Raw genomic sequence first — 72,089 nt, forward strand, 5'->3', positions numbered from 1 at the left:
TCCTTTGGGTGGGAGGTGGCGGTGGTGCCCGACACTGTGAAAAACAACAGTTCTTGTTAGAATTAATGAGGGGACATGTAATGAGAAATACATTTTTGATCATGTTATCATGGTTTCCCCTCATCATAACTTTACTCAGATGTATTTTGAGCGATTCCGGCTCCATTAAAATTGGAAACCGGTCTAGATTTCCAAAAATTGCAAAAGTGAGGAGTAAACAAGAATGAACATGCCATTAACTGGCATCAAAGAACTCAAAATCAGTTTTCATAATAATGATAATAGTGGTGGACACTGGCTTATATATATCTGAAAGGAACTACACTGAACTAACACACCTATTGTTTACAGTTTCTATTTGTTGGCTAGGTCTGTTGTGCTACACTAAGTGTGAACTGTGCCTGAGTCATATTTAGCATAATCATTTAGGCCCCTAATGGGGCTTGAGATGGAGATGTACGGCGAACTGGGGTCCTGAAGATCTCTCTCTCTCGTGATGGTGTCGGTACATTTTCTTATGGAGTGGCTGTTTAGTTTCTCAAATGTAACACTCACTGCACTGGATGAAGCAGACCAACCAGTGGCTCCACCCAGTGTAGTAGATGGAGCACATGTCAGGAGAAGTAAAAAAAATATATTATGGCTCAACCCTAAAATGTTCAGAGAGTCAGTCATATTGGGGTTTAACCAGTTATTTAAGCAATTAGGCTATTAAACAGGGCCACAAAATACCATGACCACAACTCCACCAGTGTGGAACAGGGATGCAAAGAAGGCAGGGCGAAAGCACTCTCTGGAGAATTTGTCATCCTGGGTGGATGACAACAAGTGACCCTGTCAGTTGTCATTTCTATTGGTTATTACCCAACTCAGTGCTCTAACATCTGCATTTACAATAGAATACACATTAGAAAGGCTATTTAACTCAATCAGAAGAAATTAAAATCAGGTACAGGCCCTTTGATGAAACAAGTGTGAATGAGTCATTACAACTCATGTTTTGATAAAGGGATAACAGCATAACACGTTTAAAAGCTCCAGAAAAGTCAGTTTTGGCAAGTCAATGTGTCCTATAAAAGCTGATAAAGTGCAGTTTCCCTTGGCACTTTGGAGGAAATGCCACTAAATCAAACATGCATGAATCAATTAAAATATAATGAGGGAAAACCATTACTGTTAAAGTTCATAAAAGTGGAGTTTGCGTGTATGTCAGATGTCAGACTCACTGGTCTCAGTCGAGAGGCGGACAGACTTGGTGGACTGCTGCTGTCAGGATCTAAACAAAGGCAGAAGAGTTGATGGTCACACAGGAGTGGAGGAACTCACTGTATTTACATGCAAGGTGCGCTATCTAGTAATTTAGCAGGCATCAGAGTATGTACTGGCTTCTCCAGATGTGTTATTTGGATCTTTGAGCTTCAAACTATGACACCTCAATAGTAGTTCACGGGTTTACATGCATTTTGATCAAATGATTTATATTGGAGTAGGGCAGTTATCTAGTATCCCTGGCGTACATGTAAACATGGTATGCGTACCTGAACAATACAGCACTTACTGATGTGTAGGTCAGGCTGCTCTGGTGGATCTGGTGTGTGCTGTATGTTTTCCACTCCACTAGGAGGAGTATAGGCAGCGACTACACTTGGCTCTGCGCTCAGTGGGAGCGAGACAGGGGGGGAACTGGAGGACACCGTGGAAGTGGGTAAAGGCTGAGGGGCCAAAAGGACATGTTATTTGTGAGACCTTCTAAATAACATAAATAATAGTGTTTTGTTTCATTCTCGCACAATACAGGAAACTGTGCGTATTATTTCTGCAAAACTGACACGTAAATGAGAGTACACAGCAGGTACAAAAGTATGCACAGTGTGCCTCTGATGCTGCTCCTATAATACTGGAGTAGCTCACAATAATAGATTAAATATAACTAAGAATGATTAAGTTAGTAACCTAAATTTAAAAAAAATACAAGTCTAATTAAAAAGGCTTTATGGAGAGATTTATGGAGTATCATTAAACCATCAGATATTTAACAGGTGTATATAAAGAGCTGATTCTGAAAGATGTTGAGGTAAAGGGGGTCCCTCATACACCAGGTGGACCCTTCGCTGTAGGCTCTCAGGACTTAAAAAGGACAGTAGAACTGGTAAATATAATTATATGAACCAGACAGCTGTTAAACGTTCCCCTTTAGTGGAATATGTGTGACAGTCAAACCCACAGCTTCTCATTTAACTTAATTGCATTTTCTGAGTCTTAAATTTTGCCCTATTTTGCATATTCCTTAGGTCTCCTGTGTTAAATTTGTGCTGTGGTCTTTCAGAGATGCAAACCAAAAGTGCATCTGATTTTTGCGTCTCTTTATTGTGCGTTATCCATTTTTTAAATGCTTAATAAATCTGACCCATACTATTAAAAAAAAAAAAAAAGTATTACAATCACAACTAAACCTGTGTTGCAAGTGCCTTAACCTGCAGATAGAGGACACATAAAAGTTTTTTTTTTTTTTTTTTTTTTATCATTCTCAGTATATGGACAGGCCATGGCTCCTGTGAAAGCTCAGAACCTCCAGAATTCACTCACCTGCAGAGGCTGCACTAGCACTGATTAATGATTGGGTGCAAAGGCTGGAGTTTAGGTAGTGACTATTCAGATTTCAACATAGAAACTGACAACCCAAATGAGAAACTCATGTAAGACTCATTCTGCTTTCTGATTGGATCATTGTCTCAAAAAACTTGACCATCATATCTAATGTTTTTGTAATTAAATAAATCAACATGGGGTGCCTTGGGGTCCCACCGGAGGAGCTGGAGGACGTGTCCGGGTGAGGGAAGTCTGGGAGTCCCTGCTTAGACTGCTGCCCCCGCGACCCGGCCCCGGATGAGCGGAAGAAAAATGGATGGATGGATGGATGGATGGATAAATCAACATCACAATTGTTATGAGTAAAACTATATTCAATATTCAATATTGACATGTTTGCTTTGTATCTGGGGACAGTTATGTCATATATATATATATATATATATATATATATATATATATATATATATATATATATATATATATATATATATATATATAATATGGACATTTAAAATATAAGTCTTTCATACTATTCCTTTAGGTCCATTTCCTTTGCTTTTCTGCCCCTCATTGCATATGTCAGAAAGTGCTATTCTGATAATTTCAGAGTTCAATGTTCAGTTACGGTTTTAGCCTTGCATACTGCTTTTCGATAGTGACTCCACTTCCTATAATTTATCACCACTCTTCTGTGCATTAAAAGCATTTATCTTAACGATTGAACCACATTTCACAAATAATAACAGAGTTTTAATATGCATCTGAACTACAAGTTCAATGCTCTGATCTTTTAAACACTTTAGAGTCTCAGAGCGAGTCCCTTAACTGTAGACAGGAAACAGCTGATGCGAGGTATACTTTCAGCTTTTAGCTTGTGGTGCACAGTTTCTCTGCTGGTATATCCTGCTCCAGTCTTTGTGCTCAGAGATTAAAATTTTCATATGATTCTCCTTGTGTCTGCGTTCTGCACTTTTTGTCACATATTTAAAAATAGTTTAAGACTTAAAAAGTGAATGTGTGGCGGCCTTTACAGTTGCTCCAGTAGGTGGTTTAGTGAATCAATGCATTGTCCATCCTTATCAAAACAAATGGCTGCTTATGAGGAAAAAAGAAAGGACAAAAATATCACTACGGACTGAAAAGCATAACAGATTTCCGCAGAATCAATGAGGAAAGCACTAAATTATGGTAATCTGAGGCGAGGGAGAGGGAGTGGTGACTAGATAGGGAGGGAGTGGTGACCAGATTGATATCAATCTGTGCATATATAATTTTGGATGTACTTATTTATTTACTTATTTATTTTGTTAAATTCAAGAGACTGATAATTCTAAACTTTGAAAAGCCCCAGTGTTTTCCCCAATTCCAGTACACCAGACCCACCTCCTGCTCCTCGCCCTCCTCCTCTGTTTCATCCTCCAGGAGCTCCACCACCAGAGACGGGAACAGTCCCACGTGTCCCTCTAACGCCCCCTTCCAGAAACCATCATCCACCTCAACACAGCACAACATCAAGAACTGCACATACACTTAAACAGAGGCAATGGGTTGCATACATGTGAAATCACAACATTATAGAATCCCTATGGTTTAAAACGGTCAAGAACAAGACAGGTCAGAATTCTATGGCAAAATTTGCTGTTTAACTGTCAGATTGCAGAATTGTTGACCTGGTTTATCTTTGTAATTACTGGACCTATCTGTCTATATTTATATTACTCAACTCCAAAGACGTGATTGTTTAAGCCTTAAGTCTGAAAGGCAAGTTTGTGAAGCCAATTCCTAATAAATATTGATAAGGTTCAGTGAATCTCTCATAGAGTATAGACCCCTGTCCTCCATCGGAATGATATTATCAAAGTCTAGAAAGTGAACACAACCTATAAGCATGGAGTACCTCTCCGTGTTTACAGCGGATAAGGTGGATGAGTGCCCCCTCCTGAAATGACAGCTCCTCTGCACTTTGTGCTTGGTAGGAGTAAAGAGCTCTGGCCAATCCTAAGAAATACAAATGAAAAGAAATAAATTACAAAATGATACAAAGCCAGAAGCAAACTAGGCACATGCATACAGTCCTACAAACCACTAGAGGGACCCAAAGACAAGTGTTCTCTGGAGACAAATAATGTGCAAAAACTACTACTACTACTGCAGTTGTTTTCAATCATTTTGATACAGTTCTTTACTTAAACTGACTTTTACAAGACAGTTCACACAAACAGAATTTATTTTTTTTCTGAACAAAATGTTATCTCAGCAAAATGCAGTTTTTCATTCAAAACTTAACCATCAAAACTCTTAGACTGTGGTAATGTGTTCTCTGTGCTCTGTCACTAATTTGACGATGCAGCTCTGAAGCCTTAGTCCTGCTCTCAGTGACCACAGAATCACTGCTTTTAAAAACTGTGCTTTTTGTCTTAAACCTGTCAGTATTTTATTATGTTTGTAAAATAAATATTTTAACAATGAATATACACACTGCTAAATGAACACAATACATCTCTAACATGTTAGTGCCATATAAACCACCTCACACTCTGAGCACTTCAGGGACCGCCCTCCTGCTGGTGCCCAGAGTCAGGACTAAACATGAGGAATTAGTGTTTTAGTTTTATGCAGCTAAAACCTGGAACAATCTTCCTGAATATGTGAGACAGGCCTCTACTTTGACAATGTTTAAATCCAGACTCAAAAATAGTTTAGCTGTGCATATGACTGAAAGTCTGCACTCTTCTTCTTTAATTTTATGATGATTATTTATGTTTTGATTTGTTGTATTGTGATTTTAATGTCTCTTATTCTGTAAAGCACCTTGAATTACTTTGTGTATGAATTGTGCTATATAAATAAACTTGCCTTGGCTTGAGGACTAGACTTAGCAGTATTTGAGCAAAAATACTGAAGAAAAAAAACCCCTCTGTATTATTTCAGTTAAGTAAAATTTGACAAGACACTGGATATATACGGCATGTAGGATGTTTATATAGAGGCCTACTCACACAGTCTATTTGTCCTGTCTGCAGGGACACATCTCCCTTTTTGCTGTTCTGCTTGAGTTTCTATATTGTGTGTGACAGGGTTTAGGCCAAACTCTTCTATGATGAGTGAACAGGCTGTAGTTTTGACCAAAAACATGGTCATGTATGTTTGTGAATGAGAGCTGTTCAGTGATCTGATCACTTGTGGCCCTGTTCAGCTACAGGTTTGAAATCGCAGGATCAAATTGTTTTTAAAAATGTACTAAAACAATAAAAAAAAATGTAATATTTTGTTAGCAGTCCATCTGTAGTGTTTTTATATTAGATTTTTGAGATGTAAGTAATTCAAGGGCCTATGCCTGATGTTTCTCTGTATTTCTCGCTCCAGTACAAAAATAGTGGCTTGCAAAAGTATTCATCCACCTGGAACTTTTTCACATATTGTCACGTCACAACCACACATTTAAATACATTTTCTTAGCATTTTATGTGAATGAGCAACACATAATGGCAAACAAGTGTGAAGTGGAAGGGAGTATTTTATAAGATTTCCATTTTTTTTTTTTTTTTTGTAAAAAACTGAAAAGTATTAAGTCCCTTTTTCTTGAATGCAACTAATTGCTTTTAGAAGTTACCTGATGTTTTTTGGAAAGATTGAATGCTGACCTAATGACTAAAAAGAGTCCACCTGTGTGCAATCTTAGTATAGTCTCAGTTTAAGTGCAGCTGTGCTGTGAAAGGCACAGAAGTTTGTTAAGAGAGTATTGGGGAGCAAACCACAAAATCAAGTCAGATGAGCACACCAAACAGGTTAGAGAAAAAGTTGTGGTGAAGTTTAAACCAGGGCTTGGATCTAAAAACATTTCCCAGGCATTGAATATCTCAAGGAGCACTGTTCAATCCATCACAAGGAAATGGAAAGAGTATGGCACAGCTGCAAACCTACCAAGACATGGTCGTCCACCAAAACTTACAGAACGAACAAGAAGAGCACTCATCAGAGATGCAGCCAGGAGGCCCATGGTGACTCTGGAAGAGCTGCAGAGATCCACAGCTCAGGTGAGGGAATCTGTTCACAGGACAACTATTAGTCGTGCACTAAACAAATCTGGTCTTTATGGAAGAGTGGCGAGAAGAAAGCCATTGTTGAAAACCATCCATAAGAAGTTTCGTTTACAGTGTCCAAGGAGGACACAGCAAACCAAAATCAAACTTTTTGGCCTAAAAGCAAAATGTTACATGTGAAGGAAAACTAACACTGCAGATCACTCTGAACCCCACCATCCCCAATGTCAAACACAGTGGTGGCAGCATCATGCTGTGGGGGTACTTTTCTTCAGCTGGAACAGGGAAGCAGGGAGTTGATTGGAAGATGGATGGAGCTAAATACAGGGCAATTTTGGAAGAAAACCTGTTGGAGTCTGCAAAAGACTTGAGACTGGAGCGGAGGTTCACCTGCCAGCAGGACAACAATCCTAAACATAAAGCCAAAGTGACAAAGGAATGATTTAAAGCAAAACATATTCATGTGTTAGAATGGCCCAGTCAAAGTCCGGACCTAAATACAACTGGAGACTTGCAACAGATGCAAGATCTGAAAACTGCAGTTCACAAAGGGTCTCCATCAAATCTGACAGAGCAAAAATGGGCAAAAATTTCAGCCTGTAGGTGTGCAAAGCTGGTGGAGACATACCCCTAAAGACTTGCAGCTGTAATTGCAGCAAAATCGGTTCCACAAAGTATTGACATAGGGGGGGCTGAATACTTTTGCACACTGCACTTTTCAGTTTTGTATTTTTTTCTTCTTTTTCTTTCTACTTCACATTTATGTACCATTTTGTATTACTTATTCACATAAAATGCAAATTCTAAAATATTTAAATTTGTGGTTGTGACTTGACAAAATTTGAAAAAGTTCCAGAGGGATGAATACTTTTGCAAGCCACTGTATAAGCAGCTCTTGAGGTCAAAATTGATCCTTCCAGGAGTGACCTGTTTAGAATTGTTGCGCACACAGCCAGGTACTTATATTAGCATTCTTTCCCATTCATTTTAACAGGACAGCAAATTAAAAACATTAATTTTGCCATTTGTAGACAGTGCAAACATATGGTTGTTGTGTATGTTTTTTTATGTATGTTTTTGAGTAACAACGTTAATCTCTAACTTCAATTTTGAAAGTTTACTTATGTTTGCAGGTTTTGTGGTACTTGATGAAACTAAAATAAAAATGTCAAACCGATGCATTATCATCCAGTGTAATGTTAGACTTAAATATTTATTACGTCGTTGTTAAAATGTATGCAAACTTCGGTGTTAATCGCTCATGTTCATAATCTACGCAAAACAGTGCTACACATGATGATGTCTTCTACCGAGGCTCTGGAGTTACTCACTTGTGGTCGAGTCAAGCAAAACAGCCCTGTTTTTTTATATCTCACATATATTTTATATCTTGTATATATTTGGAGGCTAACGATAACTCTCACATTAAAAATGCATTGACGCTAACATATGGAAGAGTACCAGCTAATGCAAAGCAGCATTCTGTTTACAAATGCTGGAAGGGTCTATATATCCACTATGCACTGTCTACATGTAATTATAAAGCGTTTTACTAAAAAAATTTGAAAAGAACTTATAGACCCATCGCTGTGAATACTGAGGATGCTCAGAAAGTGAGGAATAATTTTGGACCACTGCAAACCAAAACAGTTCAGTTTTTCACACTTTCAAGACAGACAAGTCTGGCACAGTGCCTTTGTGGAATAATACTTTTGCAGATATCCGTCAGAAGAGAACAACACTGTATAAAATGTATATTTAAGGGACTACTGATAGACTGCTTGAATATCTCACTTGTTTCTTAAACTATGATACAAGAAATTTCATAGTCATGATAGTCTAAAAATGGTCTGCACTAGTACTGAAATGTGACAAAAAAAGCTTTTGGTTATTTTGTTTCCCAAAAATTGAATACATTTCAAAGACAAACTGGATACATTGATGCCACTAATGCATTTTAATAACCTGGGGATAGACATTTATAGTCACATATGTAACTGTTTTTAATGTTTCAAACTGACCTATCCATTTATTTGTTTTGTTAGTTTTGTTTCATTGGGCTCTCCCTGTATAAATAAAAATAAATAAAGTGGCTCCCACAATTGTAGACTTTTCCCTGTAAAAGGTGCAGTTGAGGATACCTCAATACCCTTTCAAATGTATCCTCACGTGTTTTGATAATCAGTTGCAAACATGCATAGGCAAGATAAAACAAACAAACAAACAAAACATAATATGTTTAAAAGAAAGCAAAAGCAAGCAAAAGAAAGAGCTAGTGAGTACACAGTTGTACCTGGACTGGACTGGGACTCCCTGAGGCTGGTGGAGGAAGTGGAACTGAAAGAGGCAACCTGGGGTATGGTGTCCTCTGCTGGTAAACACAGGAACTGCACATAATGCTCTGGCACATAGCCCACCTGCCCACACGAGTTGCACACCTGACAGACAGGATTACAGCAGACATATACAGATATTGAACTGTTAAATTGACACTTTAAAGCAAATCATACCCATGGCTCTGCGGCCATGGGTCTATAATACGACATGCCTGTTCTGTCAAAGGTCAGATTTTGAAGGGTTTCTTCTTTATGTTCACAATATGAACTTTTTAGACTTTTTAAATCCTCAATGCTCCTAGAAGTTACCTTTGAAAAAACTAGCCACTGTGTATTCTGGATCCCAGGTATGAGTAGCACTTAAGAACTATGAAAACAAGTATACTCAGTGGCCTCATGACTGAATCAAGTGTGTGAGACCAACTAATCAGCATGGTGGCATCAGACTTTTTCTTCTGCACCTTTAACCAGTCCTCCATGTCTCCATCGTCTAGCACCTGGAGCTCCTCCCCCTCCATCACGGACAGCTCATCTGACTGACAGGCCTGCACAACAGAACCAAACCAGAGCACTTTTATTATGAGGATGCCCAATATGGAACCTTTCAGCTGACACTGATATGTCTGATATGATTGCTGCTGTGACCGAATATATATATATATATATTTTGCAATAGTTTAAAACCTATGGGAAGGCCAACACATTTAAGTAATGCTGAAAAAAAAAAAAAAATATATATATATATATATATATATATATATACACACACATATATACATTTGCATTATTTTCATGACCATAATAAGCAACATAAAAATAAACAACAAACAAACATTCTAAAAATGGTTCTCTGTTGTTTAGTTTTATTAGCAGGGTAGCAGATATGACATACAAGAAGGTAATTCCATATAGCTTGTTACCTGGTAGCTGTAGAGGACCCTGCAGGATGAGGGACAAACGCACAGAGCAGCAGAGGGGTCTACAAAAATTGCCCCCTCCTCCTCAAACTCCTCCAGGTCTGCCAACTCAAAGTCTTCCTCCTACAAACACACACACACACATATATATATATATATATATATATATACACACACACACACACACACACACAGCTACAGGTCACGGTGCTGTTTGGTGACATAATATGTACCACACTCAATATGGACCAAACTACATGTTGACAAGCTACAAAGCTTCTGTGGGAATGTCCTATGGACAGATGAAACAAAAACTGAACTTTTTGCCAAGGCACATCAGCTCTATGTTAGCAGACTGAAAAATGAAGCATATCAAGAAAAGAACACTGTCCCTACTGTGAAACATGGAGGAGGCTCTGTTATGTTCTGGGCTGCTTTGCTGCATCTGGCACTGGGTGTCTTGAATCTGTGCAGGGATTCTAGAGAGAAATGTGCTGGCCAGTTTCAGAAAGCTTGGTCTCAGTCGCAGGTCATGGGTCTTGCAACAGGACAATGACCCTAAACACATAACCAAAAACACGCAAGAATGGCTAAGAGGAAAACATTGGACTATTCTAAAGTGGCCTTCTATGAGCCCTGACCTAAATCCTATTGAGCATCTTTGGAAGGAGCTGGAACATGCCGTCTGGAAAAGGCACCCTTCAAACTTGAGACATCTGGAGCAGTTTGCTCATGAGGAGTGGGCCAAAATACCTGCTGAGAGGTGCAGAAGTGTCATTGACAGTTACAGGAATTGTTTGATTGCAGTGATTGCCTCAAAAGGTTGAGCAACAAAATATTAAGCTAAGGGTACCATCATTTTTGTTCAGGCCTTGTTTATTTTTTTAAATAATTCTATTGAAGCATGGTTGAAAAGCAATGTCTTGCTTTCATTAGTTAAATTTCATAGAATTTTTATTTATCATTACTTCTGTCAGATTCAGGTTATTTCTGTGATCATTGTGAGTTTTTCTTTCATTAACCAAAGGGTACCAACAATTTTGTCCACCTGTGTATATATATCAGATGTCCAAACAATGTCTGCATCAGGGGTTGGGGAACCAGAGTACCTTGATGAGAAATGGGCTACTGGAACAAGGTGGAGATGGGCGAGATGCAAGAACAAGGCTCTTTTGGAATGCTACTACTCCAGTGACCCGAGTCAGAGGGGTAACATGAACAGGATGTGGGAAAAATGGGTACTTCGAATCCCACAATCCAAGCTTACAGCTAAGCAACTAGTAGCTCAATGTTCCAACATCCACAAACAGCAGCTGCTATCACAACTTGATGAGGTACAACAAAAAATATGCTACGGCAAGGGGAAGCCAGGACGCCAGGTCAGAGGAGAGTTAACATCAACTCCTCAAATGGAGATTGGGTACGAAGCCCCAATAAGTATTACGCTGAGTGAGGCAGCGACTGACCTAAAAGATAAGATAGGAATCTTGGAAGGTGTTAAATGAGATCCTCAGCCGCACACCAAAACCTTCAGTCCTTCCGGACACGGTGGTGCAGAATGAACTAAATGGAAATACTAACTTATCTAATATCTTTAATAATTACTTTGCCTCTGTTGGTAAACAACTTTTTAAAAATATATGTCAACTAGGGGGTGCCCACTATGAGCATTATCTTCAGGGCTCCTATTCAAACTCACTCTTTTTCAAACCTACCTGTAAAGTAGAAGTGATCCACATCATAAACAAGCTAAAGTCTTCTTATACTACTGGTGCTGATAACATCTGTAGCATAATCATTAAAGCCATAGTAAATGAAATTGCTGAGCCTCTTGCCTACACTATCAATCTTTCATTAGCACAAGGCATTGTGCCAAAATTAACCAAGATGGCAAAAATAATACCCATATACAAGTCTGGGGATAAAAATGACACTCAAAATTATAGACCTACATCCATCCTGCCAACTTTCTCTAAAGTATTAGAAGGAGTAGTATACTCCAGACTTGTAGAATATTTGGATAAGTATAACATATTAGTACCCTCACAATATGGCTTTAGGAAAAACAGCACCACATGTATGGCTATTTTAGATCTTGTTGAGAAAATTAACGATGCTTTTGAAAAAGGAGAGTATGGTATTGGGGTGTTTCTAGATCTTTCAAAGGCATTTGATACTATAGATCATGAAACTCTTCTTGGTAAATTGATGCACTATGGTGTCAGAGGAGTAGCACTCCAGTGGTTTAGAAGTTTTATCTATGGAAGAGAGCAATATGTGCATGTTGAGGAACAAAATTCAGACACAAAAATCATTGAGACAGGAGTCCCACAAGGATCCATTATGGGGCCACTCTTATTTATTATTTATATAAATGATTTTGTCTTTTGTTCCAACAACATTCACAAAGTACTATTTGCTGATGACACGAATCTGTTTATATCACATAAAAACCTGGATCAGTTAGGGAAACTTCTAAATGAACATCTCGTAAAGGTAAATACTTGGTTCAAATGCAACAATCTGTCTTTAAATATTAACAAAACCTCCTTTATTGTCTTCCTGCCAAACAGACATAAATCCTGTGATGAGGACATATGCATAAAAATAGACGGCCAAGTTATCCAACAAGTTGATTCCACTAAATTCTTAGGAGTGTATATTGATAAATCTTTAAATTTCAAAAAAACACATTAATGAGCTGGTTAAAAAATTATCCAAAATTGTTGGCCTACTGTTTAAAATAAGACATGTACTTCCATCAGAAGCACTGCTGACACTGTATAGATCCTTGTTTGAGACGCACCTGAATTATTGCAATGTGATATGGTACAACACCTATCCCACTTACACTGCTAAACTCCAGATATTAAAAAAAAGCCATAAGGGCGATCACCTGGTCCTTGTCAAACTCCCCAACAAATCCACTCTTCCACAGATATGGTCTTCTAAAGCTATGTGAAAGTAACATATATCATAATACTTGTACAATGTACAGTGTGGTTCACAAACTAAACAGTCGATTGTGTGACCTTATCCCACTGCAATCATCCTCTCAACAGCACAACACAAGGAAAAAATGTATTTTAAAAGGAAATTAAAATGTACCAGCTTTAGTGTCTGCTATAGAGGTCCACAAATATGGAATGAATTAAGCATTGACATTAAACAGTATCCCTCATTACATATATTTAAAAGAAATCTGAAATGCAAACTACTGGGAAGCTATAGTGCCTGACTTACTTAGTGCGGCTCAAGTTCTGCGTGCATTGGATCTTCTCTCTGCTCATTTGTGTGTATATATATGGTTGGTTATATATATATATATATATATATATATATATATATATATATATATATATATATATATATATATATATATATATATATATATATATATATAGGGCAAAGTAAAAAGAAAAGGAATACTTGCCAAGCCATCATGGGTGTTTCGCACAGGGTGATGGACCCCATTACATAAGCTTTACAGCTTCTTGGGGGTTCCATGTTTTTCACAGGGTCAACTGGGAATAGGTGAACGATATACACTTCCATATGTAGCATATAAACGCAGAATTGTAGATGAGTATGTTGCTACGTGTGTGTATGTATGTGCCTTACTAAACTTTGACCATTGTGAAAAATAAATTGAATTGAATTGAATAATGGCCTGAATGAACACAAGGCAACCCGTAAGGCCAACCTGCACACTGCCTGAATTGATTACAAGAAAGCTTATGACTCAATGCCACACACGGATCACTGGATACCTGGAGCTGTACAGCATCAACAAGACTCTAATAGCAAACTCGATGAGGTTGGCAAGCCATTTGCACAAGTGACCATCAAATGTGGCATATACCAAGGAGATGCACTGTCCCCACTGCTATTCTACATAAGTCTAAAGCCCCTCAGCCAAATCATCATCAACAACACTGGCTATGGATACCGACTCAGGAATGGGGCCACCATTAGTCACCTCCTCTACATGGATGACATCAAGCTGTATGCTAAGAATGAGCAAGACATCGACTCACTGATCCACACCACCAGGATCTACAGCACAGACAATGGAATGTCATTTGAGCTTCAGAAGTGTAGCCGATTGGTGACAAAGAGAAGGAAGCTAGTCCACACAGAAGGGGTCTTCCTCCCAGAAGGAACAAGACCTCCTTAAATATTTCAATCTTTGTTATATTGCAGCCATTATCTAAAATCATTTAAGTTAATTTTTTGACAGCTAAAATAACAAAGGAGTGTGTTTCTTTGTGTGCATAGGGTCATTGTCTTGTTCGAAGGTGAACCTTCGGCCCAGTCTGAGGTCCTGAGCACTCTGGAGAAGGTTTTCATCCAGGATATCCCTGTACTCGGCCGCATTCATCTTTCCTTCAATTGCAACCAGTTGTCCTGTGCCTGCAGTTGAAAAACACCCCCACAGTATGATGCTTCCACCACCATGCTTCACTGTTGGGACTGTATTGGACAGGTGATGAGAAGTGCCTGGTTTTCTCCACACAAAACGCTTAGAATTAAGACCAAAAAGTTCTATCTTGGTCTCATCAGACCAGAGAATCTTATTGCTCACCATCTTGGAGTCTTTCGGGTGTTTTTTTTTTTTTAGCAAACTAGCACATGGAGTTTTAGCAAACTCCATGTGGGCTTTCATGTGTCTTGCACTGAAAAAAGGCTTCCGTCGGGCCACTCTGACATAAAGCCCCGACTGGTGAAGGGCTGCAGGGATGGTTGACTTTCTAGAACTTTCTCCCATCTCCCGACTGCATCTCTGGAGCTTAGCCACAGTGATCTTTGGGTTCTTCTTTACTTCTCTCACCAAGGCTCTTCTCCCCCGATTGCTCAGTTTAGCTGGACAGCCAGCTCTAGGAAGGGTTCTGGTTGTCCCAAACATCTTCCATTTAAGGAATATGGAGGCCACTGTGCTCTTAGGAACCTTAAATGCAGCAGAATTTTTTTTGTAACCTTGGCCAGATCTGTGCCTTGCCACAATTCCTTCTCTGGGCTCTTCAGGCAGTTCCTTTGACCTCATGATTCTCATTTGCTCTGGCATGCACTGTGAGTCTAATCAGTATAATCAAACACAGCTGGACTCAAATGAAGGTGGAGAACCATCTCAAGGATGATCAGAAGAAATGGACAGTACCCAAGTTAAATATATGAGCGTCACAGCAAAGGGTTTGAACTTGATGTTGCAGTTCAGCATTAATATGTGCAGTAAAGGTTTCCAGATCTTGAATTTTGATTTTAATCCAGTGGGTGTCGAATGTATTGAAAGCAACTGGACTAAAATTCAAGCCCACACACACCAACCAATACCTGCTTTTCGATTCAAACCATTCACTGCAGTACAAACTCTGAGTTATTCACAAACTACAACACACGGCCCAAGTGGTGGGTGTCTGGTAATGTGAAGATCTGACAGAAGCACACCCGTCGATTTCCTCTTCTAATGCCGTGAACCAGAGAACCAGAAAGAGTGTTTAGTGCATCCGGTGATGCAGACCGGTACCTTGCCTTGACTGAGATGAAAGTCAAGAGAACCAAGACTGAATTACAATCCACAGCCAAACAGACTGAGGACAACAATTGTGTTTTTCACAACCTGTCAGTTTCCTTTCCCAAGGATGCAAACTTTGAGGATTCATCTTTAAAGATGGACACCTTCAGTTCTAGTCTGGTCAACAATCTGAAGGATATTCAGAGAGAAAATGTGGGATTGAGGAAAAGGCCATATTCTCTGTTGGTTTCCAAGGAAGAGGCAAACTGTTAGTTAGTTAGTTGCTTAGTTGTGAGGACAACCAAGAAAAGGAAGACCATCCACAGTTAGAGTGAAGAAAAACCTGGGAGAAAAGTGAACAGCAGGCTTGTCAGAACTAAAAATAAGCTGTTTGGGACTGTATTTCTCTGGAGGAAGGCTGTGGTCAAATGGACTTTAGGCCAACAGTGCCATTTTTTTTTAATTTCTTTTTTAAAATTTAACCTTTATTTAACCAGGAAGGTCCCATTGAGATTAAAAACCTCTTTTTCAAGGGAGTCCTGGCCAAGAGGCAGCACATTACAAAAACAAGTACATACAAACAAACAATGTTAAAATTGCATAGGTCATGAAAAACAGTTGCGCATAATCGAGGCAGTCTGTAAGGCTTTGAGTTTAGTTTTAAAAACATTTAAGGACAACAGTTCAGTCAGTTTCCAGTCTTTCTGCAGCAAGTTCCAAGTAAAAGGTGCAGAGTGAACAAAGGCTTTCTTCCCCAGCTCTGTGCGGGCAAAAGGAACAGACAGCAACAACTGATCATTTGATCGCAAGGAGTAAGAGCCACTATTTTTCCTTGTGATCAAAGTACAAATATAAGGAGGCAGCAATCCAAGTATGGCTTTGTAAATAAAAGTGTACCAATGCCCCTGCCTTCTAGTGGTCAGAGAGGGCCATTCTACTCTTAAGTATAAGTCACAGTGATGGGTCATAGATCTACAGTTGGTAATAAACCTCAGGGAAGCATGATACATAGTGTCCAACATTAGAAGACATGAAGAAGAAGCATTCATATACAGAATGTCACCATAATCCAGCACAGATAAAAAGGTTGCAGTGACAAGACGCCTTTTTACTGCAAAAGAAAAACACTGTTTATTACGGAAGTAAAAACCAAGTTTAAGTCTCAGTTTCTTTACAAGTTTTTCTATGTGTGGTTTAAAGGTGAGGGAGTCATCAATCCAGACACCAAGGTATTTATATTCATGAACCACCTCTATGACATTTCCTTCAAGGGTGGACACCACCGGAATAGGCTCAGGGACCTTCTTAGAGTTTGAAAACAACATTAGCTTAGTCTTGTCAGCATTAAGAACTAGTTTTAGCTGAATAAGTGAGTGTTGAAGAGCAACAAAAGCTTTCTGTAGGGATTCAATGGCCTGAGCAAGCGATGATCCATAACAGTAAATAACTGTGTCATCAGCATAAAAATGCAAATTTGCGTCAGAGACATTTTGACCCAAATCATTGATGTACAAAATACACAGAAGGGGACCCAAAACTGAGCCCTGTGGCACCCCCTTGTGGACAGTAACAAACTTAGAACAAACACCTTCATGTTTAATGCATTGGGTTCTGTCATTCAGGTAATTTGAGAACCACGCTACTGCATGCTCTGACAATCCAAGGCTGAATAGTCTATTTTTTAAGACAGCATGATCAACAGTGTCAAAAGCTTTTGAGAGGTCAATAAAGAGTGACGCACAGTACTGTTTCTTATCCAGTGCCACAATAATGTCATTTATCACTTTCATAGTAGCAGTGTTAGTACTGTGTTTTTTTCTGAAGTCTGACTGAAATTTGGAAACTATATCATTAGAGTACAAAAACTCTTTCAACTGGTCACAAACTAGAGATTCCAGAATTTTGGATAAAACACACAGATTTGATATTGGCCTATAATTAGTCAGCACCGATGGATCACCTCCTTTTAATAAAGGCAGAACAAAAGCTGATTTCCAAACTGATGGAATTTCTTTGGTTTTGATTGAAAGATTAAAAAGAATTGAGAGTGGTTCTGCAATAAAATCTGCTGCCAGCTTCAAAAAATAAGGTTCCATCAAGTCTGGTCCAGGAGGTTTTCTATGATCCAAAGCCTTTAGAGCTTTATGCACTTCATGAACAGTAAAAGGTACAAAGTTAAAACAGTTTCCAGAAAACGTAGGGAATTCTGGGCAAGAGTTTGTTAAAGAAGTTCCTGCAGAGTCAAACAAGAAACCTGCTGATAAAAAATGCTCATTAAAGCAATTCAAGATTTCAATTTTATCATAAATTGAGACTGAATCTTTTACAACAAATTTAGGAAGTGCTTGACCAGGAGATAGAGGAGATGGGGTATTGAGTCACTCTGTGTCTCAAGAAACTGATCCCAACTCTTCTCTGATCAACTGTCTCCATGGGTGTCGGTAGTTTTATTACTAACACTAGTAGTTCAAACACATTCATACAGGTAATGGAGGAAGAAGTGTCTATCTCAAAATCCACAATTGGCACTGCTGTTGGCAGAAATTAACCAACCTTCCGGTTAGTGGGGAAGAGTCTACAAATTGTCAGCTCAGTACTGGACACCTATACAATGGGATGCTCTGTCTTAACCAGAGGCAGAATGGTAGTTAATGTTTAGACTCTATTTTTGACTCTGTTATAAAGTCATGTCTTCATTTATTCAAATAGGACACATTATAACATGATTTAAAGCTAAAAACTATTTTTGTTGTATTCAACTTTCAACTTTATTATTGTCTCAAGAGGAAATTGATCTGCACCAATATCAGACTTACACGAAACACACAATACAACACAATCATAGTCTTGATCACATCTTAAGCTCAGGCTTGAAGCTGAAGAAGTACATTCCCTTTAAAAATAGGCAAACAATGCTCAAGAATATGTGAAATGAAAACCGCATTTCATAAGCACTGATCCAAGCTGTAAGAAAGCATTCAGTGTGGTTATGGCTTCACAGATAAAGGATGTCGTAGCTCTTTCAAAAATCATTAACAGATCGGCCTATTTCTGAGACAATTTTAGCTCACACAATTGATGCATATTATTTATTTATATTACTGAACAGTGAACATAATAATAATGATAATGTAGACTATCTAGATACATATATAGGAAAAGATGGTGCAATGTACCTTCCATTACATTTAAAATGTATATTCACTAATAATATTCATTTAACACTGCTAATGAGTCTCTTATCCCCTCGAACATTAGTTGTGATGACTTTCTTCACTTCTTTGATTACAAAATCACAACCATTAGAGACAAAATTAACAAAGCTACTCCAAAAATCAGCTCTGAGCAAATCCAGTCTGTAATGCCAATATCCCATATGGACCCTCTAATAATATTAGATAAATTTACTCCTGTTGATGAGGTGGAGATTACCTCAGTCATCATGTCGTCAAAACCATCAACCTGTTTGCTTGACCCTATTCCAATCAGACTCCTCAAAGAAGCCCTCCCCCTAATAATAGATTCCATCCATAACATATTAAATATGTCGTTAGAAAATGGCTACGTTCCTCAGTCCTTTAAGTATGCTGTGATTAAACCCCTTTTGAAAAAACCTAACCTAAATCCTGATGAATTAGTCAACTATAGACCTATCTCTAATCTTCCCTTCCTCTCAAAAATTCTAGAACGAGTTGTGGTGAAACAGCTCTGCCGCCACCTGCAGGACAATAATATATTTGAAAAATTTCAATCTGGATTCAGAGCTCACCACAGCACAGAGACTGCACTGCTTAAAGTAACAAATGATTTACTACTAGCTGCTGATAACGGGCTGGCTTCAGTCCTGGTCCTACTGGACCTCAGTGCAGCGTTTGACACCATTGATCACAACATTCTACTGCAGAGGTTAGAATGTGACACTGGAATCAGAGGGACCGCCCTCAAATGGTTTAAATCCTATCTATCAGATAGGTACCAGTTTGTTAGTATAAACCAGAGCACCTCTCCCTGTTCTAAAGTAGCCTGTGGTGTTCCACAAGGATCTGTGCTTGGTCCAATCCTATTTACTCTGTATATGTTGCCATTGGGTAACATTATCAGAAAACATGGCATTAATTTTCACTGCTACGCTGATGACACTCAGCTGTACTTATCAATGAAACCAAATCAGACTGATCAAATAGATAAACTCAGTGCCTGTGTGAAGGACATCAAAACCTGGATGACCTTGAATTACCTGCTCTTAAATCCTGAAAAAACAGAGGTCATTGTCGTTGGTCCCAAAGGTCAAAGAGATTCTCTGTCAGACCAGATATTCTCACTCGACAATGTGAATATAGCTTCTAGCCCTACTGTAAAAAATCTTGGAGTCCTATTTGATCAAAATCTCTCATTCACAGCCCATATAAACCTAGCTTGTAAAACCGCATACTTTCACCTGCGAAATATAACTAAAATTAGAAATATTTTACCTAAAAACGATGCTGAAAAACTCATCCATGCATTTGTTACTTCCAGACTTGATTACTGTAATTCCCTGCTTGCCGCCTGCCCCAAAAGTACTATAAGGAGCCTCCAGTTGGTCCAAAATGCAGCGGCCAGAGTCCTAACAGGAACTAAAAGAAGAGACCACATCAGTCCTGTACTAAAATATCTGCACTGGCTTCCTGTCGAGCTTAGAATCAAATTCAAAGTCCTCCTCCTGACATACAAAGCCCTAAACGGTATGGCCCCATCCTATCTGCAAGATGCTATTGTCCCGTACCAGCCAAACAGAGCACTCCGCTCTCAGAATGCAGGACTATTAGTGGTTCCTAGAGTGTCCAAAAGTACAGTGGGAGGGAGAGCATTCAGTTACCAAGCTCCTGTGCTATGGAATCAACTCCCTGCTGATGTTAAACAGGCCCCCACAGTCTCTGTATTTAAAGACCAGGCTTAAAACCTTCCTCTTCGGTATAGCGTATGACCAGGTTACTTAGTGAGGGAGTTAGGGTTATTAAAACCCGGGATAAGATAAGCTGCAGTAGGAGTAACTAGCTGGGGGAAGTATGGCAACCTGAGCACTATCCTCTACTTTGCCCTATTTTCTCATCAGCAATGCTATTCACATGTTGTCCCCTGTCCCACTCCCCCTGTGGAGTGTATCTCTTTCAGATGCCCCGATGACAGTTGGACCTCCTCCTTGCCTGGCTCTCCTCCTCCTCGCCCGGCTCTCCTCCTCCTCGTCTGGTCTCCTGGCCGATTTCTTATGTTGTCTGATTTTTCCTGTTGTGTCTGATTTTTCCTGTTGTGTCTGATTTTTCTTGTTGTGTCTGATTCTTCCTGTTGTTTTGTTTTTTGTGTCTTGGCGGCACGGTGACTGAGTGCCATCACTCATGTCTCACAGCAAGAAGGTTGGTTCGATCCCCGGGTCACCAGGCCTTTCTGTGTGGAGTTTTTCATGTTTCTCCCCGTGTCTGGATGGGTTTCCTCCGGGTACTCCGGTTTCCCCCATCAACCAAAACATGAACGCCCTTCGAGACAACTGTTGTTGTGATTTTGGGCGTTACAAAAATAAATGAATTGAATTGAATTGAATATTATTGCTCAGGCAACTTAAATTGTATTCATGTTTGAGTGCCACCACAGAAAATGAATTGGCCCTTGCCCTATTAAAAAAATGGCCCTTGCCCTATAAAAAACTGAACTAAAATAATAATAAAAAATCCTAGGTATGCCCCAAAGTGGATTACACAGCTACACTACAAAATACGTGATCCTTTTGTAGCTTTGTATTCTCAAGTATCTCACTGTATTACTGTTACATTTTTCAATAATAAAAACATGTAAATCTGCTATTTGTTATGGTGAAGTGGTACTATAATGAGGTGGGATTTATCAATTCTGCAGTGTTGAACAGGTATTAATGAGCCTCTTTCTATTATTAAAGAGGTGGTATTATGCAAAAATTTGGTTTGGTGAATATAGCATTTTCAAAACAATAAAAGGTAACATGGTGACCTAAATTTGTTCTGTGTTATCAGTTAATACCACATAGAAATAAAACACCCCCTTTAAGCCATTTTAGATAAATATTGTCTACATATGCTATAGTTAAATGCTAATACGACAAAAACCATAAAACATTTAAGTAAGAAAAACAAAACTCTTAAATAGTTTTGAAATCCACATATTGGCGTACTTGGGCATTCCTGCTCTCACTCAGCTTCCTCTCTCTCTCCAGCTCCAGGTGGCTGGAGTGCAGAGCCTGCTGCACACGGTCCTGTGTCTCGGGCACGGTGTGGGACAGGAGCTGTAGACGTGCCTCTGCCTTTGACCTGCTCAACTGACACAAACACACACACACCAAAACAATGTCTGTAACAGTCAGACTCAAAACATTATTGTCCTAGGCCTTTCTTTGTCCAGTAGGCTGCGTTCACGTGGATGTCGTAATTTCAGATGGAGGGCAGTATGTAACTTTACTTGTTTTTTGTTTTTTTTTGTGTATGTTTTTTGAGACATTTTTTATTATGCCTTAAACGCAGCAATACCATTAGCATTGTGACTTAAAAAAAACAACAACAAACAACTCAGAAATGTTACCTTATCCTTTGTCTTTAGCATAGTCAGTGACCCACCCGCAGCTTATTGTCCACTGTTATGCGTATTTATTTATTTGATTTTTGCAAAAACCTCATAGAGAATTAAACAGAAACCAGTGGCATTAACAGGAAACTAGCTGTTCACTATTCACATAGCCAATTCTGACCTTCAGCTCATTTTTAAACTATAGACATAGTAGAATTTGTTTATTTCACATGAACTAACCTATTGAGTATTTGTGTCTCACTGTACTCCAAATCAGTGCCGTGTCCATTCTCGGGGGCAGCAGTCTGAGCAGGGACTCCCAGAGACTTCCGTCACTGTTCCTTCCTCCTCTGGGGGAGAACCCAAAACGTTCCCATGCCAACCGAGAGAGTGTTTGTTAAATCGAGAGTTTTGAACTTTTCCATTTGAGGCAGGGACTCTCCACCCACCCGGAGAGGGCAAGCCACCTGTTTCCAATCGAGAACCATGACCTTGGAGTTGGAGAGCAACAGTGATACACAAAATGTGTTTTTACTACATTTCAATTTGTGCTCTGTGCCAGCCTTGTGGGATTGATTCTGGTCATTTTCTGTGTCCCTCTCCACTTTACCTCTATTTCATGCTTATCTCTCCAAGATAGACTATAAGCCCGATGGTGAATGGATGGTTGTACCTGAGCCTTCCTGAGGGTATCTTGCACCTCTGCGATCTTCTGTTCCACACTGGCAGATGTTTCTCCAGACAGAAGTTTCAGACGGCTCTGCAGCAGCTCCAGGGCCTGAGCACACAGCACACGTCACTCTCACACAGCAGCATTCTCTGGAAAGCTTCACCGAGTTTTCTCATTTGCCAGAGCTTTTTTGTTGTTGTTTTGTTTAGCTTGCTAAAAAAAAGCTTATTACATGGTTAAACTAATGAAATGTTTTACTGAAAATACCGTACAATCACTGAAAGCTAAGAATATCTAGGTTAAAGTGAATATGAGAGATTAGAAAATATCTAGATTAAAGTGCCTATGGCAAGTTGGACTACTCATTTTACTGAAACACTGTTAGATATTTAAGATTCTCCTGATTTTTTTAAATGCAGTTTGGGTGTTTATTAGGTTTAAATTTCAACTTTGGAAGTTGTGACATCAACCTAGAAAATCCCATCACTGTTACCCAACAACCATGTTGTACACTGGGCCAAAACTCCCCCAATGTACAAAGAAAATGACTATTTGAATAAAATTATAGGAAAATGCATTTATTTCATTTATTTTAGGACTTTTAAAGTCTGATCTGAAAAAAAAAAAAAAAAAAAAAAAAAAAAAAAATATATATATATATATATATATATATATATATATATATATATATATATATATATATATATAATTCTCCCTAGCATGATAATGTTGTTTTTGTTTTTTTTACTTTTCTTTGCAAATTTCTTATTGATTGGTATAAAACAAGAAGTCACATTTACCCACCAAATAGTAAAGCAGTAAAAATGGGAGAATTATTAAAACCTGTCATACACACTTTAAATGTACTTAAATTCAGAATATTTATCTTACATCTTATATCAGATCAAATTAAGAAAATGTATTTTATTATTGGAAGCTTGAAATGTCTTCTTACTAGAAAGAAATTAAATATTCTAAGACAGAACAATTTTTAATGTGCGTATCAAGCAAAATGCTACTCTAGGTAAACTAAATGATAGGGAAATACCATTATTAAAATCTCACAAAAGTAATTTTTTGCATAATATCACCATGTTCACACTTGCAATCACCACTTCAAAATTGGGACTAAATTGGAACAAACTCAAACGTGTACTAGACCAGAACTAAACCAGAACTATAACAGGACCAAACCAAATCTACATCAGGGGTGAAACTGAGCACAAACCAGGAAAAGTGTGAACTTACCCTATTTGATCAACAAAAACAAAACATTGGACATTACCCTTTCCCCATGTGCGATGATCTTGTAATCTTTGGCTGCTTTTGCAGCCCACTTCTTTACTTCCAACTGCAGACAGCTCTGATCGGGAGAGCAACTCAGGTCCTGGAGAACACACACCTGAAAGTGCCACACATGTGTCAGCTACTCTTGAGACCAGTGCCAAATATAAAATAGGGCCACATGATTTGGTAAAAAAAAATTTGATTATGTACATAATTGCCGTCTTGGCGATTTGATTTGACTGCCATATACTGTGCCGCACTAATTTAAAAGCTATCGAAAGACGGCTAAATGCAGAAGATATAAAGTATAAAACTGTTCCAGGGTGGAGACTAGTGTATTACAGAGTACCTCGTCTTTGGGAGCAGGCTGGAAGCTGAATTTGGGGGGGTTGCTGAAGGCAGAGGTTTCCTGGAAAAACTGCTGGACGCTCCGCTCTCTGGTCACCTGCAGAACATGAGCTCACAGAAGGTTATGATTCTAACTTATAGAAAGACAGGTGGTATTTGTCAATGAATATATTAAACTTTGTTCTTTTTTCCTAAATTACACAATTTTAATTCCAGGAACACAAACAAATTATATTAACTATATGTACTTTTTCACAAAAATAATTTAATATCACATTTCAAAAAAGTGTACATAGCTCTCCATTTCTGTCAGCAGTGTTACGACTATGTTAGATTTGTTACATCCATGTCAGCAGTGTTACATCTATGTCAGCAATGTAACATTTATGTCAGCAGTGTTACATCTATGTCACCTGTGTTACATCTAAACTTAACCACACAATTTATTAATTATAAATTACAGAAAAATGTATTCATGTGTTGATCTCATGGACCCAGTCTTATGTCTCATTTCATTTTTCTTTCTGTCTTGCCCCACCCCCAATCAGCAGTGCCACGTCTATGTCCTTTGTATTACATCTATGTCAGCAGTGTTAGTTCAATCAGTATCATGGCCTCTGCTCTTTTGGTCTAGCCTCTACTCTAAACTTCTACATACAGTGAGGCCGTACCTTGCGGAGCATGTCCCAGATGTGGCTGTACTGTGAGTGAGTGGACGCACACATGTCCAGCTCTGTTCCACACAGACGACTGAAGTGTCCCCTCAGCTCCTCATACACACTGCCATCCATCTGCTGCACAGAGCAAACAATAGCACAACGTCACAACTTACTGAATACTTCTACTTACAAAAGGATACATTTGAGATTAGGTAAAGTGCTCAGATTGGTGCTCAATATAATTTCAGGTAATTATTGTTTACATAATTTATGTACTGAACTGCAATAATTGGATGGTTTTGGCAGAATTTTAACAAGTATTGTAGAATATAAGTAATTCAGTGTCAGTTCTGTTACCTCCATGTCAGTTCTGTTATATCTATGTCAGCTGTGTTACCTTTGTGTCAGTTCTGTTAACTCCATGTCAGTTCTGTTACATCTATGTCAGTTCTGCTGAATCTATCTCAGCTGTGTTACCTCCAAGTCAGTTCTGTTACATTTATGTCAGCTACATTACCTCAGTTTACACCAAGCCTTCAATTGCTTCAATGTCAGTTCTGTTACCTCCATGTCAGTTCTGTTACATCTATGTCAGCTGTGTTACTTCAATGTGAGTTCTGTAACATCTATACCAGTTTTGCTAAATCTATCTCAGCTGTGTTACCTCCATGTCAATTCTGTTACATCTACGTCAGCTGTGTTACCTCCATGCCAGTTTTGTTAACTCCATGTCAGTTCTGTTACATCTATGTCAGTTCTGCTAAATCTATCTCACCTGTGCTACCTCCATGTCAGTTCTGTTACATCTCTGTCAGCTGCGTTACCTCATTGTCAGTTTTCTTACCTCAGTGTAACAGAACTGACACTGTTATGTTACCTCTGTGTTAATTGTGTTACCTGCATGATTGTGGGTAGGTCGTGGCTGTAGTAGTGCTGCTGGTGAGCATGTAGCGCTGCTAGAGTCAGCAGATACTGATTCCTCACTTCAGTCAAACGGTCGTCACACTCCTTCAATCGGGCACTCATCTGAACAGAGGTAATTTCTATTAACTTAGGTAAACAAAAACTAATGGTACAATAAAATTCTAATTAATGCTACCTTGGTGATCTTGTGTGATTTGAAATTAAAGAGGCCATGTTCGCTCTTTCTGGCTCTGGTATAAAAAATAATAAATCATTTATGGAAGCTGAATAATAAACATATATTGAAATTTGAGCCCTCTTTTGAGTGATTACGTGGCGTGTGCGTTGGCAGCCTTCTCTCTGGCTGTATGAGCGATGAGGCTGAGTTGGTGGTAGCTCTTCTTGATGCGCTGGAGCTCCCTCAGAGAGTCCAGGAGCTCTGCCTGGATCCTCTGCAGCTGTTCCACCCCCTGCACACATAGGCACAGCAGCCGTGTGCAGAAAATGTGGAAAGAGTAGCCATTTTATATTGTAAAAATTCTTTAGTATACAGTAATTACATAACCATTATTCAGGCCATTATTTTCTTGTATATTCAATCCTTAAATATTAGGTAAGGGTTCATTTATGTAAACTGTTTAAACAAAAATGTTGTCAGACAGAGTATTTGTTTCCCTGCTTTACATGTTTCATCTACTTCCTCAGAATGTGTTGGTGTAGTGACATGTCTGGTAGACTGCTTACATGGTTTTATCAGACAATACGGACTGCATCTAACACATATGATAAGGTGTACGCTCCCTCATCCTGATTTATGGTCCTTGGACCTCTCTTTGCGATCTCAATGGCCTCTTAGATCCATCCACAAATACCACCGCTGGATCAGAGAGGCCACGGAGATTCTAAAAAGAGGTCCAAGGACCATAAATCGAGAAACGTGACGCTTCTGAAGTAGGCCACAGGAAATAGCAGAAACATGTGAAGAAGGTAAACAAACACTCCTGTCTGACAAAAAAATGTTTTGCTTAAACCTACAGGTGTTAATTGGTCAAGAACTTTGTATATATGAAACACAAAATGTTGACAGTGAGAAAATCTGATGATGCAGTGAAGAAGGGTACCATACTTAATTCTTCTTAGTGAAGGCAATTTGGGGACTGACCAGATCGGAAGTCTGGTGGAAGTCTATGGAGATTTTTTTTTTAACTACCGTAAATTCCGGACTACAAAGCGCATCTCATTAAAAGCCGCACACTCTAATTTTAGAGAGAAAATCAGTTTTGTACTTGTATAAGCCGCACCGGATTTTAAGCCGCAGGTATCCCACGTAGTAATATGAAAAATTAGCTAAAAACGTTCATTATATCTTCTTATTACTGTAAGAAATGAGTCACTGACAGCGAGTGACAAGCAGGAACAACATCCACTATTTTCACTTTTATGTATATACAACCAAAAACCAATTTATTATATGAGATATTTACACAGAAAAATATTACATGTGAGGATTTTTTTTTTTTTACTTTTTTTTATTTAATCCGCGTAACATAAACAAATATTAAATACGTATTGCTAATGCTTTTTTTCTAACAGTGCCTGTAATGCGGCAACCTTGAAATATACGTTTGTATCGGTTACACACAAATTACGTTGCTTATGTTTTTTTACTCAACAGTGCATGAACAGCATTCCAGTATCTCCTAATAACTGGTAAAAACATATACCAATATTGCATTCTGCCACAAAAGTCACTGATCGCCTTCTTCATCTTCCTCCTGCGCACTAAAACCATCAAAGTCCTCTAATTCAGTGTCCGAATTAAACAGCCTCAGGATATCACCACTTACTACAGTCTCCTCGTTTTCGATGTCACTTGAGTGCACGTCGTCTTCTTCATCACGCAGCAGTCCAGCCTTTCGGAACCCTTTGGTGATGGTTGATGTTTTGACACGGCTCCACGCATTTAGGATCCACTGGCAGACTTGATTTAAAGACGCTCTTCGCATGCGGCCTGTTTTCGTAAAAGATTTTTCACCACTTGTCATCCAAGCCTCCCACTCTTCGCGCAGTGCCACTTTAAATGCCCGGTTCACGCTGATGTCCAGTGGCTGGAGATACTTAGTGGTACCCCCAGGAATCACAGCTGGAATTGAGTTTGTGCTCTTGATGGCAGCTTTCACTGAATCAGTTACATGGGCCCTCATGCTGTCCATAACGAGCAATGCTTTTTTTCTGTGAAAAAAGCCGCCTGGTCGCTTTGAGTAGCACTCTCTGAGCCAATCCTTCATTACGCTCTCCACCATCCAACCTTTTTTATTGACTTTCACCACGATTTCGTTTGGGAATTTCTCCTTTGGCATTGTCAGCCGCTTAAAAATCACCATCGGAGGAAGCTTTAGTCCGGATGCTGTGCAGCTCAGAACACAGGTAAAATGCGTTCTCTCATGTCCGCTTGTTTTCAGTGTGATAGACGAGTCACCTTTTTTATTTACGGTTCGAGTGAGAGGCAGGTCAAATGTCAGAGGTACTTCATCCATATTTATGATATCATCTGGCCTGATGTAATTCTCCGTTATCTTTGTTTGAGTGAATGTGTGGAAGTTAGCAAGTTTCTCCTCGTAGTCAGGAGGGAGCTGCTGACACAAAGTTGTGCGTGCCCTAATGGACAGGCCTTTCCGTTTCATAAATCTAAAACACCACGATGGCCCACCTCCAAAATCTTCTATTTTCATTTCGGTGGCGATAGCTTTAGCCTTCAGTCTGATTTGTACAGTGGAAACACCGCGGCCGCCTGCTCTCTGTGTGTTAACCCAGTCTTCCAGATAGTTTTCAAGCTCGGGCCATCTGCTATGGTTACCTCTGAAAGCTTTTCTCGTCTTTTTGCATTGGTTCAGTTCTTCATGCTGGCGTCTCCACCTTCTCACCATTGATTCATTTATGCCAAGATTACGTGCGGCAGCTCGATTTCCTTCTTCAACCGCCAGAGTGATCGCTTTTAACTTAAAAACCGCATCATACGCTTTTCTTTTAGTATTTTCCATGTTGATTAGGGTTAGTACAAATGACTGATTTACAGTAGTTGTTACAGTGCGCTTGACTGATCATACAATTTCATTGGACCTCTGTGAACTACTCATCAATTTTATTGGTCAATTGTTGCTAGGCAAAATGTTTTTGGCGCCACGAAAAAAAAAAAAAAATTATATAAGCCGCACCGCATTATAAACCGCAGTCTTTAAAGTGTAGAAAAAAAGTAGCGGCTTATAATCCGGAATTTACGGTATTACAATGAGAAATACAGTTCCTTCCAAAAACAAAAGTAAATATAAGTGCCGCCCACTTTCAGACGTGCTTATACTCCAGTGCAGTCCTGTTCTCACCTTCTTGGCGTGGTTGTCTTTGGCGTTGCGTAGACTTTTAGAGGTGTGCAGAGTAAGTGAGCGATAGTCCTCTGAGGCCAAGAGCCGTGCTGAGGCCGCCTGAGCTGTGGCATCTACTATGGATCTCCAAACGCCAAACACACTGCTGGAACACAAGACCACCAAGGCTCCATGTCAGAAACCCTTAGCCCAGAGAAGGATACAATAGTCTTATTCGGCACAATTTATAAAATATTTTTATACATAAGGACTTACCCAGAAGTGACATAGTCTGAGTTTGCTCTTTGCCAATCCTTCTTCTGGTGTTGCACGGCTAACCTTTGCAGAGCCTAGAAGCACTCTCATTGTCACTCAAACAAAACAACCACTATGTAGGGAATAACATACATTACGATTTATTTTAATTATTGATTTATTTCCTTTGTCTTGCCTTTCATCTGTATCTCCTTCCATGGTGAAAAAATGCCCTCAGACTAATTCATTAAAAAGGCAATGAAAACAGTATTTAGAGATTCCAACTCTCGCAATGCATTGTGGTCTATATTTATTGACCTAGTGACCATGCCTGTCCACTAGTTTCCAGGTGCATTGTCTGAAATTTTAAAATTTTCCATTATTGACCTTACTCCACCCTGACCACTTTTGCCTCTAAATGTGACTTAATCGCACATTCTTTGTGGTGACACTTCCTGTTAAGTGGGAATCCCATTCATTTCAATAGAGAAATGAGAAAAAATTTACCGCTAAAATATGATATAAAGTAGGTTGATCTATGTAAAATGTTCAATGTTCATGTGCACAAACAGATCAACAGTGCACGATTCTCTGGGAGGCTTTAGAAAAGCTTTATAGGCTGTATAAAACTTATTTAAGGTTGTGCTTGTGTCTGGTATATACAGTAGTTATAATCTATGACACCCATGGATCAATACGTTCTAATTTCTACATTTTAAATTGTAATATTCATCTAAAACGACTTAATAAAAGAAACAATTTTAAAAAGAAACTAACAACAGTTAGTAAACTGTGGCGCCCAATATGAGCTGATGTCGCCCTAAACGTCATCACAACAAAGAGCTGTTGGCACCTCTCATGGATAGCTGCAGATCAAGCAAGCGAGTAGCAGATTTTTTTTTTTCATTTGTACCAAAATGACTATGCAATGTTACCAAATCGTACACATATCACAGAAGAAAATAAAATTAAAGTAGAGAGCAGTGCAAGTCTATTTTGCATAATAGATCTTCTTTAAAGTACCTACGACAAATTAGACTGCACTACAACATAGTTAACATCCAGCCATCCATTTTCTTCCGCTTATCCGGGGCCGGGTCGCGGGGGCAGCAGTCTAAGCAGGGACTCCCAGACTTCCCTCACCCCGGACACGTCCTCCAGCTCCTCCGGTGGGATCCCAAGGCGTTCCCAGGCCAGCCGAGAGAGATAGTCCCTCCAGCGTGTCCTGGGTCTTCCCCGAGGCCTCCTCCCAGTGGGACATACCCAGAACACCTCCCTAGGAGGCATCCTGAGCAGATGCCCGAGCCACCTCAGCTGGTTCCTCTCAACGTGTAGGAGCAGCGGCTCTACTCCGAGCTCCTCCCGTGTGACCGAGCTCCTCACCCTATCCCTAAGGGTGCGCCCGGCCACCCTGCGGAGGAAACCCATTTCAGCCGCTTGTATCCGCGACCTTGTCCTTTCGGTCATTACCCAGAGCTCATGACCATTGGTGAGGGTAGGAACGTAGATTGACCGGTAAATAAATTGAGAGCTTTGCCTTTGGGCTCAGCTCCTTCTTTACCACAACGGACTGATACAGCGACCGCATCACTGCAGACGCTGCACCGATCCGCCTGTCAATCTCATGCTCCATCCTTCCCTCAATCGTGAACAAGACCCCGAGATACTTGAACTCCTCCACTTGAGGCAGAGACTCACCACCCACTCGGAGAGGGCAAGCTACCTTTTTCCGGTCGAGAACCATGGCCTCGGATTTGGAGGAGCTGATTCTCATCCCAGCCGCTTCACACTCGGCTGCAAACCGCCCCAGTGCCTGTTGCAGGTCCTGGCTCGAAGAAGCCATCAGGACAACATCATCTGCAAACAGCAGAGATGAAATCCTGTGGTTCCCAAACCAGACCCCCTCCGGCCCCTGGCTGCGCCTAGAAATTCTGTCCATAAATATAATGAACAGAACCAGTCACAAAGGGCAGCCCTAACGGAGTCCAACATGCACCGGGAACAGGTCTGACTTACTGCCGGCAATGCGAACACAGCTCCTGCTCCGGTCATACAGGGACCGGACAGCCCTTAGCAAAGAGCCCCGGACCCCATACTCCCAGAGCACCCCCCAAAGGACACCACGAAGGACACGGTCGAATGCCTTCTCCAGATCCACAAAACACATGTGGACTGGTTGGGCAAACTCCCATTAACCCTCAAGGACCCGATGGAGAGTATAGAGCTGGTCCAGTGTTCCGCGACCAGGACGAAAACCACACTGCTCCTCCTGAATCCGAGGTTCGACTATCGGTCGGATTCTCCTCTCCAGTACCCTGGAATAGACCTTACCGGGAAGGCTGAGGAGTGTGATTCCCCTGTAATTGGAACACACCCTCCGGTCCCCCTTCTTATACAGAGGGACCACCACCCCGGTCTGCCATTCCACAGGTACTGTCCCCGACCGCCACGCGATGTTGCAGAGACGTGTCAGCCAAGACAGCCCCACAACATCCAGAGACTTGAGGCACTCAGGACAGATCTCATCCACCCCCGGAGCCTTGCCACCGAGGAGCTTGCCAACCACCTCAGTGACTTCAGTCAGGGTGATGGACGAGTCCGCCCCCGGGTCCCCAGTTTCTGCTTCCTCCTCGGAAGACGTGACAGTGGGATTGAGGAGATCCTCAAAGTATTCCTTCCACCGCCCGACAACATCCCCAGTCGAGGTCAGCAGCTCTCCACCCGCACTGTAAACAGTGTTGGTGAAGCACTTCTTCCCCCTCCTGATGCGTCGGACGGTTTGCCAGAATTTCTTTGAGGCCGTCCGACAGTCCTCCTCCATGGCCTCCCCGAACTCCTCCCAACCCCGAGTTTTTGCCTCTGTGACTGCACGAGCCGTGGCACGCTTGGCCCGCCGGTACTCATCAGCTGCCTCAGGAGTCCCACAAGCCAACAAGGCTCGATAGGACTCCTTCTTCAGCTTGACGGCATCCCTTACTTCCGGTGTCCACCACTGGGTTCGGGGATTGCTGCCGCGACAAGCACTGCAGACCTTACGACCACAACTACGAGCAGCCGCATCGACAATAGAGGTAGAGAACATGGCCCACTCGGAGTCCATGTCCCCAGCCTCCCCCGGGATCAAGGAGAAGCTCTCCCGGAGGTGGGAGTTGAAGACCCGTCTGACAGAGGGCTCCGCCAGACATTCCCAGCAGACCCTCACGATGTGCTTGGGCCTGCCAGGTCTGTCCGGCTTCCTCCTCCGCCAGTGGATCCAACTCACCACCAGGTGGTGATCAGTTGACAGCTCAGCCCCTCTCTTCACCCGAGTGTCCAAGACACGCGGTCGGAGGTCAGATGACACGACAACAAAGTCGATCATCGACCTCTGACCTAGAGTGTCCTGGTGCCACGTGCACCAATGGACACCCTTGTGCTCGAACATGGTGTTTGTTATGGACAAACTGTGACTAGCACAGAAATCCAATAACAAAACACCACTTGGGTTCAGATCAGGGAGGCCGTTCTTCCCAATCACACCCCTCCAAGTGTCACTGTCATTACCCACATGGGCGTTGAAGTCCCCCAGGAGAACAACAGAGTCCCCAGTTGGTGCACTGTCTAGTACCCCTCCCAGGGACTCCAAGAAGGCTGGGTACTCCGCAATGCTGTTTGGCCCGTAGGCCGACACAACAGTGAGAGACCTGTCCCCGACCCCTCTCGTTCACCGGGGTGAACTCCAACACGTGGCGGCTGAGCTGTGGGGCAATGAGCAAGCCCACACCAGCTCGCCGCCGCTCCCCACGGGCAACGCCAGAGAAATGGAGAGTCCAACCCCTCTCAAGAAGTTGGGTTCCAGAGCCCAAGCTGTGCGTGGAGGTGAGGCCGACTATATCTAGCCGGTAACGCTCAACCTCCCGCACAAGCTCAGGCTCCTTTCCCCCCAGCGAGGTGACATTCCATGTCCCCAGAGCTAGTCTCCATGTCCGGAGATCTGGTCGTCGAGGTCCCCGCCTTCGACTTCCGCCCAGATCTCTCTGCACCCGCCCCCATAGTTAACATAATTACATATAAAATTTGAATATAATTTTAATAATTTTGATGATAGATTTGCATTTTTTTTTTCTCCTGGTTGGACACAGGCTGCAGATGAACGTAGAGATAATTCCATAATTGTTACCTAGTAACCATAATGTTAACAAGGACCATGATTAGAGTGATACAAATAAATGACAACACCTTTATGTTGTTGAAGATGAAGATTTAACTTCCCAGAAATGTATTAAATCCATATAAATTGTTTTTGCATGATGACACACAGGGATTCCAGGTACTATCCCACCAAACAAAGTCATAATATGTAAAACATGAAAACTGTCATATGCACATTAAAGAGCCTATATTACAATTTTTTTTAAATCTATGTCATAGTGTTACCTCATCAACATACCTGTTGAGCACTGTTCCCTCCAAGCTGCGCGCGTGCGCAATTGCGCACTGCTGACACGGTTTCCGCGCAGAGAAAATCTGTGCTGCGCACAAAAAATCGAACCGGAGTTGAAAATAAAATAAACACACAATTCATTCTGCGCTATTTTTCAATGTGAGTCAGTGAGTGTGACCGGCGACGAGCTGCTCCAGCCAATTATGTGATTCAACATACGTATTTGCGCAGCTTATCAACGTCATTGACAGGCGTCCTCATGTCCCGCTCCCAGTGTTTTAGCCGATGTCGGCGACGTGGAGTGAAGACTCGCTAATGATTCTAAGTGCTGTTTAACCTCTTCCGACGGCCCGCCCTCGGGCAAAGATCCGCGCGTAAAATTACGCGCGAGTAATTGCGTATTTTTACGCACTGTTTTGCAGCAATTTTGCGTTTAAACATGACGAAACGGACAAAACAAAGGAAGTACGCGACCGAGGACACTGGATGTTTGTACAAGTTAAACTAGAGGCATCTCGGACCCGGAACGGTTCGTGGAACCGAGTGACGATCTCATGGTGGAGTCAGGAGCAAAGGACCTTACGTTTTGATGGACTGGATGCTGTTCCTGATTGATAAGCATGGTTCATTCTGCTATTGACTTAATTGTGTGTCAAATATGTAGTATGTGTAATCATTAGCATTAGCTAATGCCAATCTGCGCCCCCCGACCACCACCAATCATCACACACACCACTTGGATGAAGTGTCTTGCCTAAGGACAGAATGACAGAAGTTGTTCCGAGCGGGACTCGATCCTCCAACCTCTTTCACAGAATGACTGTCACACTGTCACATGTACAGTGTATTTTTACTTTCCAGTGTGTGTTTGTTTACATTTTGAAGTGTGTGTGTTTGTTCACTGTTTGCAGTGTGTGGTTTGTAAATATATATTTATTTTGACCCATACCACTCGTTTTGAATATATTTTATATACAAATACACGGTATATATTGTGTTTTAATACGTTATTTAAATGTACAGTAATAGAGCAGCTGTGCAGATACAGATTCCTCTCAGTGTGTATTGGTCATTGACTGTCACTAGTTTATGAGTTGTAAAAATCAAGCAAAAGCTTCACACAATGGCTTATACGCATAATACAAGTCAGACCTTTTCATAAAAAATGTTAAGTGTGTTTTCAACATTGGAGTTTACAGTTGGCTTGGTTTGGTTGGAAGCTCATGTTTTTCCATTGTTAAAATTAAATATTTATACTTCCAATAGCATTAACATACTATACAGGTCATGAGCAAGATTTTTGTAATTTTCATTGTATAAGTGTTGTTTAAATGCGGTAATTTGATTATTTTAATCAACCATTTAACTTGGATGGATGCGATGCAGCATGACCACAGTGCGCACGTCTGATGTTGCTCACAGTGGTCCATGGGACCGCTCAGGGAGTTTGTGTGTTTGCTCAGACTCGTGAAAAATTAGAGGGAACATTGCTGTTGAGTTGTGTTTAGTTTCATTTACACATGTTTAACACATAAATCCCACATATTCAGATTAGGTTCTTCCCTCAATCAGAAAAAAAACCTTGTGATGTCATCAAATGGTAATGCAGGAAGTGCTCTACTGTGTTTTTAAACTCCATACTGTGACAATCTCAACTGAACAAAATGTAAAAAGGCAACATCTTAACTTTATTCTACTGTATTGTAGAATAAATCAGTTCAATTGACATTACAAGATGAAACAAGGCATTACGATCTTGGGAGATGTAGATTGCAAGATTACTCCAATATGTGTGAATGAAACAAAATACAATACTGAGTATGTTTTTGTTGAGGTAACAACATTCTAACATGGCTAAAAGCTCACAGGAGCCAGTTTTGTATAATATAGGATCTTTAAGTGCAGCTTTAAGTGTAGCTTGCACTCACAGCACTCTGTCCACTTCAGCCCACACCCCTACTCTCACAGGGCCACCTCTGAGGATCAATGGCAGCACTTCCAGTAACCGCCAGTATAGGGACCAGAATAACTCCTACCTGGGCATAGTCTCTCTCTATGGCGGCCCGCTGCTTGGTGAACAACCTGAGAGGAGAGCAGAGAGGTGCAATCAGATTTGGACACACTGATGCCAAAAACAGCATTTCAAATATAGCAAAAGTCATTATCAATTTTGATTTTAGATGCAACAGGAGAATGATGTAATTTAATTCAAGCCTTGTCATGCAACAGAAGAGAATTTCAAATTAAGTTTACTGGTGACTCATGTAGCCTATATGGACATCATGAGTGGAAAAGAATAATGTATCTTTTTGATTTTATTTATTTATTTTATCTTGGAGACGATGGCGGAAGGGGAAGGGTAATGGAAAGGGAGAAAAAAGTGACATAGTAGTGTTAGTAGTAGTAGTAGTAGTAGTAGTGGTGGTGGTAGTACCTGATGTAGCTCTGCGTCCTGGTGTTGTTTGGTCTGTAGTAGTAGCAGTAGTAGTAGTAGTAGTAGCAGTTGTGGTAGTACCTGATGTAGCTCTGCGTCCTGGTGTTGTTTGTTCTGTAGTATTAGTAGTAGTAGTAGTAGTACCTGATCTCCTCCAGTGGCTCTGTGTCCTGGTGTTGTTTGTTCTGTAGAATTAGTAGTAGTTGTAGTAGTAGTAGTAGTACCTGATCTCTTCCAGTAGCTCTGCGTCCTGGTGTGTTTTGTTCTGTAGTATTAGTAGTAGTAGCTGTAGTAGTAGTAGTAGTACCTGATCTCCTCCAGTAGCTCTGCGTCCTGGTGTGTTTTGTTCTGTAGTATTAGTAGTAGTAGTTGTAGTAGTAGTAGTAGTACCTGATCTCTTCCAGTAGCTCTGCGTCCTGGTGTGTTTTGTTCTGTAGTATTAGTAGTAGTAGTAGTAGTAGTAGTAGTAGTACCTGATCTCTTCTAGTAGCTCTGCGTCCTGGTGTGTTTTGTTCTGAAGTATTAGTAGTAGTAGTTGTTGTAGTAGTAGTAGTAGTAGTAGTACCTGATCTCTTCTAGTAGCTCTGCGTCCTGGTGTGTTTTGTTCTGAAGTATTAGTAGTAGTAGTTGTTGTAGTAGTAGTAGTACCTGATCTCTTCCAGTAGCTCTGCATCCTGGTGTTGTTTGCTCTGTAGTTTACTGAGCTGGTCAGAGAAAAGCTGCTTGACCTGCTGGATCTCTTTTACCTAAAGATAGAGAGTTCACATTATTTCCCTAGCTCGGACCTGAGAGTGTTTTAACTGATTTAACTCCTATAATAATATTGTTAATTATGAGTCTTTTTTCACAATTTTATTATTACCAAACACCCCAACATGTTTTTGGTTTTGAAAATCGGGTCACTCTAATCAGGTTTGGCTTATGTGTTGGTTAACTACTCAGATTCACTTTTGGTAATGATTAGCATTGTTGTAATACATCACAGTTGAACTTGTATCTAAATTGTGAGTCTTCTGATCATCAGTTCGATCGGCATTCCAGGGCATTTCTTTCCCCAAGTATCAATTGGCACCGTTTAGGCTACAGCTGCTACAGGTCTGCAGGAATGTAGCCTTCTCCTGTAATTATTAACTTCCTTCTATTCTCACATATATATTTGGTAAATAGAACAGTTGGGTAGAGTAGTCAAAACATTTTACTAGTTTAAGAATACTGTACTGTTACTTCAAAATAATCCTACTAAACTGAAGTACAAAGTAGTGGTTAAAAAAAAAAAATAGGAACAGGAGTCAAAACTACTACACATGTAAGAGTAAATGTTTGGACGCTGATTTATAATTTGAAGTGAATGTAACTGTAAGGAAAATAACACCTCTGTCAAATACATTACTCGAGTAGAAGTAAAAGAATGCAGTCGAAAAAAACTATTGTGCGAAATTCATTAAAGGTCCTATATTAGTCCATGTTTTAATGCTGTTACCTCATCAAAAACATACCTTCGTTCACACGTTTGAATTACCCTTTATTATTAGTCTGTCTCCATTTCCAACACTCAAAATGCTCCGTTCCACCTTGTGATGTCATGATGTCAAACAGCTACCTTTTACCTTTACTTCAGTAGAGATTGGCAAGGGCTGAAATGATCCAAATGATTCTGATGAAGGTGTATGGAGTTTAAAAACACAGAGGAGCATTTCCTGTATTACCACATGACATCACAAGTGTTTTCTGTTTGAGAGTTTGTGTTAAACATGTGCGAATGAAATAAAACACAACTTCAGGTATGTTTGTGGAGGAAACATTACAACATAGATCAGAAAACAGCGTAATATGGACCATTTAAAAAGTAACTCCAATTCAACTATGTTACAATGCCACATGCGATTTCACCATTAAATTACTATTGAAAATATATTTTGTGAAAAAAATTACAAGTTTTGACAATTCACTTGACATTTAAACATTTTGTTACGAATACATATAAATGAAAGTGTACTACCTTACTGGGTGTCGGCTGCATGCTCGCTCGTTCAATCTCTACTGCTGGTTTTGAAGAAGGCTTCCTCCCTCTGTGTCTGCACCTCTCTGTCTTTCTCTTTCCTCCTCACTCACTCTCTACCCCTCTATCTCTTCTCTCCCTGGTCTCTCTATCACTCTCTTCCTCCCTAACTCGCTCTTTGCCCCTTGCTTTCTTCTCTCCCTGGTCTCTATATCACCCTCTTTCACTCTCCTCCTCCCTCACTCGCCCCCCCCCTCTCTTCTCTCCCTATTCTCTCTATCACTGCTTTTCTCTCCTCCCTCCCTCCCTCACTCTCTACCCCTCTCTCACTCTTATGTCCCTGGTCTCTCTATCACTTTCTATCCCCCTCTTTCTCTCTTCTCCTCCCTCCCTCACTCTCTGCCCCTCTCTCACTCTTATGTCCCTGGTCTCTCTATCACTCTCTTCCTCTCTCACTTGCTCTTTACCCCTCACTCTCTTCTCTCCATAGTCTCTCTATCATTCTCTTTCTCTGTCGTCCTCCCTCCCTCGCTCTTTACCCCTTGCTCTCTTCTCTCCCTGGACCCTCTATCCTTCTCTTTCCCTCTCGTCCTCCCTCACTTGCTTCTTCACCCCCTTTCTCTTCTCTCCCTGGTTTTTCTATCACTCTCTTTCTCTCTCCTCCTCCCTCACTTCTCCCCATCTTTCTCCTCCGTCATTCTTAAGCCCCTTCACCTTTTCCCTCTCTCCTCCCACGTTCCCTACCCCCTCTCTCTTTCCTCAATCTGTCTTTCACTCTTCTCTTCCCAGTCTTGCAATCACTCACCTTCTCTTCTGTCCTCCTCCTATCTCTCCCTTCTTTTTCTTCCTCTTTTTCTCTTTGCCTCCCTCTCCCTCTTATATGGGATGGTTTAAATCCAGTATTAAGGTGGCTGGTTTGACTCCCATATGTGGCAGAACAGACAGTAATAGTAATAACAATATTAAGCTTTATTGAAAGATTAAAACATGTTTTACAAAAAGTCAATATAATAAATCAAGTGAATACAGTGCATATTCAATCTAATCATTAAAATTTTAACAATAGCTGCAATTGTAAACATAATTAATATGTTTTACAAAATATAAAATTTCAACAGACAAAACAATATAGCATAAATAAAAATAAATATTAAATAAATAGGTTAATAGTAAGGTATCTGTCTACATTTTTTTTTCTCAAAATAATTTAGCTAAAATTGATGTGCTTGTGCGTGAGTATGACTGCCTATCCTGGATGCTGCTTGTGCTTGCTTGGCGTTGATGTACTGTATAACATTGTCCATGGAGCTGAAGAAGGCCCGAGGGGCACTGGAATTGCAGCTCAGTTTCTCCGACACGTGATCCCTCTAAAGAAGAAATACAAGATATATCAATAAACTGACTGGAAATTAAGGCTAAAGCAGAGTAAAACAAAATCTTGTTAGAAGTTTGCAAAAAAAAAAAAAAAAAAAAAAAAGTGTATCAGGGTTTCTGGATGGGCAAGTGTGGCAACTGAAGACGCAGATTCTTTAAATCCTCCAAAAACAGCCCCCACTACCTGCTTTGAGCTTTGATGACTTTATTCACATTATACTAGATGCAGATGGTCACTTTTCAAAATTGCTTTGGATGAAAGAGCCTTTAATAGATTTTCAGACATACGCTTAACTCCCTGCCGCTGAATTCGAGTTTGTTGATGAGAATCCCGATGTGCTTCGATCTCTCCGGCAGCGTGTGATTCACAGCCCTCAGACCAGAGATCAGGTAACCCGGGAACACACAGCTCTGTCACAAAGCACAAAAACAAGGAACCTGTCAGTTAGTCCAAGCAGGGTTAGAAAGGCACCATTTTGGCACCAGGCACCAGTCTGAACGGAGTCCATTTCATTAAGTCTGAGTTGAGTAATTACTAACAATGCTCAAGTCTGATTGAAGAGTCTAAGGAAAGTTTTCTTCATTTAAAGTGCACTATGTAACTTTTCAGGTGGGGAGCCAGCCACCTGCTTGTCTTTGTGAATACTTATATTTATAATAAATAATATTTATTTTCCTCTGTTATAGGTGTTATATTCAAAAATACCATAAAAATTGTACATTCTTACTGTAAGCAGGGTCACCTCTCCACAGACCTAACTTGGCAAAAACTCGCTGGCATCACCTTTTTGTCTCCATGGAGATAAATGTTTTAATATCATATTGTAGAACAATATGGCAATCAGTTGATACAAAAATGTATGCAAAGACAAACATCTCCATGGAGACAAGCTGCTCACAGACCTTTCACTAGAGAAGTTACATAGTGCACCTTAAAATGAGTGGTTTTCAGATTCTCAAATTCAGATATTGTGATGATGTCATAATAGCAGATGGGTGGTAAGAGTAGTTGTCCCTGTTGATTACGTTGTGCTTTTTCATGAAATAACCAAACACAACACATTCACAAATGACGATTTCTTTAAGTGACTGCTATATCCAGGCATTTTGGATATTACAAAAAAATCTCCATTTTAACAATATTCATTTTAGCTGCCCCACATCTACAGTAAATAATATTTGCCAATAGAATGTTGTGAAGTCATCTGAAATCCAACAATGGCCTCCTTGAACTTAAGACCACATTTGATCAAATCCTGAGTCCCTGCCATTGAGAAAAAGTCTAAGCCTATTCTAAACTGTCCTATTTAAGTTCTATTTTAATCCGGATCAAGTACCAAAATTAGGCAAAACCTTGAACTCACCTCCGACAAGTTCAGGCAGTGGCATTTTTTGTCCTAGGATAGAGCATATACACAGAACGTCAGCAACAGCACTGGTTCATTTGTTGCCTGTGAGCACGTAGCAGCTTATTGAAAGTGAAATGCAATGTGTGAGAAAGAAGGAAGCTACGCAGATGATAGTAGATACGATCAGAGTCAACAGGATGTTGTGGGATATCCTGCTGTCATGCTAGCTGCCTGCTAAAGTGACAGCTCTTGGAACAAGCATAAACACTGCATTTCAAATCTTTTTGCGGCCAAATACTACACATTTTTGTGGCATTTTTCTTCCTCCTTAAAGAAATTAACATCAGTATCCCATGCATACACCTAATTTGCACAGGCTAGTAAACAACTGGGTGAAGAGTCTTTTCCAAGGACACCACAGTAATTGGATCTATTTACAAACATAAGGCAAATTGCTTGGTTCATTAATGCAGTATATTTCTTTGTCACACTTGCTTTGTCTGATGAAGCTGTACATGGGATCGCACTGAGGCTGCACACACGCGACAATAAGGCAGAGGACGAGACAAGGGCCTTCATCACCGCTTGCAGCTTTAAATGTACTTGTTGTTATGTACTTACATACATTTCAAAGTAATTATATGATTAAGCTTAAGATAGAATTCATGGTCCTATTAGGCTGACTTTGAAGTACAATATATTGGTACATACATTTTGGTACACAACATGCTAGGCTATCTATGTTCATTAGCATTAAAAGCAATTAATGCTTTTGTGCACACACTGTAATTGTATTAAACATAAATAAGTTTAACCAATAGTTGAATAACCACTAACCACTTAATTAGAAGATAATGAGTGATACCAAATTTAAAATACTAATTTACTTACAGGAAGTGAGGAGTTGCAGCTGAGGGGGCAGCTCTGTCAGAGACAAAAAAAACTGTTGTTAAAAAGAGATTTGACAAAAATTAAAGTTAATATCGCTTGTGCAGCCTGGGTTTTTCAATGAAGAGGTCTACAGCCAATCCTCTGTTAGTAGAAGCAAACAGGCTTATGAGGAAGAAATTTGCAAATGAAAAAAGAAAAGAAATCTGTATTGTTTACACTAAGAAAATGTATTTACAAAGCCTTTTTTTTTCATTTTAAGTTATAATCAAATAAAATTTAAAATTCTGGTCAACCAATTTGAGGAAAACAATTACGATTAATTTTACTAACTTGTCAAAACTAAAAGCAAGATGGAAATTCAGGATTCAGTACATTTTACCTCATATAATATAATCTTTTGCAATGTTTCTGGTGATAATGTGCTCTTACCTCAAACATTCCTTTTAGACGTGAGAAAAGCATATTAAACTCGCTTGATAAGGGACGTGCCTGGGATGGAGAAATCGCCATTGGCACAAGAGCCAAGAGAACCAGGTACCATGCACAACCACCACAACCAAGCCCAAAAACAGCCATTGAAATCAGCGAAGCGTTGGTCGATTCTCAGTGTGATGATAGAGAGGGCTATGGATTCACTGGTGGTAGACTGGCAGACTCGCACACTCTTTTAAACACAACAGCACATGGCATTTTCCGGTAGATAGTATTGGGAAACTCCACTTTTGATCCATGTTGTATTATTATGTCATGATTAGTTGGTCTCCTCTTGAACCCAAAAGGGCAGAGGGTGAAATAGAAGTAGCAATGTGTTGATAGCCACATATCTGGTAGCTGATCTGGTGGAGTATGAGTAGTGTGGCATTTTCTTGCGAGCAGGGCTGTGATGTGGTTTAATCAGTGAAGAGTGGAATATGTCAGTTGCTCTGGGCCATGGAATACCTCATCATTTCGTCATTACCTGTTTGTTACAGGTGGATCATTAGTGTTTTTCAGATCAATCAATGATCAGTGATGAAGGCCCTCTCTCAGATATGGGGCACAGTCATGTCATCTTCAAATCATTATAGGCATTCTTAAAAGCCTGCTTCTGATCTATTTTCTGAACTGCAGAATTCAGAATATTACATTAATTATTTGTGTAAAACAGTTACTTAACAGTTATTATTCTTTTTTTTTTTTTTTAAATCTATGTTATAATGTTGTTTTCTCATCATAAATATACCTGGAGTTGCATTTTGTTTCATTCACACATGTTTAATACACAAACCCTGCATATTTAGGCTGAGTTCTGCAGCCTAAATATGCAGACTAAGGGAGTGCGATGTCACCCATAGGTTTCAGCTCCAGTCAAATGAAGCTCATCGAGGCTAGCAGTTAAAGGGGTGAAAATGGAGACAAGTTGCATATTAGAAATTCTGACCTTAAGTATGAACCAAAGAACCAATTTGGAGTTTGGAGGTTGTTGAAGGTAACGCCCCTTCCTGCCCGCACCGCGTGTTTAGCAAGGAATAGGCACTTGGCAAGGCTGTCAATTAAACCTGTTGCTAACACTAGCGGGAGCGACCTCAAGGAAAGAAGGCGCCTGATTTGTCTGTTATTAATGTTCATATCTTGAGTTAGACACAATAGCAAAATAAAAAAACACCAGGATCATTAATGATAATTTCTGCCATGGAATTTCCAATTACTACTAAACCTGAGGTAAAATCTGTTAACTTCAAAACTACCATTTCTTGATGTCAGGTGGAACAGAGCATTTTGAGCTTTGGACATGTAGACAGACAGATGCAGGGTTACGCAAGCATGTGTGAATGAAGCAAAACACAACTCCAGATATGTTTTTGAGGAAGAAACAATATTATAACATGGCTTAAAGCTCAAAAGAGTCAAATTTAGGTAATAGAAGACCTTTAAAGGTACCCGCTACCCATCTCCATGTTACTAAGCATCTATCTTTCCTTTCCACAGTTGCCTAGTTTTTAGCAATTGCCGAGTATGAATGTGGTGTCTGTGAGTGTTGGTAGTGGCTGGAGAATTTGATGCCGCAGATTGGCAGCCTCACTACTGTCAGTTTGTCCCTGGGCATTTGTGACTGTATGAGATAGTTTATTTCAAAATGCCATAACTAAAGCATGCCTTCTTTAATTTTTACATAGACCTAATGCAACACAAAGGCTGGGGTGTCCAAAAGTCATTTAAAAGCCAGTATAATACATCACATTGAATGGCTGCTTTCTAGGAACATGACCCTTTTGCCCGTATCAACACATCTGAATTTCCCATCAGTGAAGACATGCAGGGCAGCCCCACACACCGAGGCCCTGCGGTAGGCCAAGTGTAGTGTGGGACGTGTGTAGGCTGTGTGAAGGCTCTGTGGTGCGTTTAAAGTCTGCCCTGACCACATCAAACAATGTGTCACCTCATAAAGAAACAAGTTCCCATTTCTGGCTAAAATGGAACTAAACTAGAAAATGTCTTGGGCCAAAAATTAAAATAAAACCTTGGGGATCGTTTATTCATTTGTACAATGGGCTCATTTTTTGTTTTTGTTTTTTTTGTTTCAGAGTTTTCACGCACACTTGAAATCAGGAAATCTCTCAGAGATAATTATCAGTACATACAGACATACAGACATCAGTCTGACTTACTATGACATGGTATTCCACAATCTCTAAAGGGCAGCAGAGATTGTGGACTGAATGATCATTACTTTCACTTGAGTCAAGTGACCAGGAATTTCCCAAACTGATTTTTAATTTTTTTATTTATGTATTTTTTTTTTACAGAGGGGACACAATTGTTATGATTATGATTATTATTATTATTATTATTATTATCATCTTTTTTTTTTTTTACTGGAGCCAGTGAATATTATAGACACAGGGAAAACATGCAACTCCACACACAAGACTCTGGACACCAGACCTTCTTAGTGGGGTAGTGGGTCTAACCACAGAGACCAATGACCACTGGACCACCAAGCCTACAGGAGGTTTCACATCAAGGTTATACCCCCAGCAGTGTGAGATGAGAGTCTGAGAACGGAGCATTGGTCCAATTTACATAATTCCTTTTATGGTGTAGTAACACAGAGATTTCACAAATCAAATATCCCAAAACTAGCGCCAATGACTTTCTACACTCTCCTCCTGTAATCTAGGCCTGGTGGCATTGTTCACACTGATAAATGCAGTCAGCCACAAAAATTTGCTCAACCTCTTCAGATGGGAGATCTTAGTGTAAAGATGTCTTAATATGGATGTATTGGCCACAGGTCCTAGAATACAAGAAAGTACATTCTGACTTCAGAAAACTAAAAACATATTTTAATAAGTGTTTTAAATTCAACTTTGACACAATTGTAGGCTACAGTAGATAACATGATTACACAACAATTATTAAAGACCCCATATTATACTATTTTCATACCGTAACATAGAAACTCAGCATAATTAGGCAGAGTTCTTCTCCCAAACAGAAACCACTCTGTTCTACCTTGTGATGTAAGACAGGAATTGCTCGACTGTCTTTTTAAACTTCATACATCTTCACTAGAATCATTTGGATAATTTCAGCCCTGGAATTTTCAGTCTCTACTAAACTAAAGATAAAAGGTAGCTGTTAACTTGAAAACTACCACTACATGACATCACAAGGTGAAACAGAGCATTTTGAGCTCTGGAGATGTAGACAGATTAATAATAAAGGATTACTCAAACATGTGTGAAACACAACTTCAGGTTTGTTTGTAAGGAGGTAACAGTGTTCTAACATGGCTTTAAGCGCACAAGAGTACATTTTGCGTAACTTTAAGTGCTGACATCGAAGTACTAATCTTATCCTGAACTAAAGTGTCCACAAAGCCAGCCAGGTGGTACACAATACACAATCAAATCAGAGACAGAAAATATGAACAAAACACACATTTTGAATAAAAACCTTATTTACTTTAAAAAGATGTTAAACCAACACTAATAATCTTGTTTCTGCTGCACATTCATATATCACTGTGTCAGTCAATAACACTTCACTAACTTTGCACCAATGCCAGTGGTTTGTTAAAACATTCAATCAAATAATTTAATGGGCATTAAAAATACTGTAAATAAAGCAGGAAGTGAAGAGTTCAGAGTGCCACTCCTTCCCACTCTCAACAGATAGTAACAGTTGTTGGGATCACAGAGGAAGGGACTTAAGGACTTCAGCTGGGGAGCTTACCTTGTGAAGTATGAGTATGAAATACCAAAGCAGAAACAAACTTTGTTATTGCAAAGCAGCAAGATGGTGTTGTAGTTCGTCCACCACTGTCAGGACTAGCTCAGCTCCAGGAACTCGCTCTGCAGGCTGCCCTCGCTGTGGGAGAAGTTGACCATCTCCTCCACCCGGTCCCGCTCCTCCTCTTCTTCCTCATTTTCTGCCTCTCGAGACGTCTGTGCCTCCCCTTCCCCACCCCCCTTGCCCCCCAGCTCCAGGTAGCCCTTGGCCGTCTGGTTGCCCCCCCTGCCACCCTTCGCCTGGCCACCCTCTGCCTTGCTCTTGGCCGGTTGTACCATCAGGATGCCTTCATCCAGGATGGGGGTCCCATCTGCACTGATGAAGTCTCCCCCCGCCCGGCTCGCCCTCTCCGTGTGAAAGATGTGGGCACTGGGGTCCAGGGTGACGGTAGATTTGCTGGTGCACAGACCCATGACTGCAAGAAGAATATGTACAAGTGTTGTTTTTCGTAGTTCAGATTTATTTAGTTTGCTGCTTTAACTATGCACTGGGATTTAGTTTTAGACAAATAAAAAACTAACATAAAACAAATATAATAATCTGCACAAAAATAATTCTAAATTACACAAAATCTCACAAATCTATAATAATGATGTCGAATCACGACATACTCCATTTTTGTAGGATGGATGGGATACCTTACTGCAAATGTATGTAGGTAGTTTGCATTTTCCTCAAGTTGAGAATAATCTTACCCCCAAAAAAGAAACAGCACAGTGAAAATACGTGCAAGAGGTCGAAGACGCAATTTAATTTATAATTAATAAAAAAAAAAAAAAAAAAGTCACTGCTTGCCAGAATACTGTAGGTTGAAAGGTTGCACGCAAAAACAGCAGGGAGAGTCTTGGTGGTTTCAGGAAGGCTCTGTGGATCATTTCTTGGTAGGTTCCTTGGTTGTTTTTCAGTTCATGTGCACTGTAGGTCTCCCTGTACACTGACAGTGAGCGACCTGTCCACAGCAGACCCCTCTTACTGCTGTCAAAGCAAGTGGCACTTTAGCTTTGGGGCAAGCTCAAATTAGCACCATTGTCTTCTGTTAGCAAAAAATGCCCTGCCTTGAATTACAACTGTATATTCATAGAATTTAAAGGTTCTGTATCACGCTAAAGTGACTCTTGTGAGGTTTAAACCATGTTATAATGCTGTTATAATGCCTTCTCAAAAACCTACCAGGTGTTGTTGTGTTTTGTTTCATTCACAGGTTTGAATAAAGCTCAAAATGCTCTGCTCCTCCTTGTGATGTCATGTAGTGGTAGTTTTTAAGTTAACAGCTACTTTTTAACTTTTGTTCAGTACATTGGCCATTTAAATGGTTCTAGTGAAAACGTAAGGACAAACTCCTTACATCTTCAATGAAATCACAAACAGTGGAACACATCTTGTATTACCACATGACATCACAAAGTGGAACAGAGTGTTTTCCGTTTGAAAGAAGAACTCAGGGTTTGTGTTAAACATGTGTGAATGAAACAAAAGACAACTCCAATCTGGTACAAATCATCTTTTGTAATATTAATGAATTTGTATGTGGTCCCTGACAAATAAAGAATAAAGGAAAGAAGAATAAAGAAAAGAAAGAAAATTGCACCCTTACTTTGTCTGACAACAGTAGGGTTGTGTAAGACTCTTCACTGTCATTGCTCACTCAAGTCATAGTAACCAGAACTGAAAGCAGAGATGAGTGTGAGGTTCCTCTGAGGAAAAAAAAAAATAGGGTGGTGTACAACTGAACAGTTTGCCAACTTTTGTGAGAGAGACCCCCACATATTTACATTTACAGTGGATCTATTATGCAAATAGCTTTTAGCCATGTTATAGTTCTTTCCCCTCATCAACTCACCCAACTCACCCAAAGTTGAATTTGGAGTGATTTGTGCATGTTTGAGCAATCTTTATTCACTTATTTTCAACACGCCAATTTGTTGATCAAACACCTGTTTTCACCACCACTACTGCTCTGTGCTGACTTCATTGTCCAATTTTATTTTGTTAATTGGTGATACACATACGATTCGACAACATCGCGTAGTCATTTTGGTACAAATGAAAAAAAAAAAGAAATCTGCTACTCGCTAGCATGATCTGCAGCTTTCCCTCAGACAGTCTGACAGCTCCACAACTCGTGATGACGTTTATGGTGATGTCAGCTCCCATTCTGTATTACAGTTGAGAGAAGCCAGCTGAGGTGACTCAGGCAAAATATTGGAGTTAATTTAGATCTGGAGATGGGTCCCCGGGCGGGGCACTGAGGCGCCCACTGCTCCTGACAGGCTGCTCCAGAGTCATTTAGGGATAGGTCTAATGTAGATGGACAATGGACAAATTTCACCTACAGGAATAATAAAGTGTGTCTTAACCTTAACTTTTCAGGGTTGTTAGATCACTGAAGTAACATATGCAGCGGAGCTAACCTGGTCCAGAGCACGTGAAAATCCTGGGTGAGTGGGTTAATATAAGTCTTAGATCATCGTTTTTTTTTGTTTGTTTTTTATTTTTATTTTAGGATGAACTAATTGAGCTTAAATTGTGAAAAAGAAGTTTAAGTCAAATTGACCAATTGTCATTTTTTGTAACTTTTAGAAGCTTTTTCAATCATGTGACCAGTTTTACAACTGGCCACATGTCCCTTTACCTGTTTGCCTGGCAAATCCAGAATGATTTCTCTCTGTATTTTATACAGATTGATATCAGTCTGGTCCCCATGTCCTCTGTTGCGTCTCAAGCCTGGTCAAATGTGATCGTGCAAACAGATTGTCAATGGTGACGTATGATTTACAAATAAAATTAAACTTATCTCACGTCAGAGTTTATTGCTTCGCTCACTGATTCTGCAGAAATCTGAAATGTTCTTCAGCCCAATGTGATTTCTTTTTCTCTTTATTTTTTCTGATATGGACAGACCATGCCTGTACCTGATTCACTAATCCACCTGTTAATCATGCCCATTTAAAAATGGGAAGATTCACCGGTGACCAGACTCCCATCTTCATAAGTGTTGAAGAAATGTGTATTCTGGATCCCAGGCAATTTACCTCTGAGCGTATGCAGAGCTGAGGTTCACGCTTTGATAAGCCAGCTCACTGAATTAAAGATGACAATGTCCAACCAGCTTTGTAGTGTTGACCTTATCCCCCCCCACCCACTTTTACTGTAAATGTGATGAAACCATGCTTTTTTGTGGTTAATTACAGTCATTTCAATTACAATTTGAGAAAAGGTGTCCTATGATATAAAGGTTGTTTTGTCTAAAATGTTCAATGTTTCTGTGCACCAACAAGTCACACTGAACCAATTCTCCAAGAGGCTTTGAAATGGCTTTGTAGTTTGTATAGAACTTATTTGCTGTCAAGAGTGGTAGCTCCATGCAAAATAATACAACTTGAATGATAACGGTGAACACCCCTCAGATCTTGTGTTTCTTGAGGTCCTTAGACACACATGGTTTGAGCAGATCTCTTTGGTGGCCTCAGCTGGTATAGAGGGCTCTTCACATGGGCTGTAGGAGCACGGAGGGTTGGAATCTGTTTTTGGCACAGAAGTGCTCAGATGGTAAAATGACGTACTGTGCAAACATTTATTTTTTCTTTCAAATGGTAATAGAGGTGGTAAGACTACAAAAACACACTGAGAATAAATAGTGATTTACAGGCTTGCCAAAGTGCTACACAACCAAATGTAAATTGTCTTTACCCCAAAACCTCTCAGACCACTCCTGTTCCAGCCCACATTCAGGTCAAAGAACCAAATAGGTACAAATGGAAGGTTAAGAGACATTCAGGTGCACCTAGAATATTATCAATACCAATAGTTTGCAGCTATAATTGGCTCTGTGCATAACAGCACCCGGCAACCTCATTGTTAGAATCACTACTTCCTGTCTAGTTGTATCTCTGTGAGGGTTTTGCAGAGAGTAGATGTTTAAATATAAGGCACATGCCCACATCACTCAGCTACTGGATAAACAAGAGTGGCAATTCACCGCACATAAAAGACAACTGTGCATGGTTCAATCATAGACTGTATAAACTGTATAAAGTGAGTGTCACACCACCCATAGTGTTCAGCTCCAGTCAAATGACGCTCATCGAGGCTGTAGAACCTGTGGAAGATAAGACTCCTTCACGTGTTTAGCAATGCTGTCAGTCAACCCTGTTGCTAACGCTAGCGTGAGCGACCTCAAGGGAAAGAAGGCAGCTGATATGTCGCTCATTAATGTTCATATCTTGAGTTAAGCACACAATAGCGAAATAAAAATACCAGGATCACGTAGAATGGGTCGATAAGAACATTTTAAGACCAAAATGATAAGCCTGACAGTAGCACTTACGGAGAGAGGAACGACAGTTTTCGAATGTAAAGTTAATTGGAGTCAGAGTCGATGGAGTCGGAAATGCACCCATGATCACTTCCTATTTGGAACACACTGGCTAGCAGGTTAGCTATGTCCATTTATAAAGTTGAAAGCAGAAGTTTACATACACTATATAAATTATTTTTTTCTCACTGTCTGACATGAAATCAGACTAAACTTTTCCTGTTTATTTTACCCCTCACATTTGAATTTTTTACACCTCGGATTTTCATTCAAGAAACTTGCAAATTGGTCAAAATGAACTAGACCCATGTGGGATTATAAGAAACTCTTTTGGGATTTTCTAAATTATAAAATGTGGGTGTGGCCAGCCTGCAAAGACAAAAGCCATTTTTTAAAGTTTTTAATTGCGTGTAACTCACACAGTTAGTGTCCTATTTCCCAGCATGAATATACTTAGCAATAATAAAACCTGTTATTGAATATTGTGTCATACTCAGTGTTCAATGGTTGGTCAATATTGCTCTATGTTTTGTGGTCCTAATGGTGGTATTGGTTATTTAGATTGAAATGTATAATGTGTGTGCTTTTAATGCATTGCACAGGACACGCTCCTGTACAATGCATTAAAAGAGGCAAGGTTTTGGTGAGCCCGCACTCAAGAGGCAGTACCCCCTAGGAACGGGCCCATTCCTTGCTAGCCCTAATCTTTTTATGTATTTGTTGTCAATTATTATTATTGTTATGATTAATGTATGTATACATGTGATTATGTATATGTGTATGATAGTGGGGATAGGGTTTATGGATTTTCTTTCCTAAATATATTTAAATGTGACAAAACAGCTGTGTAGGAACATAGATCCTCTCGATCCAACTACCACTGCACCATGTTTGAATGTAAAAGTAAAAGAAAGTAAATGACTGCTTTATATCTAAATATATATCTGATATTATTGACTTTTTATTATTAGATATTTTTTTCTTGTTTTCACTAGCTTATATTGATTGATGCAAGCTAGCTACCCTCCGCTGATGGGACTTTCCCACACATTCAGCACCATGAATGCGTGGGGAACATGTGTCGCATTCTGTTCAGCCTGGAGTTTGAGTTCTGTGTTATGATGCTTTGTGACACACACATGATAAAGCTATTCTGCCATCACTGTTTAAGTTTTCTTCTGGTGCTACACCAAACATAGACCCATGGGAACATAGACATGCTCCCGCAAAAATGGTGTAGCCTAGATGTTTATTCCATTTATTCCATTATAAATTTAGTCAATAGATCACTTGGTTTGACAGGTCTTGTGGGCTCACATGTGGTGGTTCAGAGATTTACGGAACATTAGAATCTGATGGATATATCCATAGTTTAAGTAGACAAATGCAAATATCAGTGAACCTCACGGGAAGACAATTATTTTGATACTGTGCGAACGCTCATGGTATTATAGAAGAGCTCATGATATTGAGCTTATGCTTACAATAAAAAGCATAACAGCCATATTACTGTCACTTTTCTTCATTTTTCAATGATAGCTTTTCTAAAGCGCAAAATGCCACTTTATGTTAAGAACAACTGCAATATCAACAGCCTGGTGGAGTAGTAAAAACAAATTTCAAAACAACCTGGAGGAGCCAGGAGCAAGCTGGAAACCCCACAAGCCATCTTGAACAGCTGGGTTACAACCATTTGGCTCTTGCCTGCGAACACTGTTTTTATAGAAAGTGTTATTGTGTTTTTTAACCCTCATTGTAATACATTTTTGTAATACTTGCACTCTCTCGGTTTGAACTCACTGCTCACTGTGGTCTACCTGCGGTTTAAAAACGATCCCTAGACTCATTAATTTTGCTGAGTTTAAATTGGGGATAGCGCAGTGGGATAATCTTCATAAAAGGGGGTCCCCTCTCTGCCTACACATAAAGATCTGACATTGAGCACAGCAAGTTTCAGATTTGTTTCAGTAGGGCTGGATGTCATCTTCTTACAGGGAATGTGAACTAAATTTCTCTGATTGAACAGCCTAACTAGCCTTCTGTCAATCAGTCCACGTGGTGTAGCTGTAGATATAGCTCCATCACAGGGCCTCAGCATAATATTTTTTATCATGACTGTATGTCCTGGGACAGCAGAGGCCCTGTCTGTCCTAGCTCTTGGTGATAACAGCTCTCGAGGAACGCAGGGAAGGGCGAGCAGGGGCGGAGTTTGGGTGAGGGACCGGTGAGGGCCGAGATGGTTGAGCAGGGGGGAGTTTGGGTGAGGGTCCATGTGAGGGCCGAGGAGGTGGAGCAGGAGGGAGTTTGGGTGAAAGACAAGAGGGCATGGGTGTGTACGGGGAAGAGTTCAGCATACTGTAGTTGATGCCAGAACTCTTGATCGCACTATATTGGGGGGGACGGATACTGCTTCCCCATCCCAATCGCCTCCAGCTCTAAGTGTGGCCTCTGCAGGGCCCAGTATTGCAATCTCAGAGTATGCTGGAGGAATAGGACGTACAATCTGTAATGCCTGGGCACCATCAATGTGGCGGCTGTACACAAATAGGTGGAAGCTTTTTGAGGAATGGTGCAGGAGACATGGACAAGATGCTGTTCACTGTTCAGTCTCTTCTATCTTGGAGTTTTTACAGGAACTTTTGGATCATGGTCTGTCGCCTTCGACATTAAAGGTATATGTGGCTGCAATATCTTGCTGGCACAATGGCGTGAATGATAGCACTGTGGGCAGTGATAAGAACGTTTCCCGTTTCTTGAAAGGTGCCAGACGGCTTCACCCACCTACACAGCCAGTGGCTCCATCATGGGATCTTTCGTTGGTCCTGGAAGTTCGCGGGCTCATCCATTTGAGCCTATTGCCCAGGCAGACATTAAGTGGCTGTTGTTTAAGACTGCATTTCTCCTCGCCATGGCTTTGGGTAAGCGTGTGGGTGAACTGCAGGCTCTGTCTGTCAGTGAGTCCTGCTGTAGGTGGCATGCTGATGGCTCAGGTGTAACTCTCTGGTCTAATGTCTCTTTATGCCCTCTTCCCTCATTGGAGGCTTACATACAGGTTACGGCAGGTATGCAACAGTCGGAAAGGCTGTTTGTATGTTATGCCAGTCCACGTGAGAGTCGGGCTCTTTCTACACAGCGCCTGTCTCTGTGGGTTGTAGAGACCATTAAACATGCTTATGCCTCACAGGGCTGATGCCCGAAGGTGTGAGATGCCATTCAACCAGGGGTCTTTCGACCTCCTGGGCTGCTATGCATGGAGTTCACCGGTCATAGGTCATAGGTGAATTTGTTGTTATTAAATCTCGACCTGCTCATGCACAAGAGTGATCATTTAATGCTTGAAGCACCACCTCTGGTGGTCATCATAGAACCGTAGTTACATACTTAACTTTCGTTCTTTAACCCTCTTCTCTGAAAGTAACTGTGGGTTGCTTACTACTGGAAATCACAGGGAGCATCCGGTGAAGTCCTTTTTCAGCTTCTAAAATAAATATCCGTGCTTGAAGCTCATGAATTTGTTGTTGATAGATCTAACAGTGTTCTCAGAAAGAATTCCTTTGGTTTCCTCTCCCGGACATGTTGCTGGCTCATCAGAAATTTAGTCTTGGTTTACTTAAAAGAAAATCATAACCAAACAAATATTCCAGCACTGGAAGAGGTAAAATGATTAAAAATAAAGTAAAGAAGGAAGCACCAGGAGCAAGCAAGGTTTGTGCCTGCACAGAAGCAGGAAGCACTCTTTATCTGTTACCCTGACTTGAATGGTTTTACTCTGCCATACATCAGAAATCTAAAGTCTTCTGGTGCACTTAGAAGTGAAGATGTTTCAAGGCTAAAACAAAAGCCGTATCTTCAAAGTTATTGGGTAGTATTATCATAATAATACTAATGAAGGTGTATGGAGTTTCAAAGGGGAGGGCTTCCTGTATTACGACTCAATGACATCACAAGGTGGAACAGAGTGTTTTCTGTTTCATAGACAAACTTAGCCTAAATATGCAGGATTTGCGTGTTAAACATGTGCAAATGAAACAAAACAGGTTTATGATACAACGCTGTAACATAGATTTTTAATATAAGGCCTTTAAGGAACTGACAACTTGTGATTGTAGCAAATTTTTTTAACCACACTAGCGCAAGGTACTGATCCTTTAAACTGACAGCCTTCTAACAACATCCAAGATAACATTTTGCAGTCGTCTCCATTTGCCCATCATCACACTGCCCTCTGCTGGCATCTCCCATACCTGCACCTCTTTAACCCAAATCAATGGGATACGTAATGCATGGCTTACATCTCGTTCAGTTTATCGCATAAGGTGCACAGCTGGCTTCTGGAGTAAGTCTATTTGGTCGTATTCAGCCGCTGTGACATTGGCAATAAGAGGTGACCAGTGGAGTGCTGATGCGTGAATGTATTGTATTGGACAGGTTGGGCTTTAGAGCACATAAAAACACCGTTCTCTCCCCTTTCTGCTCCATTGCCTCACTCAGACATCTCACGAAATGGGGAGAGCTATGCAAAAGTCCAGTCCAGCTAAAATAAATGTTTTTTTTCTCTGCTGTACAAAGGAATAGTCAGAGTATGTTTGTTTAAAGAGGTGTTAAGCAAAATCTGCTTTCAAAATTATGCTTTCTACCCTCTTACAATGTAGTTCCCTCATCAAAATCAAAGTACTAAAAAATGTCTGATGATAAAAAAATAAAATAAATAAAAAACAAACAAACAAAAAAAACCAAAAACAAAACACACACACACACACGCACACATTTGTTTTTCTAATACCATTCTGTTTGGAAAGACGAGTTAAAATTTCTTGCGTTTTTATAGTGATTAACAATTTAAAACAAAATACTATGGGCTTATATTTTGAATGGAAAAACATGTGCAAAATGTGGCATATTACAGGAAGCTGAGACCCAGGCAAATCAAGGGCACAATGGCATTATGCAAATCTATGTGGAGTATAAAATAGGCTTTAATTAATTAGCATGTGGCGCACTCTGGTGGCACTTTTGGGTAGCACCTCTAAAACTGCTTTGAGAAACAGAAAAAAAACAAAACAGAAAAGTGTGTGTGTGTGTCTATATATATATATATATATATATATATATATATATATATATATATATACGCATACATACACGTACATACATCGCATCTCGATGCGATGGTGGTGGTGGTGCCCGTGGTCATTGGATCACTCGGGGCAGTGACCCCCCAAACTGGAGGAGTGGCTACTAAAGTGGCTACTATATATATATATATATATATATATATATATATATATATATATACATACACACACACACATTCTTTTTTTTTTTTTTTTTTTTTGGACCAAGGTTTAGTTTGTTTTCATACCTGACAGTTTCGACTGGTCACTTCCTCAGAGTGGTCACGTGATGTTGCTGTGACGTGCGACTTCTTCAGGACAGGGCCGCCCAGCACATAAGCAAACTAAGCAGGTGTTTAGGGACCCTAATAGGCCACCAGAGGGCCCCCAAGAGCCTATATATTTATATTGAAATAATATAATATTGTGTGTTTACAGCAGCCTAAATATCCCTCTAAAACGTTACATTTGTTTTATATTTATAGTAGCAAAATATTTACAGCTCCCTACAATTGTTTTTGAGTCAGGCATAGGTGAGGGCAGCTATGTGTATTGTAAATGTGTAAAAATTAAAAATATGCAAAAATTAAAAATGAGGAAAAAATGTTAACTCTCCTTTTGTCTGCTGTTCTTGTGACTATGGTTGTTGTGACATTATGGGTGTTTTCAGTCTGATGTTGCTCATATAAATACAAATACAGTTGCTGACAGCTGAGCCAGGAGGCATGCGCTGTCGGGGGCCCCAGAGATAAATTCAGGTTAGGGCCCCCTGAAAGCTAGGGCTGGCCCTGATTCCATGTGCATTAAAGGCTCGCTCCATGCCCATACAGCTGCTCTTTGTGCACGCGCTATGTGAAGTGCACTGTGGGAAATATACTGGGCTGAGTAGAGACCTATGGCTGTGTCTCAGTTCGCCAAAATGGCCTTAGAATCACCATTGGAGGTGTGCATTGAAGGGCAGATACGTAATTTCCGGCACGACAAGGGCTGTCTCATTTCAATACACCCGACGAACGAGCAAGACAAAATGTGCCCTGCATTTCCAGCATTCCACAGAGATCGGACGTAACTGAAGAATGCATCCATGCAGACTTTGCGCACTGCTATATCCCATCATGCACCGCGACTATGCAAAAAAAGAGAAGAAAATGGAGTCCGCTGTGCAATACACATTAAAATGTTCATACTGGTTTACCTCATCTACAACAGTGCGACATGAAACTGAAAAAATCTCAATAAAGATAAGTACAGGCCGTGTGTTTGATGATTAAAAAGGAGGGGAGTTACATGGAATAAAGGAATGTGCAGTTATTGCTAGACAATAAGAAGACATTATTATCATTAGAAATTATTATTGCAATAAGAATAATGTAAGAATGTTCTATTGTAAAGACCAAGAGACTGAAACAAAGTCAGAAGGTTTAATGATCCACACAGTTAATGTGAACAATGAAGCGACGGACTCTCAGGAAAGGACAGAACAGAGTCCTGAGACGTGCACAAAGTCTTCATGAATTCCGGCACATTCCATAGGTCTGCACCCCTCGTGGGCACGTGTCATTTACCTACGTGTTAGTAAATCAAGATACTACGTTGATGTAGCGCTGCACTGCTAGAAAATACTTTACAATAATAAGATGAAAAGAACTGGCACGGCATAGAAGGGAAACAGTGCCCTCTACTGTTATTAAAGTGGTGTAGCCACTGGCCAAAATACCGAATTGTTAAACTGCAATATCCCATTTTATGTACAACTAATCAGTGTTCTCTGGTTTATAGACTATGAATGTAAAAATTATATTGTTTCCTCTGTCTCTGTTATTACGTTTTCACAAGGTATATTTTGTTTAAGTTATGAAGTAGCTACAATTGAGAAAAAAATCACCTTGAACGTTATATTTGCCTATTGATATTCAATCTAAACAGAAAGAAACGGCTGCGATGACGACATCTTGACTTTTCTTCTATTAAATAATAAATAATTAAAAATAATGTACGTATCGTACGCTCAAAGACAGCAGTGAAAGTGCGGTCGGTGGTGTAGGCCTGTCCCACTTCAGCAAGATGGCGACTACACTAAGGAGTACACATTCTCGTCCGGAAGCTTCAAACTATACTTTGAGGAGTACTTCCTTCAGAAGGTGCATTTGGCGAATTGAGACACGGCCTATGTGAAGTGCATAGGAGTGCACTTCACATAGGGCACGCACCGGCGGCAGATCAGTGCAAACCTCCACCCGCTGCCGCCTCTTCTGCACACACAGGTAACAGCAGAGATCATTTTGAGCATTTTTTCCTGGAATAAAGCTACATAGGCTTTGTTTTAAGATTGTGTAGAATACAACTTTGTTTCAATGCTTCCATTTTCTCAATCAAAATAACCAGTTATATGAACATGTGAGGACAAATGCAGCAGGCTTTTCAGTGGAACTCTTAAACAAACTTGTGTGTCTCAGACTGAATAGTGAATACATTAAAATAGTCTAAAGTTGTTGTTTTTTTCCATCATTAATTATTCATTTATATTAAATATTATTAATGTCAGCATAGTCATTAATCTTGGCCTATATTGGCCACTCAAATAAGATAATTGGCCAATATTTATTCCACAATCTATCATCCCAATCAGAGGGCAATATTTTGAATGCTTAGAATACCACCATGTATTCCTTGACTTTAAAAAAGTAACTGTATTCTGAATACCATGTAGAAGACAACAAATGCAATGTACATTAGCCTTATATTCTTACACAAGTTCAAATATGACCTTTCTTGACCAGAATAAACTCAAATTCAAGTTGAGCTCAAATTAAACATAACTCTAACATTTGGCCTAAATGATGAAGGCAAGTTTATTTCTATAGCACAATTTGTACACAAAGTAATTCAAAATGCTTTACAGAATAAGAAAGACATTAAAATCACACAAATCAAAACATAAGTAATCACAAATAATCAAATTAACATTAAACTTAACATTAAACAGAAGAGTGCAGAATAAAAACTTTTCAATCATATGCACAGCTAAAACAGAACTGTTTTGAGACTGGATTTAAACATTGTCAAACTAAAGGCCTGTCTCACATGTTCAGGAAGATTTTTTAAGGTTTTAGCTGCATAAAACTGAAATACTGATTCTCCGTGTTTAGTCTTGACTCTGGGCACCGGCACGAGGCCGGTCCCTGAAGTCCTCCGAGTGCAAGACGGTTCATATGGCACTAACATGTCAGAAATGTACTTTTGTGCTAGGTCAGGGAGAGACTTGTGCACAAGCAGAGCTGCTTTAAAGTCTTTGAGCCACAGGAAGCCACTGCAGAGACCTTAGCACAGGACTCGTGCTCGTACTTCCTGGTTCTAGTCAGGACCCGAGCAGCAGCGTTCTGGATGTACTGCAGCTGTTTTAACGGTCATTTGGAGAGGCCAATGAGCAGGCTGTTACAGTCGTCTAACTGGGGCAAAATGCATGGATAAGTCAACAGTAGCACAGTTAGTTGAGCGTTTATCCACTGATCTGAAGGTTGGTGGTACGAATTCCGCCCTCAACAAACACATAATTGAAAAGTGAAATGGTCAGACCCATTGACTCACAGGTTGGCAGTGTGATTTTAGCTCACACAGCTAGAATTCCACCTTTTGAAGGTGGGAAAAGGCTATATAAAAAGCACCACCGACACTGGAGGAGCATCGCTCAACAACACAGGTGGCATTGCCCCCACTTCAGTGGTACCATTGAAGGGAACATGTTTCCATACAAGCCCCTCCTTGCAGCTTGTAGATTCATTACAAAAAAATGTCTCTTTGGCCATGAGCATAGATTCAGGGTGGTGCAAGCTGGAGACTATGGCAGAGCATGTGATGGCACGGAGAGTTTATTTGTATAGCACAGTTCGTACACAAAGACAAAAGGTTTTTTAAGAAAGATATTAAAATCACAATACAACAAATCAAAACATAAATAATCATCATAAAATTACCATTAAAAGAGAAGAATGCAGAATAAAAACCTTTTAGTCATATGCACAGCTAAACAAAACCATTTGAAACATTGTCAAAGTAGAGGCCTGTCTCACATCTTCAGAAAGACTGTTTCAGTTTTCCCGATGTTCAGTCCTGACTCTGGGCACCAGCAGGAGGCTGGTCCCTGAAGTCCTCAAAGTACGAGATGGTTCATATGGCACTAACATGTTGGAGGTGTATTTTGGTTCTAGGCCATTGAGAGTAGTACACAAGCAGAGCTGCTTTAAAGTGTATTCTCTGAGCCACAGGAGCTGGTGCAGGGTGTGGTCTTGAGACAGCTAATGAGGTCCTACTTCTGTTTAAATGTCTGCACTCTATAGGTCCTCTTTATTTGAGGGAGTTACTGCGCCCCTATACTTCACCCAGAGTCCTGAGGTCAGCTGACCTCTGACCAGCTCATGCTGACTGTCTCCTGCTGTTGAATCTGACTTTGGGCACAGAGCCTTTTCTGTGGAAGCGCCCAGACTGTGGAATAGCACCCTCTGCCTGTCAGATCCTCTCAGTATTCAATGCAGTTTAAAACTAGACTGAAAACCCACCTCTTCTCCCTGGCATTTAAAACTAGCTACACAGGATATCTTATTATCTGTATCATATTATCTGTATATTAGTTTTTTGTTGCCATTTATGTGAAGCACTTTGGTCAGCTGAAGTTTTGAATGTGCTATATAAATAAAATTGAAGTGAGGCCGAGGCAAGCTGGAGCATTCAACTCTAGACTTTATCGAGCTAGCAATATTGTGGAGAACACGTTTAGCATTCTTGCTGCTAGACAGAGAATCTTCCTAACCACCCTACACCAACGAAGGCGGACGCCCCAGGATGTTTGGAGGTACAAGATGTCCGTTCGCGAGACAGTTTTTAAATGTTCCTTTTTTTAGCCTGTCAGTCATAGCCCAGTGTCTAAACAGCAGCATGGCCCAGAGAAGTCACTGTATGCCTTCTGATCTGTCTCCATCTGTAACAAACACACACACAGTTCATTCAGAGGCAAAGAAAACAGTGACATGAGGAGCTGTCTGCCAGGCCTGTTCACTCCTGACTCCAAACACACGGATTAGACACGTCCTACATTACCATTTTTTTTAATTATTTGAATGTTTATTAATCTTATGTTTTAAAGGTCCTTTATTATGCAAAATTGATTCTTGTGAGTTTTAAGCCATGTTATAATGCTGTTACCTCCTCAAAAACATACTTGGAATTGTGTTTTGTTTCATTCACATATGTCTAAGCAAACGTGCATTGTCTGTCTACATCTCCAAAGCTCACAATGCTCTGTTCCACCTTGTGATGTAATGAAGCAGCTACCTTTTGTTCATTTGGGATTGACAAATCTAGGGCTAAAATCATCAAAATGATAGTGAGGGTGTAAGCAATTTAAAAACACAGTAGAGCACTTCCTGTATTATTGCATGACATCACAAAATGGAACAGAGTGTGTTCTATTAGAGAGAATAACTCTCTGAACTGAATATGTTTGGGTTTGTGTGTTAAACATGTGTGAATGAAACTAAACACAACTCCAGGTATGTTTTTGAGGAGGAAACAACATTATAAAATACATCAGAAAATAGCTTAATGTGGGCCATTTAACAAAGAAAAAAAAAAAAAAAAAAGTATACACAGTTACACAAACTCTAAACACAAAGAGCCCTGTGTCCAATTTTTTGTCCATGTATTTGAGCAAAATGCGCCTTGCCCTTGTACAAATATATATATATATATATATATATATATATATATATATATATATATATATATATATATATGAGTAAAAAGTAGAAGTATTTTGTGCATATTTTGAGACTTATGAAGCTCCAAATGTAGTGATTTTGATAAAGATTTGTGCTGAATTTTTTGCAACTGAGACAACTGAATAGAATTTTGTTCTAGCTATTTTTCATTGTAGAATTTTTATTTGTGTTAAAAATAAACCCTCAGCCTTTTCAGCAAGTCTCAGACAATAAATAAATAAATAAATGAAATAACTAAAAACCTGTAATTTTCAGTCCAGTTCAAAAATGTAGTGGAGTAGAAAGTATAGATACCTGCTCTCAAATGTAGTGAAGTAAAAGTATAAAGTATCAACATTAAAATCTACTCTACTTAAGGAAAGTACAGATACCTCAAATGTATACTTAAGTACAGCACTTGACTACTTTTACTTTGTTTCACTATGTTCCACCACTGAAGGACACATAAAAGTTCTTCTTTCTCAGTATAAGGACAAGCCTCAAGTGAAAACTCAGAACCTCTAGAATTAAGAACAGCATTATTTAGACCATTTGTAGGTTTTGTAAAAACTAAATCTTACATACAGTTCCTTCAACCAGTAGAGTCAACAAAATACGAGTTTTAGTTTAGCAAAAAATGATATTACTTTTCCCATTTCTGCACCATTAGGCCAACCCTACACCCTACACTCCTCCAGTAAATGTTTATTCATCATAAAAAATGCATTGCTGTGTTGATTTGGATATTAATATCTTCCTCCTTTCCCCCTCCTCCTCTTCCCCCTCCTCTCCTCTTCCTCCTCCTCTTCTTCCTCCTCTCCCCCTCCTTTCCCCCTCCTCTCTCCTTATTCTTCCTTCTCCTCCCCCTCTCCTCTTCCTTTTCCTCTCCCCCTCCTCTTCTCCTCTTCCTCCTCCTCTTCCTCACCTCTGCTGCTCTGAATACCAAGGTACTGTTAATGATTTTGCACAGTGCCTGTTAGCTACATGTTTGGCTATTTGCTCTTCCCTGCGCCTTTTATTTGAATTCTCAGCGGAGTATAGAGCCGGCTCCCGTGTCTATCTCCCCGACCCGGCGTTTCACCCAAGAGTGGAACCAATCCGGCATTAACATGGAAGACCGTGCCGCGCGTTAAACATGTCCGGAAACTCAACCATCAGTGAAACAAGGATCTCCTTCATTCGTTCAACCCGATAAAAATATTTCTAATTTAAAATGTGCAAAGTAAGGTAGGCCGTGGTTACTGTGCATCATATCAGGCTAGTTGTTATGTGTAAAGACAGTGTTCACACAAGTATTATTAAGGTGTACTTTATACAAGTGTTAATCCTGGTTCAGTCTTGTAATTAAAGCTGCATTACATAACTTTTTGGGGGATGTCCGCCACTTACTTGTCTCTATTAGGAAGTTATTGCTTTGGCTGGAATGTTTCATAGTATGATATTAAACTTATTTATCTCAATGGAGATAATTGTGTTATGTGTTTAAATAAAAAAAAAAAAAAAAAAAAAAACATGAGATAATTACATACTCTGGAACATTTCGGGTAAAGCACCAGAGGTTCCACACAAAATGTGCGTCTCAACAGCACAGCACTAAATCAAAGACTGTAGAAACTGTCTATGAAGATGTTCACCATGTCAGCTTTTTATCTGGAGCGTTTATGCACAATAGAGTGTGAGGCTACAGCTCACAGACAGGGGGCGCCCAGTGCACTGGAGAGCAGGGGCGGAGCCAGGGAGGGAGCAGAGGGTGGGGCTCCAGACGGAATCACTTACACAGGGGTTAGACACAAGTGATCAGTATTTAAAAAATAACAGTTAATGACAAATACAAAAATAGGCCAGATGTTATAGTCTAATGAACAACTGGCTGTTTGGAATTTGGAGAGATGCAGTTACAACAATGGGCCTATATCCCACTGTCCTATATCAGACTGCTAAAAAAAAAAAAGAAAAAAAAAAGGATTTCCTCACCAAAAGCACCCCAGACTACAAAAAGAAATACATTTATTTTATTAGAATCTGCTGGGGGAGGACCCCCAGACCCCTCCTCACATGTTCCTTTATGGCTCTGCCTCTGTCATTTTTGTTTATTCTTATTGGTCCTTCAGCTCATATACACCTATGTACACAAAGCTTTGCGCTAAAATCTCAGCAATCACACATCTAAAACAGTCCCTAAAGGAGAAAAATCATATTTGCTTACTTTTAAAAAGCGTGGATAATTGTTATGGGAAAGTGCCATTTTTCTTGGTTGAGGACTTGCCCCTCAAACTGTGTGTACACGTCCCTGCTTCAGAATTCACTCACTGAGCTGCAGAGGCTGCACTAGCACTGATTCATGATTGGCTGCAGGTGCTGGGGTTTGGTAGTGACCATTCAGATCAGATCTCGGTTCATGCCGAGACTCATTCTGCTTTCTCAGTGGAAAATCCTCTTGAGAACCAAAACATCAAAATATGACATAAACAACATGTTTTTTGGGGTTTTTTTTGTAAATTAGAATAAATTAGTATTACACTTGTTACAAGTAAGAGTTACATTTGTGTTGAAGATGTTTACCTTGTATCTGGGGACACAGTTAAGTCAAGTTTATGAAATTTAAAAGCTAAATCTCACACACTGTTCCTTTTAGGTCCATGTGCAGGTTAAACAACTATTTAGATAAAGTTTAATTCCATAACTGTGACCATAATGTTAACTAATATTTAAGGCCTGAGCATGAATGTGGAAGGGGGATGAGTGACTTTATTATGTTTGTAAAATTTTTGAGGAAAATTACAAAAATCAAGAACTAAACCATGACATAAAGATAGTTAAGTGGTATTGAAAATTAGAGTTCAGTGAGCTCTAATTTTGAGTGAACATGCTGAGAAAAAATACTAAAAGATGGCTCAGCAGCGCCACCTCAAAAATTAGTTTACATTGTACCAGTGGGAGCCTGGCCCGGAAGAAATGTCACTGTAGACAAATGAAACTTAGCATTAAAAATAGGTCGTGTCAGGACATATAAAAAATTATATTATGGCCCCGCCCCAAAACCCTACATGGGGTCGACCATATTGGATCAAACTCAGGATTGACAAAATACCTCTTCATAATCTTTTGACATCTCCTCCAAAAGTTTTCATCAAAAACACTTCAAACTTGGCCAAAAGACACAAAACCCATGTGCAATAAAAGATTGGCAGTTACATTTTAAATAGAAGTTAGGGCGTTGTCATGGTGATTTTTCAACAGAATGCTAATTTTTGACATGAAAATTAGAAAATATTCTATTTTTCATAAACATTGTTAGATAGACACAAAGGATTGTGCATGCAGATTTGAGAGCTGGAACATGCAAATATGGGCTCTGTCTTTTAAGATGGCTCTATAGCGCCCCCTTCAAATATTATTATTATTATTTTTTATTCATTAAAGCCAATCTTTCAAAAATTTTACAGATAGGCTATTTATAATGGAGAACAATGTGATAAAGACACATCATTCTAATTTATAGCTTGTAACTTAAGCTTATATAAATTAACATGACTAGCATCTCAAAAGTTGTTATAAGAACTGACATATGTCTGTGGTCATAATGAGCTCTTAACAAGGCAGCTATTTTCAAAGCATAAAAAACCTTTTAGCTTTTGCAAACATTGATTCAGGCGAAGCCAATGTAGGGTTTGTATATTTTAGCAGAAATGCAGAATTTTGTGTTGTGAAAAATGTGCAGCAGTACAGTAGTTTATTTCAGTCCCTTGAATTTAAAAAAAGTTTTTGTTTATATGAGAAAAAAAATGTTTTTTTAATGAGAAAAAAGTTTCTATTTTTTACATGAAAAGTTTCAGTTTTTATGAAATGATGACATGACGGGAGCCATCCCTACAGCATCCTCAGGCTCTTCTTGAATGTGTTGAATGTGGATGTAGGTTATGTATTGTGTAAGTTGATTTATCCTTTCCTGTGTAGGCCTCAATCATCTGTATAGCTCCTCAAGCCTTAGTGATAAAATAATAATAATAATAGTTTGTCTATGTCTAAATAAAGTCATAAAAACAAGATTTATTCTTCAAATACAAGTAATCTCACCCATAAAAACAGAAACTTTTTTTCTCATAAAACAGAAACGTTTTTTGTTTTTTTTTGTTTTATTCAAGTGAATGCACCATGCTTCTGTAAAGAGGGAAGAGTATGAACAATATCTGTGACTTTCTAGCTTATTCCACCATTGTGATGCTTTGACCAATCAGATTCAAATATTGATCATGTTGTTTGCGTTTTCCCTATCACTTTTAGCGAGACCCATTCTAGATAAATGTGTAGAACTCAGTTAAGAGAGCTACACTTATCAATCTGGTGTGAGTCATGTTACTACCCCACTAAACCATATAAAAATTATTAAAAAAACAAAACATGAAAACCTGCCATACGCTCTTGAAAGACAAGTGTCTGCGTAGAATGTGTCTTACCTCCACAGAAAAGACCAGCTCATACTCCTCGTTAGCCTGTCTCGTCCCCGTGTCTCCTGTCTCTCTGTGCACACATGTAGACTGGATGTGTATTGGGGAGCAGACATGCATATTGGCCCTGGCTTATCTTCTGTCCACTGATTACCAAGGAGACCGTGCACAAAAGGCCTCACCACATCACTCCCAGACTGGTTTGGGACAAGTGGGAATCCTCCAAAGATCAAAACCAGTGCTGGCTTTTCACAGTGTCAGTGGTTATATATTTAGCCAAGTAGGTGAAAACAGCATTAGCGTGCGCCCTGATTTATTTCTTTTGACAATATGGCTCCCTTGAGAGGTGACCTGTCCAAACATAACATCTGCCCTATTACCACGTCCAAGAGTTTATTTGTCTTTTTAACACAGTATTACAGCGGAGTCTAGGAAGATGTCCACTAACTAGAATTACGTTAGCTAGAGCAAATGTTAATAGATTTTAGAATAAACATGACAATTGGTAGAACTCTCTTGGGGTTGAATAACTACACAAGTGTGAAGTTCTGGTTTAGTCCATCTTAGTCCAGTTCCTTCCGTCTGACTTAAGTCTTGTTTTAATAGAATTTTAGAATGCACATGACAAAAAGTGTAGAACTTTATTGCTGTAGAATAACTGTGGAAGTGTGAACGCACCTTAAATCCTGGTTTAGTCCTCGTTTTAACCAAGTTTTGTTGTTTATTTAAGTCCGGGTTTAGTCCATTTTTAGTTTAAATTCTGGTCTTGTCGTGGTCTAGTCTTTTAGTCTAGGTTCATTCACATTTAGTATTTTGTTATGAATTGAGCCAGTTTTAATCCTGATGTAGTTTGGCCCAGGTATAGCCCTGATCTAGTCCAGTTTTAGTTTTGGGTTTAGTTCTGGTCTGGCCCCAATTTTCATATGAATATATAAGCATGAATGTACCTTTACTCCAAGTTTAATCTTTTCTTTTTAGTCTTTTTTACTATTCTTTAGTTAAGTTTTTCCCTCTGGTATATTATTTTGTTCACATTCAGCCCAGGATCCAACATTTTGACCAACTAACTGCACAATTCTAAACATTTCATATTCTCAAAGCAATTTTAAAAGTGCAGCGTGCAACGTTTCAGGAGGAGGGTCTGCCACCTGCCAATCTCCATGGCAACATTATTGTTTCACCTGTTGGGTTTCACAGTATGCATTAAACCGATCTATCTCCATGAAGACAAACAAATGACACCACTAGGCCATGTTATAGATCTGTGGAAAGGCAATCCAGCTCATAATAAGAATGAAGTAAGAATTAATTGTAAAAACACCTAGAGTTAAATAAATGCAAGCCGAATATATTCTGTGGATCATTCTGTGGTTGAAACTAAACCACATGTGAACACTAAAGCCATTTTAATGTGTGTTATTGTATGTTGTACCGTGCTTCATGTTATAATGTCTGTATACTTCTGTTGCTACATTAAAAATTATTATTATTATTATGCAACATTTATTTTTGGGGGCTTTCTACCATGTTATAACATTGTTCCCTTATCAAAAACATCCCTGACTTGAGGTTTTAGATGTCATCCGTGTTTCCATCTATGATTAAATAATTTAGCGATCTCTCCTGGGACCTATTTGAACCTTCCTTATAGTTAGCCGTAAGATTCTGCGCAATGTTCAGCCCAAAAGCCTACGTCGCCCATGCTCCCAAACAACAATTGTTCATAAATGTACATGAAACATTGTACAAAACTATACACGGCAACTTGACAAACCCAATGTGATGGTCAGTTCATTAGGTTAATATGTTGTTTTCAGTGAATATATCACTTTCAAAACAATAAAATGCAACATGGTGACCTAAATATGTTACTTGTTAGCAATACCCCATACAAGTAAAATGTCTCCTTTTTAAATGTAACAATGCCCTCTGTTCTGTCCCATTTAAATAAACTAATAAATAAAATAAAGCAACCGCCATTAAAAATTACAGCTGGAAAGGACTAGAAAAGTTACGCAGTGCATGTTTAACTTTATGTTGACAGCATTCAACTATAGTCTACATTTACTGAGCGGAGGGGTAGCAGGGCAGGTCTCATCCTACATACCTCTATGGCTTGTTTGTTTAAGCTCCTATAGAGAGATACAACAGAGTGATTTGGCGCTGCAAATTTACACACGGCAAACAAAACATCAGATAGTAGCAGCCCACCAGCTCAAATCCCATTGCATAACACCTGTTGCTATAGAATTATGTAGTATGTGTAAATATTCCATGTGTCAGTGCGTACATTTGACATCACAGTTAAGATAGTCTCTTTAAAGATGCACTATGTAACTTCTGGTGTGGGTACGCTACCTGCTTGTCTCCATGGAGATGTTATCGCACTGCCTGGGATGTCTAACTGTATGGCATTAAACTTATTGCATTTATTATTAGTTTATTGCTCCAGAATACCTTGGAAAACATGCATTGATACAGTGAGTGGGCTCCTCTCTCCACAGATCTGACCTGAAATTTAGCCTGGCCATGTCATCTGTTAATCTCCAGAGGGATTAAAAGAAGTTTAATCCTATACTGAGTAACATTTCACCCAATGCAATGAGATAGCTTTATGGAGACAAATACTACTAGGAAATGTTACACAGTGCACCTTTAATACACGTTAATAGTTGTGCGCAAATATACCAACAGATCATTTGCAGTCAGGATTCTAAAATACGTGCACAAATTGGTTTATATGTTTATACCACGATAAATGCTCGGGGAAAACGTGCGCGTAAAGGCTTATCCAACAGACCGTAGCGCGCGGAAGTTGCCTATCTCTAAACTCGCCTGCACCATCACCTAAACGACTGACAGTGTCTCCAAGCGTTGCTATGACTATTATTATTATTATTACAACACCTAAGACGAAAATATACGAACAATTTGTACAGGAACCCGCGCGTAAAACAAACGGCACAGGTCGCTTAGACGTAAATAAACAAACGACGTGTGCGTAATACCGTAATGCCTATACCTGAAACGCAGAGTGACTTCAGACGCCTCTTAAATCCCCGTCCTAATGGAGCGTCGCCATTGTTGTGTGGTCCGCGCGCTTGTTTGTTGATTCCCGTGTTATTTCAAGCCCCAGTGAGCAGAGCAGCCGGCTGTGTTTTGGCACCGCCGAACGTGTATTCAGCAGTTAATCTGACGGAGCATCTCGCTGTTATGTGTATTGGAGAATCGCCTTTTGTGTAGTCTGCAGAGATTGGACACACACACATACACACAGTGGGTTTGCATGCTTTTTGGCGACGTTACTTTAACTTGCATCCGTTTTTTTTGAGAGTTTTCCTAACCTTAAAGAACATATTACAGGTTTTCATGATTTAGTAACTATTTCCTGGTTTGGTGGGATAGTACCTGTGGTAGTTTTACATCAGTCAAATGGTACTTTGTGGTAAAAAATGAGAAGAAAAGTACAGAAATACAGAAAGTAGCGGTGAGTTCTAAATCCAGCCAAAATGCAGGGACAATTTACGCACAAGGAAGACATTTTCTGCCAGTGTAACCCTTCATTTTATTTGTCCAATCATAACTATTGTGTGATCTGAACACGTTTAGACCCTTAGTAACTTTATGGTTGCTAGGTGACATTTATGGAATTACTTCTAGCCTACTTATATGGCATATCTGCTCCCCATGTTCAACCAGGAAGCAAGATTTTTTTATTTTATTTTTTTTTGTAAAATCTTAAACATATTTATATTAGCTATGTTTTAGTGAAATAGTCTAACATGTCAAATGCACCTTAAACCATGTTGTTATATAATACATAATAAAAGATGTACGTATAGATGTTTAAGTCCCCACATTATGACAAATATCCCGCACACACACACAGACACACACTCAAAGCGTATAGACAGGCTGTCACCCCGTTACAAAGATTCAATAACGCTGCGTGTTTGGGAACAATATATTTACTTCCATTAAATAAAGCACAATTGTTTTTGGGGTTGTTGTAAAATAAAGGAAAAAAAACTGTACCAAATAGTTTACACAGGAAAAGAAATAATGTCGCAGGACCATTTTTGTTTCTTTTTAAAATCCAGAATGGCTAGTCTAAACTCACACAGACATTAATAATAATAAATTTATAATATGCTACAAACACACGGATGGTGCGTTTGAGTATGTACATTCCTGTTTGCAAGCAAAATTCCGTTATTATTTTCATCAGTTTTTTTTTTTTTTTAAATCCACATGCGTTTTTATAAATTTGGAGAAGGAGAGGAGACAATTCGGAGGCATTCAAACAGGAGATGAACTCAAATATATATATTTATATATATACAACCTTTTGAGGGTCAGTATAAGTCCACAGTCCAGCGAAGACGCCATGTTGTGACCGTAACGAAGTGATAACGCCTGCTGCGCGCCTCCAACCAGTTTACAATGTCCAACTGGCGGAATCATACTCTCCAGAAATGTTTAGTTCCGAAAACACAAAAAGTAGTGGTGTAGTAGTCTTTTGTTCCTGTGGCGGATGCCTGGTTGCGCGTACACTGCAAAAAAAAAAAAAAAAAAAGAAAAAAAAAGACCAACCTGACGCCTTTTCGTATTGACGCATCCACAAAAAAATCCACGTTCCGGCTCTTTGAAGGAGGGCAGAGAGTGGACATTAGTGGTAGGTTGTGCCATAACTTGGGGTGCTTCAAAAAAATAATAAAAATATTTTTTTAAAAGTGCTATCTTTAAGTATCAGGCAAAGATCTCTTCATCTGAACCTTGCGGATAATTATGTATTTGTATATGGATTTGTATTTGAACAGCCTATAGTAAACGTTGGAATATTCATATTTTGTTTCAAGATGGCATTTGGAATGCTACCTTGCCTGGATATGTTGGATAGTGCTAGAGCTAACAAAATGTAAATAAAAATGTCCAATAAAGCTGCAGGTAAACCTGTTCATTTGCTTCTTAAATGCTTTTTGAGGCATGATATGTATAAATGCGTATTACCATAACTAACTTGGCTTGGGACTTAAAAAAAAAAAAAAGAAAAAGAAAAAAACAACAACAAAAAACATCTTAGTGCAAGCGATAAGTTATGATTGCATTATACCATCCGCACTTTTAGCCACTCCAAACTTGGCACTGGTCTAATACGACTACTTTACTATGGTAAAGGGGTTCTCCATAAATTTCGAACATATTGTGAAGACTTACTGACTACAGGGCTCAGAAAAGTGCTTACATGACATGCTTAGGAAGTCATTTTCATAAACAAATTAGGCTAGTTGTAAGTCCGTCAATTTTATTAGTATGCAAAGCTGTGTAACAGGTTTTTTACAATGTAAAGAAAGTAATGTATGCTTTCTTGGAATTTACCTAATTACGCACATTTGGCTCTTAATAAAATAGTGTTCTATAGATTGGCTAGTGCTTTGTTGTTTTTGAATATGTTTGTATAATTGGCAGTGAATTGAGATAGCAATTTGACAACTCACTTTTGGCTAAAATGCCATGCCCTTTTAAATCGCAGATCTCCAAAATTCCCGAAGCATTTTCCAAAACACCACCCGCAGACGCAGACTCGCCCCTCTCCGTGCGCTTTTACGCGGCACAGCCTGGCGGCCACTTTTTTTTCCTCCCTTTTTTTCCCCCTCTCTCTCTCTCTCTCTTAGTTTTTTTTTTTTTTTTTTTTTTTTTTTGCAGTGTATAGCTCTCTATTAGACCGGTCTGTCCACGGCGTACTGGCACGCGCTCAGATTGGTGGCGGGGTTCTGCACGCTGGCGTATCCGAAGCTCGAGTGCTGCTTGGCTTTGAGTCTGAGGCTGGCCAGACTGGAGTTACAAGTGTCCCGGTACACGTAGGGCGGCGTGGGGGGCGCGTAAGGACAGGCGGGCGTGGGCACTCCCGTGTTGAGTGACGGGTTACTGAGGTTGTTCAAGTTGTTGAGGCTGTTGAGACTCGAACCCGGGACCCCCGTGACCGCCGACGGCACCATGCTGGGTGTCATGGAGGAAATGGAGTTGGGCGGGGAGAACATGGTCTGAGAGGAGAGCGGGTTTACGTTCATGGAGTTGAAGAAAGGGAAGCTCTTGGTGGACAGCGAGGCGGACGTGAGACCTTTGGCGGCCCAGTTGTTGTACGTGTAGCTCGGGTACATGTCGTCGTACGGCTGCATGAGTCCGTTGAACTGCGGGCCGAAGCCGTTCTTGCACAGCTCGGCTTGCTGGTTCCGCTCGCGCTTCCTCCACTTGGCTCGTCT

The 72,089-nt window shown here is 39.9% G+C and overlaps 2 protein-coding genes and 1 long non-coding RNA gene across 4 annotated transcripts in view; all 3 read right to left on the reverse strand.

Annotated features, from left to right (window-relative positions):
* Positions 1-1,499: 1,499 nt before the first annotated feature.
* LOC117377329 (F-BAR and double SH3 domains protein 1-like) lies at positions 1,500-38,329 on the reverse strand. Its single transcript, XM_055224681.1, has 19 exons — positions 38,308-38,329; positions 36,957-37,054; positions 35,911-35,956; positions 29,473-29,546; positions 29,218-29,362; positions 26,171-26,307; positions 26,034-26,088; positions 25,832-25,960; positions 24,947-25,069; positions 24,277-24,372; positions 23,926-24,042; positions 22,644-22,748; positions 21,570-21,725; positions 9,892-10,011; positions 9,433-9,516; positions 8,929-9,073; positions 4,490-4,590; positions 3,976-4,086; positions 1,500-1,712 (listed from the first exon to the last, which is right to left on the reverse strand). Exons 1-19 carry the CDS (start codon positions 38,326-38,328, stop codon positions 1,500-1,502), a joined length of 2,076 nt encoding a protein of 691 aa, XP_055080656.1. The 5' UTR covers position 38,329.
* Positions 38,330-39,544: 1,215 nt separating this feature from the next.
* LOC129456553 (uncharacterized) lies at positions 39,545-41,123 on the reverse strand. Its single transcript, XR_008648835.1, has 3 exons — positions 41,046-41,123; positions 39,970-40,092; positions 39,545-39,674 (listed from the first exon to the last, which is right to left on the reverse strand). It is a non-coding gene; the product is annotated as an uncharacterized LOC129456553 (long non-coding RNA).
* A 30,388-nt stretch (positions 41,124-71,511) lies between these two features.
* pitx2 (paired-like homeodomain 2) overlaps positions 71,512-72,089 on the reverse strand; it is a 10,379-nt gene continuing 9,801 nt past the window's right edge. For both annotated transcript variants that reach the window (XM_033974140.2, XM_033974139.2), the window contains one exon: positions 71,512-72,089. This exon is cut by the window's right edge and continues 15 nt beyond it. In XM_033974140.2, coding sequence (XP_033830031.1) covers positions 71,547-72,089 — 543 coding nt within the window. In that variant the 3' untranslated portion in view covers positions 71,512-71,546.

Source organism: Periophthalmus magnuspinnatus, chromosome 10 (genome assembly GCF_009829125.3).
Source record: "Periophthalmus magnuspinnatus isolate fPerMag1 chromosome 10, fPerMag1.2.pri, whole genome shotgun sequence".
In the NCBI taxonomy this organism is placed as follows: Eukaryota; Metazoa; Chordata; class Actinopteri; order Gobiiformes; family Gobiidae; genus Periophthalmus; species Periophthalmus magnuspinnatus.

Excerpts from the sequence above, each read along its gene's own strand:
- LOC117377329 (XM_055224681.1), bottom strand. The coding sequence starts at position 38,328 with ATGCAGCCGACACCCAGTAAG. Across the intron at positions 29,363-29,472 it reads TCAGACTATGTCACTTCTGG|CAGTGTGTTTGGCGTTTGGA; the intron begins GTAAGTCCTTAT and ends CTTGTGTTCCAG. Across the intron at positions 26,089-26,170 it reads GCTGCCAACGCACACGCCAC|AGCCAGAAAGAGCGAACATG; the intron begins GTAATCACTCAA and ends TTTTTATACCAG.